Source organism: Pseudorca crassidens, chromosome X, assembly GCF_039906515.1.
Source record: "Pseudorca crassidens isolate mPseCra1 chromosome X, mPseCra1.hap1, whole genome shotgun sequence".
NCBI lineage: Eukaryota > Metazoa > Chordata > Mammalia > Artiodactyla > Delphinidae > Pseudorca > Pseudorca crassidens.
The window spans coordinates 29496317-29567633 of NC_090317.1; the positions used below are offsets into that span (position 1 = coordinate 29496317).

At 46.0% G+C, this 71317-nt stretch overlaps 2 protein-coding genes and 4 non-coding genes across 6 annotated transcripts; 2 read left to right on the forward strand and 4 right to left on the reverse strand.

Annotated features, from left to right (window-relative positions):
• Positions 1 to 8697: 8697 nt before the first annotated feature.
• Positions 8698 to 8770, reverse strand: TRNAC-ACA (transfer RNA cysteine (anticodon ACA)). Its single transcript has one exon. It is a non-coding gene; the product is annotated as a tRNA-Cys (tRNA).
• A 4711-nt stretch (positions 8771 to 13481) lies between these two features.
• Positions 13482 to 47166, reverse strand: LOC137217573 (homeobox protein ESX1-like). The gene is made up of 4 exons (XM_067724595.1): positions 47061 to 47166; positions 46536 to 46905; positions 40463 to 40508; positions 13482 to 14006 (listed from the first exon to the last, which is right to left on the reverse strand). The coding sequence occupies exons 1-4, from the start codon at positions 47164 to 47166 to the stop codon at positions 13482 to 13484; spliced, it is 1047 nt and encodes a 348-aa protein (XP_067580696.1).
• Positions 22800 to 59779, forward strand: LOC137217574 (homeobox protein ESX1-like). Its single transcript, XM_067724596.1, has 4 exons — positions 22800 to 22905; positions 23061 to 23397; positions 24392 to 24437; positions 59336 to 59779. Exons 1-4 carry the CDS (start codon positions 22800 to 22802, stop codon positions 59777 to 59779), a joined length of 933 nt encoding a protein of 310 aa, XP_067580697.1.
• Positions 25892 to 26036, reverse strand: LOC137217691 (small Cajal body-specific RNA 20). Its single transcript, XR_010940193.1, has one exon. It is a non-coding gene; the product is annotated as a small Cajal body-specific RNA 20 (non-coding RNA).
• LOC137217692 (small Cajal body-specific RNA 20) lies at positions 56724 to 56868 on the reverse strand. The gene has a single exon (XR_010940194.1). It is a non-coding gene; the product is annotated as a small Cajal body-specific RNA 20 (non-coding RNA).
• A 10727-nt stretch (positions 59780 to 70506) lies between the features above and the next one.
• On the forward strand, positions 70507 to 70651 carry LOC137217693 (small Cajal body-specific RNA 20). The gene has a single exon (XR_010940195.1). It is a non-coding gene; the product is annotated as a small Cajal body-specific RNA 20 (non-coding RNA).
• Positions 70652 to 71317: the final 666 nt, after the last annotated feature.

Genomic DNA, 71317 nt, shown 5'->3' on the forward strand with positions numbered 1-71317 from the left:
GCGGAGGCTCCATGGCTGGCGCGCCATGGAAGTCCTGTGCCTCCATGAGCTCTGCTAGGTGCGAACAGAGGCTGAGGCTGGTGCTCTTTCTGATGCCTGGTACGGGTTACAACGGTCTTGGCTGGGTTCACCGCTTACTCACTCTGCTTTGGACGATTGCTATTGGCTTTTTTTTTTACCGCCAGTCGCCGGGGGTGGCACTTGCTTAAGTGCGGCAGCGGCTGGGGCGTGGGCCCAAAATGAGGGCACCCTGGATAAGCAGGGTGCTGGTGGGGGCATGGGCATCTGCGGAATCGGGGCTCTGGTTTACAGTTCAGCTCACTACTGCCCACGCGAGCAGAGTGTCTGCCCTGAGGAAGGGGCTGTACTGGGTTATGCAAGCTCTTTTTTGGGGGGGAGGGGAGGGGAGGGGGCATGAGCTCACAGTAACCACAGGAACCCTCGCGGAAATGTTTGGAGACCGTTGCAGAGTCCAGCCTTTCATATTTGGCAGCCTGCCCATGCCACGGGCTAGTAATTAAGCTGAAATGACTAACTAGGTTGCTCCTTGCTCTGAGCTTCTGCAGAGCCCGCTGTGCACCCTGGAGTGCTGGGAGCGTGATCTTGGAGCTGCATTTGCAAAGGATTCTGGGTCAGATAAGTTCTGCAGGAAACTTACTGCACCCCTTGAGAAAGTTCAAGCACTCCAGATTCTTGGTAATGAATCCACATCATAGTGGAAGTGTGGACTACAGCCCAAGGCTTAGTGCATCCAAGTGCACGCTTGCATTGCATGGGCTCGGGACCGCAGAATGGAGTATGCATCCTCTACTGTGCTCCACCCCAGCATCTCTAGTTGCAGGTCTTCTGCACAAGTTCAGGCTGTCCTGTGCTGAGCTCCTGCTGTGAACCCAGGTGAATTTACTCTTCCCCCTTCCACCTCCCCCCTCCCTTTCTCTATAAATAGCATCCTGATCTCTTGCTTGCTTAGGAAAAAGTTAAATTGTATTTGTTTATCTATTTTTGGCTGAGTTGGGTCTTCGTTGCTGGGCGCCGTCTTCCTCTGGTTGCCGCGAGCGGGGGGGGGGGCTACTCTTGTTGTGGTGCGCGGGCTTCTCATTGCGGTGGCTTCTCTTGTTGCAGAGCACGGGGCTCTAGGCACACGGGTTTCAGTAGTTGTGGCACGTGGGCTCCAGAGCGCAGGCTAAGTAGTTATGGCGCACAGGCTTAGTTGCTCCATGTTATGTGGGCTCTTCCCGGACCAGGGATCGAGCCTGTGTCCACTGCATTGGCAGGTGGATTCTTAACCACTGCGCCACCAGGGAAGTCCGTGGGATAGGTATTTAAAAGCAAGCATGGGGACTTCCCTGGCGGTCCAGTGGTTAAGACTCCAGGCTTCCACTGCAGGGGGTGCGGGTTCAATCCCTGGTCCGGGAACTAAGATTTAAAAAAAAAAAAAAAAAAGCAAGCACGAACAGAACATGGTGTATTTCATTTCACCTTCAACTCCAAACACTGAATATTTGTGGTTTTCTCCCTTCAGAAAGGAGCTTACAAGATGCATGTGTGTGACTGAAGCCAGAATATAGGTCAGTGAACCTGAAAAAATTGTGGAGGCAACCATTCTAAAACCTGCTTCAGGACTTACACACCTTTGTCCTAGATATTCTTAAGTTGTGTGTTTTGTTGCCTTTTCCATGTTTGGAGAATAAGTTTGAACTTTGGGTCTTTGTGAGTGGAAACTGGGATATGTAAACCCCAGCTTCTGGGAATTCCCTATTACCACCAGAAACATGATTTCCTAAAGGAAAAAACCAATAGAACTGAACCACTTCTTTTAGTCTCTGTATACAATTAAATATATATATGGATAATTTATAAGTAACATAAAATCTGGCAACCACCTGTTCTCTGTATCTATAACTCTGTTCTGTTTGTTCATTTCTTTTTAGATTCCACATATAAATGAAATCATACAGTATTCGTCTTACTGTCTGACTTATTTCACTTAGCATAACACCTTCTAAGTTCATCCATGTTGTTGCACATGGCAAGATTTCATTCTTTTTTATGGCTGAGTAATGTCCCATTGTGTATATATACCACATCTTCTTTATCTATTCATCTATTGATGGGCATTTAGGTTGCTTCCATATCTTGACTATTGTGAATAATGCTGCAATGAACTTAGGGGTGCATATATCTCTTCAATGAACTTAGGGGTGCATATATCTCTTCTAATTAGTGTTTTTGCTTTCTTTGGATAAATACCCAGGAGTAAAATTGCTGGGTCATATGGTAGTTCTATTTTTAAGTTTTTGAGGAATATCCATACTGTTTTCCATAGCGGCTGCACCCATTTACATTCCCACCAGCAGTGAACGAGGATTCCCTTTTCTCTACATTCACTACATGTTTTTTATTTATTTATTTATTTATTTGCGGTACGCGGGCCTCTCACTGTTGTGGCCTCTCCCGTTGCGGAGCACAGGCTCCCGACGCGCAGGCTCAGCGGCCATGGCTCACGGGCCCAGTCGCTCTGTGGCATGTGGGATCTTCCCGGACCGGGGCATGAACCCGTGTCCCCTGCATCGGCAGGCGGACTCTCAACCACTGCGCCACCAGGGAAGCCCCACTACATGTTTTTTAAAAATTAGAACCAGATCTGAGTAACATAAGCGTAATCCTCTGAAATGTAGCCTGTCCAGCTATGCTTTCTGTCCAATCGATCTGCTAGATTCTAGCAATCTATGAAATGCTACCAGAAATTTGTTTCTTTCACTCAAACCGTAGTACCAGATTGACAGACCATTGATGACATAATTGCCTGAGAGTTGCAGTAGTGAAATGTTGGAAATATTTCTACTAAAAGGCATATATATCTAAGTTGACTCTCGGATATCACCAAATTTTGAGCACTTTCTCTAGCTAGCCCAAAAATTGAGCCTAAGCATCCTTAAATTTGGTGGACAATGAACTTAAGACATAATTTACTTAGGGACTTCCCTGGTGGTGCAGTGGTTAAGACTCCACGCTCCCAATGCAGGGGGCCTGGGTTCTATCCCTGGTCCGGGAACTAGATCCCACGTGCATGCCTCAACTAAGAGTTCGCATGCCACAACTGAGGAGCCCTCGAGCCGCAGCTAAGGAGCCTGCCTGCCGCAACTAAGACCCGATGCAACCAAATAAATAAATAAATATTAAAAAAAACCTTCCTATTAAAAAAACCCCCAGAAAACATAAGTTACTTATATTTTACAATGAAAAAAAAAACTAAAATGGAAATCAAAGACATCTGGGAGATCTATAACAAGTCATTAAATCTTCTTTCATGACATAACATACACAAGTATGTAGCACAATGTCTAGCCACAGAAGAAGCCCTCAGAAATGTTCACTACTGTTACTCCATAATATATCCTTATCATCACGGTGTATTACCTGTGGCATATTTGGCATAATGGAAAGAGGCCTGATTAGGAACCACACATTCTGGTTCTTTAAGAGACACACACTGAAATATTTACAGATGCGATGATGTCTAGATTTGCATCTAAATAATCAAGGGGCAGATGCAAGTGTGTTGGAGAACTGGTTAGGGTGTTGATGAAGGATAATTGTTGATACCGCGTGAGGAGTACATAGAGTTTATCCTAAGATTCTCTCTGCTATTATTTTGAATAATAAAAAAACATGTTTTTAAATGATCAGGGTTACAAACAAATGCTGACAAAGGCAGGCCGATAATTTAATAGCAAGGAGCGTGGGGACTGGCAAATTGGGGAAGAATATGTCTCTTCCAAAGAAGATGGCCAGTACTCAGCGCCAGCTCAGTGTTGCTGGGCAGGAATGTTGGGCCAGGACTGCCAGATTTTCCCAGTTTTTCAAGACTGGCCCCAAATCAAAATGTTTATATGAAACCTTCCATTCTTTAAATGTTGGCAACTAACTGAAATATGTTTTATTGAAAAGCATGCTGCCTATCTAAAACAGGTCTGTGGAATAGACTCAGTCTGCAGCTGCCAATTTGCAGCCTCTGCCTGAGAAGCTAATAACATTGAACAATTTTCATTTTCTGGAGCAGAAGAATGTAACTGAAAGCACACCTAAAGCTAACAATCATAGGATGCCACTGTTCTGCCCTGTTGTTTCTCATTATAAGTCCCGCTCCCATACATGCTTTGGTCTCTCCCCTCCATCCCTGCCTGTGAGTTTCTCTAACTCGATCCTTCACTCTGGTTACCTAGTTCTGATCTCAAATTTCTGACCACTGAGGACTAAGACATCATGAGTGTCCAGGACAGGAAGTCCCATGGTAATGAACCAGGTCCCACTTGTCCTAGTCATCCTTGCTGACAAATTTTGTAGCTGTTATTAGTGATAAGCATGCATCTTGGGAGAGTCTTTTTTTCAAATAAATTTATTTATTCATTTATTTATTTTTGGCCACGTTGGATCTTCGTTGCTGTGCAATGGCTTTCTTCAGTTGCGGCGAGTGGGGGCTTCTCTTCGTTGCGGTGCGCGGGCTTCTCATTGCGGTGGTTTCTCTTGTTGTGGAGCACGGGCTCTAGGCGCATGGGCTTCAGTAGTTGTGGCGCACAGGCTCAGTAGTTGTGGTGCACGGGCGTAGTTGCTCCGCGGCATGTGGGATCTTCTCGGACCAGGGATCGAACCCGTGTCCCCTGCATTGGCAGGCAGATTCTTAACCACTGCACCACCAGGGAGGCCCCTTGGGAGAGTATTAAGAAACATTATGCCTCAGGGACAAGGTAACAGGCTGGGAAGGTCAGAGTACCCTGGAGAAGAAAAAGGGGATTTTATGAATCCCCTTTTTTCCCTCATGTGGTCAAGAACATTTTCCTGAAGTTCAGCAGTTTTTTTCAATCTCCTTTGTTTCTTTTCCTTCTGTTAAATGAAGTAAAATTTAAACATAATACTCTATATTTTAAGTGTATGTGGTATGATTCCAGTCTTATTAGCTTCTCCTGCTGCACACACGCCCCCATTCACCCTCTCTTCTTCATCCTTGTGTGTATAGGGATGTCGGTGGGAAGGTACATCAATATCATCAACCCTGATTATTTCATCTTCATCAGATGTGAGTAGATTTGTTCTTTTTACTTTGGACTTTTATGAAGTCCTTGTATTTTCATAATGCCAACTATCAGTTTATGACTAAAATGAAGTATTACATAAAAGAACAAATGTATAGAAATTTGAAAATTTAAAACTGCATCAACATTTTAATCTTGTTGATTTTGAAGAATAGGAAATAAACTTGCATTGGCAGATAAAATGCAGGACCCTGACTTATATTTGAATTTCAAATAAACAACAATGTTTTAATATAAGTATGTCTCGAATATTGCATGGGACATTCTTATCCAGAAATATATTTGTTGTTTATCAGAATTAAAACGTAACTCAGCCTCCTGTATTCTTTGTGCTAAATATTGCAACTGTAATACAAACATATTGTCATTTCCGTAGGAAATATTTTCATTACTTTGTACTTTTCTCCCCATTCCATTTATATTTTTTAATTCAGGGGAGATTTAAAAAATATGTACTTTGATTTGAGCCATTCCTGTATTATACACACATATATACATAGAGATATATGACACAGTACACACCCATATTATATAATATATATGTAGTGTGTATATGTGTGTATACGTATATACATATACACACATACCCCAGACACAAGATGAATTCACTGTATTGTTGAAATGGCCTCCGTGAAATATGTCCTGTGTCCCATCGCCCTTCCCTTCAGTTATTTCAAATACGGGGCTGAGAAAGGACACGGTCTCCTGTTCAGCTTAGACTCGGAGAGTCTCCTGAGGAACAGGAAGACCGGGAGGAGGTGAGTGATGCGGCCGCACCTTCGCTCTGAGGAGCCCACCTGCCTTCGGAGTTCGCTTCATCTCTCATCCCGCTTCTGAACGGTCCCAGTTAAGCATTTTCTACCTTCCTTGTGCGCATCTTCATCCTTTAATTCAATCCATCCGCAACCACCTCTTATAAATCCTACTCCCTCAACATTCTCATTCTTCCTCAGGTTCTTTCACAAGGTGCCCTGGTCTCCCACTCTCCCTTCCATCTCCCGACTTGGAACAGACGTGGCCAAGCACCTAATACCTGTAACGGAGCAGGAGGCCTTCCCCCATGTCCGCTGCTTTAGCTCCTCTCTGAAGTACATAGATAACAGTATCTGATGCACAGCTCCTGAGTTGTTTTACTGATTTGAAAGCCCCCCCACAGAATGGAAGATGTTAACTACTTGATGACCCTGACCGCATAGCCCCCAGGCCTACTGGAGCCTGAGGATTGATAATGTTAACCCCTGAGACAGCGCCCTGTTACCTCACCGTCAACCAATCAGAGAATTGTGCGCCAGCTGATCACATACCCTGTGACACCCCCCTCCTTCACCTGGCTTTTAAAAAAAGTGCTTTGCTGAAACGCTTCAGGGAGTTTGGGGGGGTTTTTGGGCATGAACCAATCATATCTCCTTGCATGGCCCTGCAATAAACCTTTCTCTGCTCCAAATTCTGACTTTCAGTAGTGTTTGGCCTCACTGTGCATGGGGCACACGAATTTGTATTCGGTAGCGTACCTACTGGAATTTACTTGTCTTTATGTTTTTATTCCCTACTAGTCTGAACTCATGGAAGAAAGAAGCCCTGTTTGATTCATCAGAGAATTCGCAGTGCCTGACACTAAGTTGGCGCTCAACTATTGCTTCTTGAATGGTGAACAGACATTTTTGGTTTAAGATGATAACAGGATATGTAAGTGAAAATTCTTTGTTGGGAGTTGGGAAGGGTGGAGAATGAAAGCTAAAGTAGGAGAGGAGAAAAAAGCCTTCCTAAGCTCTCTCTATAATGGTTAGGTATTGTTCCTATTATTATAATAAATGTTGTTCTTTTAAATGTCCCTACGTGGTGCTGTGTATCATTTTCTTCTTCCCTCTCCTCTATTTCTGTGTCTATTTTATTTTCCTTTATTTTTTCCAGTTTTATTGTATAATTGACAAAAATTATATTCAATGTGTACAACTTGCTATTTTGATATATATTTACATTTTGAAATGATAGCCACAATCAAGCTAATTAACAAATCTAGCACCTCACATAGTTGCCCCTCTCCCCCTTTTTGTGGTAAGAACACTTAAGATCTACCCTCTTAGCACATTTCAAGTATCAGTCCAGAAGTGTTAACTGTAGTCATCGTGCTGTATATTAGATCTCCAGAACTTATTCATCTTGCCTAATTGAATCTTTGTGCCCTTTGACCAACATTGCCCCATTTTCCCCAAACCCCAACCCCTGGCAACCACCATGCTACTCTATTCTTCTATGACTTTGAACTCTTTTAGATTACACATGTAAGTGAGATCACACAGTATTTGTCTTTCTGTGTCTGGCTTATTTCACTTAGCATAATGTCCTCTGGGTTCAATTTCATTTCCTTTGGTTATATAGCCAGAAGGGAGACTGCTGGATCATAGGGTAGTTCTATTTTTAATTTTCTTGAGAAACCTTCATACTGTTTTCCATAATGATTGTATCAATTTACATTCCCACCGACAGTGTACATGGATTCCCTTTTCTCCATATCCTCACCAATACTTGTTACCTCTTGTGTTCTTGATAGTAGCCATTCTAACAGGTGTGAGGTGATATCTCATTGTGGTTTTGATTTGCATTTCCCTGATGATTAGTGATGGTGAGCACCTTTTCATATACCTGTTGGCCATTTGTATGTCTTCTTTTGAGAAATATCTATTCAGATCCTTTGCCCGTTTTAAAATTAATTAATTAACTTTTATTGAAGTATAGTTGATGTACCTTTGCCCATTAAAAAAATTTGTTTTAAATTGCTATTTTATACTGAAGTATAGTTAGTTAACAGTGTTGTGTTAGTTTCAGGTGTACAGCAAAGTGATTCAGTTATACATATACATGTATCTATTCTTTTTCAAATTCTTTTCCCATTTAAGTTATTACAGAATACTGAGCAGAGTTCCCTGCCACTATACAGTAGGACCTTGTTGGGCTATACAGTAGGTCCTTGTTGGTTATCTATTTTATTTTATTAAAAAATTTTTTTTGATGTGGACCATTTTTAAAGTCTTTATTGAATTTGTTAAATATTGCTTCTTTTTGAAAAAAATATTTATTTTTGGCTGCATTGGGTCTTCATTGCTGCATGTGGGGCTTCTCTAGTTGTGGTGAACGGAGGCCACTCTTTGTTGCACTGCACAGGCCTCTCACTGCAGTGGCCTCTCTTTGTTGCAGAGCAAGGGCTCTAGGTGTGCGAGCTTCAGTAGTTGTGGCACATGGGCTCAGTAGTTGTGGCACACAGGCCTAGCTGCTCCACGGCATGTGGGATCCTTCCGGACCAGAGCTTGAACCCATGTCCCCTGCATTGGCAGGCGGACTCTCAACCACTGCGCCACCAGGGAAGTCCCGGCTTCTGTTTTGTGTTTTGGTTTTTGGCCGCAAAGCATGTGGGATCTTAGCTCCCTGACCAGGGATCAAACCTGCACCCCTTGCATCGGAAGGCAAAGTCTTAACCATTGGACCGCCAGGGAAGTCCCGGTTATCTTTTTTTAAAAATATATTTAGTTATTTATTTATTTTGGCTGCGCCGGGTCTTAGTTGCGGCTGGTGGACTTCTTAGTTGCGGCATGCATGTGGGATCTAGTTCCCTGACCAGGGATCGAACCTGGGCCCCCTGCATTGTGAGCGTGGAGTCTTACCCACTGGACCACCAGGGAAGTCCCCTGGTTATCTGTTTTAAATATAGCAATATATACATGTCAATCCCAAACTCCCAATCTATCCCTCCACCCCCACCTTTGCCCATTTTTCAATTGCGTTATTTTGTGCTTTGTTGTCGTGTTTTGTTTTGTGTTTTGCTATTGAGTTGTTCAAGTTCCTTGTGTATTTTGGTTATTAACCTCTTATCAGATATATGGTTTGCAAATATTTTCTCCCATTCCATAGCTTGCCATTTCACTCTGGCAATTGTTTCCTTTGCTGTGCAGAAAGCTTTTTAGTTTGATGCAGTCTTATTTGTCTACTTTTACTTTCGTTGTCTGTGCTTTTGGCATCATGACCAAAAAATCATTGCCATGACCAATGTCAAGAAACTTTTCCCATATGTTTTCTTCTAGTTTTACTGTTTCAGGTTTTATGTTAATTAAAAAAAATTGGCACTTTATCCTTACCCTGACTTCTTTTTCTTTTCTTTTACTTTTTAACCTCTTTTATTGTCTAATATTACATAAGTTACAGGTTTACAACATAGTGATTCACAATTTTTAAAGGTTATAGTACATTTATAGTTATTGTAAAACATTGGTTATATTCCCTGTGTTGTACAATATATCCTTGTAGCTTATTTATTTTATACATAATTGTTTGTACCTCTTAATCCCCTACCCCTATCTTGCCTCTCCCACCCTCTCTCTTCCCGCTGGTAACCACTAGTTTGTTCTCTATATCTGTGAACAAATTTATCGGGGGCTGTTGATCCATACTTGGATGATACTGATGATGAGATGGACCCAGAATTAGAAGAGCCTTATGAAAAGTTTTGTTTGTAATCAGAGAGTAAGCAAAAACAGTAAAATTAAATTTCAGCATATACGTTTTATAAAGCAGTTTAGGTTGTGGTGATTTAGCACAACACAGGAAAGCAAGAAAATGTCACACTTCTACCAAATTAAGGATATGCAGTTATGTTACTAACGTATGCAGCATTAATTTTGTTTAACACTCTCTGCCAAAGTAAACTTTATTCCCTAAAATTTAAAATGTATATGTATATGTATATATATAATAGTTTATTGTGTACAGTTAATTCCATTGTTTTGGCTGCAATAAAATCAATTTTGAAATAAATGAAATGTTAAAAGTAAATTTTTCCAGCTGGTTAGAAGTTTATCCTTTAAATTCTATTCATGGGCTTCCCTGGTGGCGCAGTGGTTGGGGGTCCGCCTGCCGATGCAGGGGACACGGGTTCATGCCCCGGTCCGGGAGGATCCCGCATGCCGCGGAGCGGCTGGGCCCGTGAGCCATGGCCGCTGGGCCTGCACGTCTGGAGCCTGTGCTCCGCAACGGGAGAGGCCACAACGGTGAGAGGCCCGCGTACCGCAAAAAAAAAAAAAAAAAAAATTCTATTCATACTTTTCTTGAGGGAAACAGTCTTAGCCTAGAAATACATATTACTGCAAAATGCAGCATCCTTAAGATATGAATATTATAGCTTTCATTTGGTTTTACATTTAGTGTCTCAGTGACTTGAGTTTCAAATATGAATCACGATCCTGAATATTTTTAGCAGTGAAGTCTTAGAATATATCCTTAATGACTGATTATCCAGATGATATTTGATACCAAGGGCTTTCAAAATGGGGTTAAAAAAAAGACTTAGACTCTGTAATGGCCTATATGGAAAAGAATCTAAAGAAAGAGTGAATATATATATATATGATTCACTTTGCTGTACACCCGAAACTAACACAACATTGTAAATCAACTATACTCCAATAAAAATTTAAAAAAGACAACAACTTAGAACTCCCAACTAAACAACCAAGATTCTTCACTGAGGATTTATTGCAATTTTAGAATTGTTCATTTTTTTCACCTAACCTCATTACCCTAAAGCCTATAACAAGGACTTCCCTGGTGGTGCAGTGGTTGAGAATCCGCCTGCCAATGCGGTGGACACAGTTTCGATCTCTGGTCTGGGAAGATCCCACATGCCACGGAGCAACTAAGCCCATGCACCACAACTACTGAGCCTGCGCTCTAGAGCCCACGAGCCACAACTACTGAGCCCGTGTGCCACAACTTCTGAAGCCTGCATGCCACAACTACTGAAGCCTGCACACCTAGAGCCCGTGCTCCGCAACAATAGAAGCCACCACAATGAGAAGCCAGCGCACCGCAACGAAGGGTAGCCCCCGCTCACGCAACTAGAGAAAGACCGCACCCAGCAACAAAGACCCAATGCAGCCAAAAATAAATAAATACATAAAATAAATTTATTTTATTTTTTTAAACATCTTTTTTGGAGTATAAGTGCTTTACAATGGTGTGTTAGTTTCTGCTTTATAACAAAGTGAATCAGTATACATATACATATATCCCCATATCTCTTCCCTCTTGCATCTCCCTCCCTCCCACCCTCCCTATCCCACCCCTCTAGGTGGTCACAAAGAACCGAGCTGATCTCCCTGTACTATGCAGCTGCTTCTACGAGCTATCTATTTTACGTTTGATAGTGTATATGTGTCCATGTCACTCTCTCACTTCGTCCCAGCTTACCCTTCCCGCTCCCCGTGTCCTCAAATCCATTCTCTAGTAGGTCGGTGTCTTTATTCCCATCTTGCCCCTAGGTTCTTCATGACCTTTTTTTTTTTTTTAGATTCCATATATATGTGTGAGCATATGGTATTTGTTTTTCTCTTTCTGACTTACTTCACTCTGTATGACAGACTCTAGGTCCATCCACCTCACTACAAATAACTCAATTTTGTTTCTTTTTATGGCTAATATTCCATTGTATATATGTGCCACATCTTCTTTATCCATTCATCTGTTGATGGACACTTAGGACACTTAAGTGCTTCCAGGTCCTGGCTATTGTAAATAGAGCTGCAGTGAACATTTTGGTACATGACTCTTTTTGAATTATGGTTTAAATTTATTAAAAAATAAAGCCTATAACAGTATTCTGCTTTATTTATATGACTTTACCACTTTCATTTTATAGCATGAGTTGCATTGACTTTTCTACTAGAAAATTTTACTAGATCTTTGTCACTCAAGTTTTCATCTGCTTTATTATTGATACACCTTGAGAATCACTTTTCTAATACTTTACTATAATGTGGTACCACCTCAACCCTATTTTAGTAATATTTTTACCTAATGTCAAAAATCTTTTTCCAACTAACTAAAAGTAAAACTTATGTACAAAAGGACTGCTTGTAAATATGCATGTAAATAATTCTGTTAATAACATAACAAACTGTTTTACATTTGGAACATCTTTGCTAATGCAGTTAGCTTTCAGTTTGTTCAGTCTGGATTAAAAATAGAATCTGAGGTGGGGCTTCTGTTGCTTTTATTTTATTTATTTATTTCTTTTTTAACATCTTTATTGGAGTATAATTGCTTTACAATGGTGTGTTAGTTTCTGCTTCATAACAAAGTGGATCCGTTTTACATATACATATGTTCCCATACCTGCTGCTTTTATTTATTTTTATTTTTAAAATGAATTTATTTTATTATTGGCTGTGTTGGGTCTTTGTGGCTTGCACGGGCTTTCTGTAGTTGCGGCGCTTCTCATTGCAGTGGCTGCTCTTGTGGTGGAGCACGGGCTCTAGGTGTGCGGCCTTCAGTAGTTGTGGCACACAGGCTCAGTAGTTGTGGCGCACGGGCTTAGTTGCTCCGCGGCATGTGGGATCTTCCCGCAGGCAGACTCTTAACCACTGCATCACCAGGGAAGCCCTACCTGCTTCTTTTAAATAAAGTGATTATCCTGGATCAGTGCTCAGGGACCACCACCTCCTGGCTTCAGGCAACACTCACCCAAGAGGCTCCCTTTCAGTGTTGAATTAGCTGGAACCAGAGTTCTCCCAAGGATGTTGAAGGTGACAAAATACACTTGAAGGCCACATCATCCGTCAGCTCTGAGCTGCGGAAGGAGCTATGATATGCTTTCCGCATCTTGGGGTGGGGGAGAGGGGGTGAGAAGAGCCGCATGCGGGCCTGGACAGTCTCCTCTTGTGTTACCTTCGCAGAGGTAGGCCCCTCCCCCTCCGCTAGCGTGGTTTCTGTCCCCAGGTGCCCTCCACAACAGGGAAGGCGGTGAACAGAACTGGGAGAGAAGCCGACGGTGCCCCGCTCCCTCTCCTCCATAAAGCCCTATGAGTAGTCACTGCAGAAGTGTCCCTTGAGGTCCTCCTTGTACCTGAGCTGGTCACCATGAATGGGCCTCAGGCCTGCTTTGAAACACACTGTTCTCCCATTCGAGACTCACACCACCCGTCTTGCACATCTAGGTGGTCCCGATGGGGCAGCGTGCGGGGAGCATGGGTGCTGAGGGAGAGGGTGGAAGAGAACAGGTGGGTCTGTGTAAACCCCTCACGGGCACCTGGCAAACTTCTGAGATGTGCATGGCCTATGATGGTGACTCAGGGCTGTTACTGCATGAAAGGAGGCCTCCTGGGCATTCGGTCTGAATGGAGTTGGCTTAGCCATTTCCATCAAATTTACTAACCCCATGTGACACAGAGAACAAATTTGCAGAGAACTCACAACTTTATTGAAAATACAAAACATGCCCTAAAACAGTGGGTCAAGGTCTCTACTTCTATTTAATATACTTTGCAGGCATTTGGGGAACTGCTCTTGGTGGTGAGGTATGCAGAATTTGAAACTGGCTCAAAGGCCCTTTGGAAAAAACCGTCACAGACACAATTCAATAGAAAGTCGGGGCAGCTGAAGGATCTCCAATGGAAAGGAACGACGCCATGCCAAATGAGGGCACCTACAGTGAAGCACGTGTGGAAGATGACAGGGCGGAGGCGGCAACAGCATAGGAGGAAAGGGTGGCAAGGGTGGCACAGGTGGCTCAGGTGGCACGGGTGGCACGGGCAGGTTAGGTGGCACGGGCGGCATGGGTGGCACGGGTGGCTCAGGCGGCACGGGCAGGTTGGGTGGCATGGGGGGCATGGGTGGGACGGGCGGCATGGGCGGCATGGGTGGCACGGGCAGGTTGGGTGGCATGGGCGGCACGGGCAGCAGAGGCAGCTCCAGCGGCACTTGCTCCAGAAAAACGTGGACCCAATCCAGCTCCTGAAGCAGAATGCCACTGCAGGGTCGACTCACGCTGACGACAGCAGGGAGGACCGGGGGCACGTGGGGCACGTTTCTGAGCATTACTGCCCTCTGATGTCTCCGACACTTGGCCCTTCCACTCCTAAACCAAACCTTCAAGCAGAGAGAAGAAGGGATTGATTAGTATATTGAGCATTTCATGTCAGACATGAAAAATCGCAGCAGGGAGCTCTCGGTGCCTTGAAGATTTGGAAGTGCATCAGGAGAAGCGATTTCCTTCTTGCTAAAGTATCTTAGGATATGTAGCTGAAGGCGCTCCCTTCAGCCGCCCTCCCCCCCAAGAGCGAGCACCGACTATGTGCCAGGCTCTGGATTGGCATATGGCTTTGTCTCTCCCCTCCCACCTTTTCTATTATTTCCCCCACTCTTACACGCAGGTGGAGCTGACCAACTGCACTCTGTCCCTGCTGTTATTACTGTGCCTGGGAGGTCTGCGTCCTGACAACTGACCGTCAGCTCCAGCTGCCACTAATCCCTACTCATTGGGCAGGTGTCACCTTAGTTATGGGGGAAGTTGAGCATAGGAAAAAGTGGGTGCCTTTTAAAATCATACTGAGGGGAACGGTCCCCATTTTGAAAAACCCATCTTTGGTTACAGTAAGTAATATATATATAGGTAGAGTCTAAACAAAGATATATATAGATATATGTATATATATATACACACACACATATATGTATATATATACACACACATATGTATATCTGTTTGTATATATATGTATACACCTTTGTGTAAACTATACCTATATACATATATTTGATTATGGATCTCTATCCATCTACTCAAGCACATATGAAGTCAATTCCTCAAGCATAGGTTCTTACGGGACTAAAGACACAGACCTACTAGAGAATGGACTTGAGGATATGGGGAGGGGAAAGGGTAAGCTGGGACAAAGTGAGAGAGTGGCATGGACATATACACACTACCAAATGTAAAATAGATAGCTAGTGCGAAGCAGCCGCATAGCACAGGGAGATCAGCTCGGTGCTTTGTGACTGCCTGGAGGGGTGGGGTAGGGAGGGTGGGAGGGAGGGAGATGCGAGAGGGAGGAGATATGGGGATATATGTATATGTATAACTGATTCGCTTCGTCATAAAGCAGAAACTAACACACCATTGTAAAGCAATTATACTCCAATAAAAACGTTAAAAAAAAGTGTACAAGGCAAAAAAAAAAAAGAATAGGTCCTTAAAAGGTGTACAAACATTTTAAGTTCATTGTCTGTATGCCTTCTTCATATTCATTTGCATCAACATTTATGTAATTGCTGCCCAGGGCCTGGGAAACCAGGCTACAAAGGCTTTGCCCCTGCACGCCATCAGCTATTGAGCTAAGTGGTGGGTATAGTTACTGTCTGTGAAGTTTTGGTGTCCTAGAAATTAAACCTTTGAGTGCCAAGATAATCTAGCATGAATTCAAATTACACAAAGAGCAGGACTCTGCACACTATCTACAGTATGTGGAATATAGTACTTGTAAAAGAAATTATAGGATAAGAAACTGAAAAGGTAGTTTTCATTATCACCCTTGCATGTTAGACAAGGTTATAGTTCAGTTTAATTTGTTTTAGTTTTGCTTTCTTCATCATCTCCATGTAAATTACAATGATAATCTGTTACTTTTGTTCTTGAGTGTTTCTTTGGGGAAGGCAAAGAAGAACTCCCACGCACACCTGAGTCATCTTTCAGTCCACTTCTTCAAGTATGCTTCCAGATTTGTATTGAAAGTAACATCTACCTTCTTTGAACTCCCATATTATTGCTTTGTTACTCACCTGTGGCATTTGTCTTGTTCCAGAATATATGTGACTTTAACTCATGTATTTTCTTTCTCTCCATGACTTGCTTATGTCTTTCTTTGGCCCTCATTTATAGTACATGGACAATGAATTAAAAAATTATACACACACACAGACACATACACACACTAATGATAGGGAGGAAAAGGATGATAACTACGAAGAAGGAGAGAGAAACAGGAGAGAAGAGCCTTTGCAATTCAGACTTCCAGGGCAGCTCCACACACAGTGCTTCAGACACAGAGGAGAGCACGTTGCTGATCTGTTTCTCCACCCCCATGCAAGGCCACCAGCTAAGTGCTAGAGCCTTTCTGGGAAGATCTTTGCTACCTCAGAGTCTGTCGCTCAGGACTGCCAGATGGGCTGGGAGGAAAATAAGAGAATGGAGCCAACACTGGACAAGCTCAGCTAGTAAAAGTCCCCAGGCTCACTGGCCTTAGTCAAGGCCATCCACCCTTCTTCTATATTCACTTTCAACCAATCAACAAGTCCTTACTGAATGCCTGCTACGTACACAGCACTGCTCTGGGGTACTGCATGCGGAATGCTAAGAAGTGTGTCAAGTGCCAGATTACACCGTAACTGAGAAGTCACAAAATACACATACGTATACATACATATTACATTCGCCCATGGACACACACACACACATACATACACCATTCATGCTTCCACACATTTAAGACTGACTCGCAATGCAAGCAATGTGTGATAGGGATCCAATGAATTGGTCCCATTTCAAGAGCAGTAAGAGCTCAGAAGATGAGAGTACTGTGGCTTCCTCCAAGAGATGGGGATTGAGCTAGAACTTGAAAAATCTGAGTGTTGACAGGAATCAGCACATTGCATTTCTTTTACCATCGAGTAGACTAAAAGCAAATAGCTTGGGCTTCCCTGGTGGCACGGTGGTTAAGAATCTGCCTGCCAGTGCAGGGGTCACGGGTTCAAGCCCTGGTCCAGGAAGATCCCACATGCCGCGGAGAAAATAAGCCCCTGCGCCACAACGACTGAGCCTGCGCTCTAGAGCCGGCGAGCCACAAGTACTGAGCCCGCGTGCCACAACTACTGATGCCTGAGCGCCTACAGCCCATCCTCCGCAACAAGAGAAGCCACTGCAATGAGAAGCCCGCGCACTGCAACAAAAGGTAGCCCCTGCTCGCCACAACTAGACAAAGCCCGCACGAAGCAACGAAGACCCAATGCAGCCAAAAAAATAAAAAGAAATAACTAAAAAAGCAAATAGCTTTTCCCAGTCCTAGCAAGGCTCAAGAATGTCACGTAAGGTTTCCCTCTGAAGGATGCCCGCAGAGAATGTGGCTGCAGGGAGCAGCCCTTGAGGCTTGAGCCCAGGCTGCCTAAGGTAAAGACATCCTTAGCGAGACGCCTGGTTCATGCTTCACCACATGGAGCCACGAACAGCGGTGGTTCTACAAGCTTGCTGCTCATAATGGCCTAATATCTCTGGCAGAATTTAAAGGAAAATCATGCAATTTTACCCTTAATGCCTGGTTACAGCAAAGGGATGCACTGTCCCAGTGTCTGGACTGGGATTTAGTCTGCAAATGATTTGGAACAAACCCAAAGGGTCCATGCTGTCCTGAGATAGGGCAGTGAATGCAAACACTGAATCACTTTTATTGCCACATACAACCACCAGCAGTAGTATATATCCAGGGCTGTCTTTAATTTCCTGCTCCGCTTTCTAAGGCTGGGATTAGATATGCAAATGCCCACCCCCTCAAGTTTTCCTTTTATTTTATCAGCGTAGACACAGAAAAACTTATATCCTAAAGAAACCAACTGTAAGAAGTCATTTTTGAGGCAATCAGGGAATTCAGAATACAAGCGACTGGGTGATGGCGCCAAGGGATTATTATTACCATTCAGGCGCCTGGATGGCACTCTGGTTATGTAGGAAAAAAGACTGTATTTTTTAGAAAGTGCAGAGACACATAAAGATACAGGGATGAAAACACAAGTTGCCTTGAGTTTCTTTTAAATCAGCACAGCAAGAAGAGGAGAGTGAGTGGGGAGGGGAGGAAGAGAGAAGGACAGAAAGAAGGAAGGGAGGGAAGAAGGGAGGGAGGGAAGCAGGGAGGGAGGGAGCAAGGAAAGAAGATAGATGAAACAGTTTGGTAAGATCGTGATAAATGCTGAAGCTGGGTGATGGTTTTTATGGGAGTCCCTTCCAGTACTCTTCCCATTGTTGTGTATATTTGAATATTTTCATGATAAAACGTGTTTTTCAAAAGAAATGAGTAAAACCCCTATCACAAGTAACAATTACAATGCAACTAGAGATTATCATCCTAAGTGAAGTAAGTCAGAGAGACAAATACCATATGATATCACTCATATGTGGAATCTAAAATATGACACAAATGAACTTATCTATCAAACAGAAACAGAATCAGGGACATACACAATAGACTGGTGGGACTTCCCTGGTGGCACAGTGGTTGAGAATCTGCCTGCCAATGCAGGGGACACGGGTTTGACCCCTGGTCCAGGAAGATCCCACATGCCCTGGAGCAACTAAGCCCGTGCACCACAACTACCGAGCCTGCGCTCTAGAGCCCGCGTGCCACAACTACTGAAGCCCGCATGCCTAGAGCCCATGCTCCGCAACAAGAAAATCCACCGCAGTGAGAAGCCCGTGCACCACAACGAAGAGTAGCCCCCGCTCGCGGCAACTGGAGAAAGCCCGTGCGCAGCAACGAAAACCCAACTCAGCCAAAAATAAATAAAATTAAACATTAAAAAAAAAAAAAGACCGGTGGTTGCCAAGGGGGAAGGTGGGGTGGGACAGGGATGGATTGGGAGTTTGCGATTAGCAGATGCAAGCTAGTATATATAAAATGGATAAACAACAAGGTCCTACTGTATAGCACAGGGAACTATATTCAATATCCTATGATAAACCATAATGGAAAAGAATATGAAAAAGAATGTGTATATATATATATATATATATATATATGTATAACTGAGTCACTCTGCTGTACAGCAGTAATCAACAAAGCATTATAATTCAACTATACTTCAATAAAAATAAACCATTACATAAATCACCCCTTATGTTTATACACAATTAAAGTTAATAGAGTATCTTTCCATACTTCATTCTGACTTCATAAGAATTCCGTGAGATGATTATCTTTATTTTAGCAAATAGTAGTAGTAAGAGTAATAGTTGTTTATAGTTCGGGAAACTAAGGCTCAGGGACAGTAAGGCTTGTCAGTGTCGTGTAGTGAGAATTCAGGGCCAAAGCTCTTGCTATGAGCAGGAAAGTAGAAGTGCCCTAAAACCAGATGCATATGCTGCAACTCCAGAGACTGCTTCCGTTACTCAATTCCTTGGTCTTTCCGATTATTATCATTAGTTATTATTTATTCTTCTTATTATTTTGGGTGGGAGGGGGTGGTTAGGGGCATTGTGTCCCACTTTTTCTGATGAAAAGTGCACACACTATTCTAATGCCACCATACACACGGAACTTTACATTCAAATTCAAGGGGACTCCCAATCCCGCTGACAGCCAGCTGTGGCCTCCAAGTAAGCCCTCCGGATCTGTACCTTGTTCCGCAGGCCCAGTAACTGCAATGAACTGAACCAAGAGCCAGCCTAGAGATTCCCTTCCTATAAACACATCCTAAAACACTGCTTTCATTAAGGCACTCCCCCGGCACAAAACTCTTACAGTTTTCCATGATCCCAAATGCAGACATTCTTACTCCTTCCATAAATTGGACCCCAACCTAACTTTTAAACTTTAGTTCCCACCCAGTACAGAGTTGTCTCCAGGCTCCCCCTCCAGCTCCCTCTCAAGGTCAGCACCTCATATGCATTCATTCTCCTGGCCACCCTGTTTGGGTTGGTGTTCCCTAAGCCAAGCTTTACACTTGATCACTCCTGGGGCTGCTCATACTACCTCCCTGAACTGAAGTTCCATGCACGGCCTGCTTAGCATTTACCAAAATTTGACTCACTCTGTGAGGTGTAAGGGAAACCCCACCACCCTGCAAAAAAAGCCAAATCTGCTTCTACCACGGGCTGCTAAGAACAAAGTCTCTTCAACGGTTTGAATCCTGGCCCTCTTCCACTGACCTATGTAACCTTAGGGAAGTCACTGGACCTCTCCGAGCCTCCATTTCTTCCCTTAGGAACTAAAGAGAGTGATGGCCCCCTCCTCAGGGGACGGCTATAAGATCGATTAGCCAGGCCCTGGTGCACAGTGAGTACCCACATGGTGTCACCAGCCTGAGCAAGCACAGCTCTGTGCCACTCCACAGACTCTCATATCCACTCAGGGGCAGGGGCGACACTCCGTGTCCAGCATCCTCAGTCACAGTGCAGGCCCCTGTGCAGAATGACCGCAGTCAGTCCCGACCCCTTAACTCTAGCATCAGCTAAAGTTATCTGAGCCCTCACCATGGGCCTTATTTGTATTCCTTCATGTAAATTTCACAACACGGTACAGCAGGTACCATCATGATCCCCATCCTACAGATGTGGTACCCGAAGCTCTAAGAGGTCAGCTACCTTGCCCAGGGTCACAGAGTAAGTAAGGTGTGGGGCTTGGAGGTCTGCTTCCATACTGTGGGTCCTCCTACTCCTAGGTGGGCCAGTTTGCCTCCCCAGATTGTGAGAACCTCCAGCACAATGGCCAGGTTGGCTTTCACAGGCCTTCCCACATTGCTCTCCTTTACATGCAGCAGCCAACATAGGTTTATTGCTTGAAGCACATATAGGTACAAGAAGACATGGCAGGGACATTATTTTCACAAGAAAATATCCTCTCTTCATTGCCAACACTCAGATGATAACCATCTTTATCTTCTCTCCTGGGCCCTCATGAAAAATAATTACTAAAAAGATGGAAGGAAATGGGAGGCAACATGGTATGGTCACTTATAAAGATTTTAAAAATTATCTCCATTAATCCTCACAACAACCCCAAGAATTAGGTACTGTTGTTATCTCGATTTTGGAGATAAGGAAACTAAGGCTAAGGGAGAATATGTAACTCAGGTTAGCCAGGTAGCAAGTGGGGAGAAAGCAAGGTTTCTGATGTCAGTAGTTTGGCTCCAGGAAGTGCTATCCTGAGAAGGTAATATCTTGGTCAAAGACAGAGGCCGTCAGATTGTAATCTCTTACCATCTTTTTGAGAGTGAATTGGCCAACCAAACATTTTTTTTTAATTTATATTTTGGCTGCGTTGGGTCTTCGTTGCTGCACGCGGCCTTTCTCTAGTTGTGGTGAGTGGGGTCTACTCTTTGTTGTGGTGCGTGGGCTTCTCATTGTGGTGGCTTCTCTTGTTGCGGAGCACGGGCTCTAGGCACATGGGCTTCAGTAGTTGTGGCACGTTGACTCAGTAGTTGTGGCTCACGGGCTTAGTTGCTCCACAGCATGTGGGATCTTCCCAGACTAGGGATCGAACCCATGTCCCCTGCATTGGCAGGCAGATTCTCAACCACTGTGCCACCAGGGAAGTCTCCAACCAAACATTTTAGCTGTTTTCTTACCCATTCTCTGGGAGCATGAGGCAGGGGGTAGTTATCTATTAGGCATAGTACATGAGGTGACTAGGGTCCATGATACAATTGGGGCCCATGAACGTAGTTTAATTTCTGATATAAAATAGGGTTAATGAGAATGGTGGTCGTGCAGGTAAAATTAAGATACTTCACAAACATTGTCAAGCATAGGGTCCATTTTTAGAAGCTAGTCTTAATATTTAGAATATTAACACATCCTGAAGCATCCACAAAACACTCCTTGTAGGAAGAATCTCAGGGCCCTCAATCTGGTCTGGCTCTCTGTATTTGACAATAAATAAATTTTATTTATTCCACAGCAAGAGCTCAGGAAGATATTTCTAGAAAAGGGAGGTTTAGAGGAAAAGGGGAGGAGGCAGCAGCAGGAAAGGGAGGAATTCGACCAGGTCCACAGCACTCGCCCAGCACAGGGAACAAGTAGGCTTTTGAAGAAGGTCTATAGCCAGACGCATCGCAGAAGTTGCATTATCCATAGTCAAAACCAGGACAAAGAGGAGCCCTTGCACTTTATGCATTCTCAGATGCTCTAAGCACTGTGCAGGTTTCAACTTCTGCAATCTCATGTGGATTCATTACTAAAAATCTACAGGCCATGGACTTTCTTAAGGGGTGTGCTAGGTTGGTTTGTACCCCTGTAGTGTATCTGAGCACCCCGCATACTCATAACAAGCTCCTGTTCCCGGAGACCCGGGGAGTATGGTGGACTCTAACTTTAGCCTCATTGCAAAAATTCAGAGCAAGCAAACTCCTAGCTAATAATACGGTCGACCCTTCAAATACACGGCTTTTGAACTTGCAGGTCCACTTAAACACAGGTTTTTGGTGTTTTTTAAAAAAAATTTCAATAAATATACAGGCGGCCCTCCATAGCCATGGGTTTCGCATCAGCAGATGCGGAGGGCCGACTCTGGGACTTGAGCATCCGCCGATTTTGGTATCCGCGGCGGGTCCTGGAACCAATCCCCCGCAGATACCGAGGGGCGACCGTATTACTTTGATTACTGTTCCCTTCTTGGTACTGGCTGCCGGATATGGAGGGCTCGGTCAAGAGATAGTCCCCAAACGCTTCTCCAAGGTCTATGGAGCTTGGGTGAGGTCTCTCTCTTACCCTCCACAAAACGGGCACAGCCCCTTGGTCTGGGAAGGCGCCCGACCAAGTGCGGAGTACTTAGTCAGCTAGGTTGCAACCTGGGACCTGGAGTTCTGCTCTCACGCATGCTCCCTGCCAGCGCCTGGGCGGCGCGCGACATCCTCCGCACCCTGCCCGCGCCCCCTTAGACGGCCCCTAGATGGCCGACGCCCTGCCGCATGCGCACATCAGCTAACCCAACCCCCAGCAGGCTGTGGTAAACCCACAGCGGGCGTCATACCAGAATCTCTGAAACCGGACCAGCCGCCAGAGGAGCCTTAACGTGCCAGATCGTGGGCCACCGCTCTAGCCTTGAGTCGTGAGCCGGGGGTCTCAGGAGATCCGGAGCAGCCTCTGCTGAAGCTCACAGCCTCCTCGACAGCAGTCGGGACATGGAGCGTCAGCCGCAGAGCAGCCACGATGCCTATGACGTCACGTTTGCAGCCATTGCCCGCTTCTTCAAGCTGGGGGTCGAAGAGGAGCGGGAAGAAGCGAAAGGTCAGTGGCGGGTGGGGCACTCGCTTTAACGGATTCCAGGAAAGGTACTTTCCCAGGGCGAGGCGAACGGCAGGACCCCCCTCGGACGCAGGCCCTCCCCAGAGCCGGGCTCACTCGACGGCCTGATCTTTCTCTTTGGGTTTCCTCCCTTGCAGAGGTGAAGCCCGCGGAGATGTCGCCTCCCGGAGAAGGGGGAGAGGAGCAGAAGGTTCAGTCCGAACCGGAGCAGGGAGCAGCCGCGGATGGGAAAGAGGCGGGAGACGAAGGAGAAGGAAAGGAAGGCTGCGAGGTCAGCGTCGGAGCCGCCAGCCCCGCGGACGGTGGTGAAGGCGGAGAGCAGGGCGTCGAGGAGCAGCCCCCGCGGGCCGCCGTCGAGGGTCCCGAGGCCGCAGACGGGCAGCGGCGGGGCCCCCGCGCCAGGTTCACGCACGTGCAGGTGCAGGACCTGGAGCGCGTTTTCCAGCACACTCAGTACCCCAGCGCACGCATGCGGTAAGCAGGCGTCTCGGGTGGCGCGGGCTGCCGCGCGGGGGGCAGGCGGCGCTCTCGCGAGTCCCTCTCCTCGGCTCCGGATCTGAAAGCCCCAAGGCCTGGCGGTGGCCCGGCCCTTCCGACGCACTCGGGGCCTAGGACGGGGGCGGGGGCTCTGCCTGGTGGGAATCGAGGTCGATATTTCCGTGCGGTGTTTGAATAAGTCACGTTGGGGAGCTTTGTGGGCCGCCGGTTAACATAAATAATGAGTCGCCCAAGACGTGGTGGAGCAAATGCAGAGTTGGAATCTACTTTTATCTGAAATTTTGATCATCAGTTATTCATGGATTATATTTACATTGATATTTGTATTTTAAAGTAGTGGTTTTGAAAATTATTTATCTTGACTAGTGATTTTTCTGCATTCCCTTAAATTTTGGTCTTGTGAGAAAACTGTCTCTAAAGCAAGCCTCAAGCTACAGATTACAGAATAGTGTACTAGGTCGGCACTGGGGAGTTGGTGATAAAATTTTTTTTTAAAATAAGCTCAACCAGCGAATGAACAGCATTTTGTGCCGTCCTTTCATATCTACTAGGACGTACTCCAACCTGTTCATCACTGATAGATTGGTCCAGCAAGCGAGCTATTTTAAGGTCTAATTTAATCATAAAATGGGCAAGAGCAATGACTGAAAGTTAGTAAAGATATTTTGTCAGAGATTTTTATTCATTTTTGAAGTTGGTAACACTAAAAGAAACTGGATTAGAATTTCATGTGTTTTTGGGAACTGTGCCTCCTTTACTAATGAGACTTGGCTTTCCTTAAATGCTTTGTCAACTTATTTTCACTGTATAACCTGAAAATGTGTGAGTTTTCGTACTGCAGAAATTGGTTCTTAAAATAAGTGACTGACGTTTTCCAGAAAAGAAATTTTTTTAAAGAATGAAATAGCATCCTATATTCAGTTTCTTCCGCAACCCCCAATGCTGAACACTTCCAATTTTCTCCCCTCAGACAGGAGCTTACAAGGTGCATGGGTGTGACTGAAGACAAAGTGAAGGTCAGTAAAGCTGAAAAAAGCACCTTGGCAGGGCAGCCATTCTAAAACCTGGTTTGGGACTTGGACACCTTTGTCCTGGACATTCTCATGTCAGTTTGTTTTTGTAGCTGTTTCCACGTTTGGGAAATAAGGGTTGAACTTTGGGGTCTCGGTTGGAGGTAAATGGGAAAAGTAAACCCCAGGTTTTGGAAATTGCCCATAACCAGAAGATTTTAATTTCCTAAAAGAAAAAAAACCTACCATAGTATATTATTCCTTGTATATACAGGTGAATATATAAATATATATATGTATATACCTTTGTATAAACTATACCTATATAAACATATATGTCTCTCAATTCTACACACACACGTTCAATTCCTTCTAACACTGGCGTCCTTTAGGTACCACTTCTGTGTGGAGTCACACTGAGGTTAAGTCTGAAGTGGCAATTATTCAAATTAATGCACCGAGGAGCCCAACTATATTAAATTATTTAAAACCAGGCATAAATGCTTTGCATAAGGAGTGAATATATGAATACTTAGGCATCGGAGTGAGGGGATAATTCACACTCAGAACACAACAGACGAGCAACTGATGTATGTTTCGTTACGCTGACGCTGATGCGGAGGGGAGAGCGTAGAGTCCAAGTCTGCTCCTCCCGCAGCTGTTCTTTTGTTATCTTTTCCACAGAGAGTGGTTTCTTGCTTTCAGAACAAAATAAGATGCTCTCAGAGCTTTGGTTAGCGAAGAAAATACTTTTAGGACTTTAGAATCTTTTAGAACTTTTGTAAAACACCATTTTGTCAGCGGATGAAGGAGGCACTTGGATGTCGAACACTTTCCAGAGGCGAGGGCCCGGGCTGGGTGGCACAGCTCATAGGCTTTGGGTCCCCGAGCTGTCCCACTGGAGGCAGCTCGCTGCCTAGGGCAGGGCTTGAGCTGCTGCCAGTGTGCTGAGGGGCAGGTCTGGCTTCCTTGCCCTGACGCCCGGGGTGCCCTTCTTCTCCAGCACCCACTCAGGGCTCTTCCTCGCCACCCCCGCCTCACAATCCTGCACGGGACCCTGTGCAGGAGACACAGCTGGGGGCTGAGGGCTGGAGCGGCCTGGCTGGCGCCCAGGTCAGTCCAGGCGGGGAAAACGGTGAGCTTCCCCCCAACTGAGGTGGCCTCAGAAGCCCTTGTACAACAGCCTCCGTGCCTGGACCCCGTTCCAGGTGACATCCGCTGGGAACAAGCAGGTGCGTCTAGGAGGGCAGGAGGTGAGAGGCCCCCTCACTGGCGGGTGTCTGTACAGTAGGTGGTCACTTGTTGGGGGTGCATACGTCCTTGCCTGGGGACAGCCTAGGCCAGGATCAGCCCATGACAGCCTGGCAGTGTCCTGGGAAAGAAAGCCAGAGGCCCCGTGCCCAGTGCTGCCACGTAAGGCCCAGCCTGGTGTAGACCAGGTAGGGGCTCGCAGCAACTACAAACGTCTGAGGTAGGAAAACAAGGGTGCCCAGCTCATGGCAGCCCCGACAGGGATCCCCCAGGGCTGATCTGCGCTTCCAGCCCAAGGGCTGAGGAGAAGAGGTCCCCTCCCCCCGACACACACAGCCCCATGGGAGAGAGGCCCTCTCCTGCTGGAGTTTCTAAGTGTTTGGTAAAGTGGTGGAGAGAGTGGCAGCCCTAAATCCTCATTTTCTGGAATTCTTTGCTATGCCAGCCTGAAAGCGTTGCTAACATAGTAGGTTTTGCATTATAGTGGAGGTGGGAGGGCGAGTTGCAACCTTTGACATATGTCTAAAGAACAAAACAAACTAAAACAACAATTTCAAACAAAGTTCCACCGACCTGAGAAAGGTGGAAGTTAGGCAAGAGTTATACAGAGTGGAACGTACGCCGTGAGGATTCCTCACACGTTCAAAGTTTTGAGACTACCGAATGCATTCATGAATAGTCTCTTGAGGAATTTCTGACACCTGAGGCTTTTCTTCCTTTTCGTGGTACTGTTACGAAGAGATGGGGTGTGTGGAATTTGTTGGCAGTGGAGGATGACTCTTAGTTCAGGCAGGATTCTTACCTGTGGTAAGGTGAAATACATATGCTCTTCCAGTGATGACTAGTTTGTGAGTCAAAGGATCAGGAGTGATTATTTGAGACTATAGAAAAGCCTAAGTTAAATCAAAGGAGTATTTGTGGGGGGAAAGAAGAAGAAAAGAAAGAAAGAGAGAAACAGAAGAATCAGGACGGGTTCACTAGCTTTGCTGCAGAGAGCGTGTGTGAGGGCAGTGATGGACACGGGCTGCAGAGCTGGTGGTGGGGTCTGGAAAGCAGTGCTGGCGGCCTAAGGCCACGGGCTGGGCTCACAGTCAGGTCTGGCCAGGGCTTGGGAGGCGCAGGCCTCTGCTTTCTCAAGCAGGCAAAGCAAGCTCAGAGGAAAAGAGAAACTGAAGTTTTGGTGGCTTGCTTCTCCTGGGTTTACGTAGTGGTCTCTTAATGGAGTTCTGAAGGGAAAAGGAGCAACAAGAAACAAATGAAGAAGACGGGAGAATGTTTTCATCTGTTTCCAAACTCTACAGCATGAGCATCCCAAAGAAACATTTAATGGACACCCTCCCTTGGTTTGCAAGGACAGTAGGAGCTGTTTTATGAAACCAGTATTGGAAATATGGAAGTAGTGTCAGCCTGAACCTCACATAGCCAGCTTTGCACATTGCTTATATTTATGCAGATTTGACCATTGGTACGCTCGAATCCCCCAAAATGAGCTCTATTACACTGGCTTTTCTCGACTACATATTCATGCAGCAGAAGGACCCAAATACTAAGATGGGAGAGGGAAGATGGGGCGACAGAGAGAGGAGGCCCTTGGTCTCATGTAAAATTTGCCGAGTGGAAACATCCAAAAATACTAAATATGGCACAATTCCATTAACTGAGATGCTGAGGGAGCAGTGGAGTCCACAGGACAGGTTTTACTTTCAGTTGTTAATAGTTGGCAGGTATTTAGAGGGGAGCCGTTTTGTGACCCCTCACTCACGTGGTTGTTGGCTGTCTTCCTAAAATGCAGGTTGCACCCTCTTGACTTAAGCATAAGGGACAGGATGGGGATCTCCTGGTTGATTAGCAGCTCCTAGAGGGCGCAACCTTGCTGAGCACCAGAGGCTCTGCTCCAAGGCCCTGCAACTGTAGCCAGAGCGGAGTGAGCTGACCTGGTCCTGAGCCCAGGAAGGTTTGGAGGGTGGGGCAGGTTGGAGAGTGCAGAATTGACAGAGGTGACAATGGTATGCCTCTTTCCCCCCAAACTCTTGTCTGGGCAAAGATTTTAAGAGTTTTAGTAAATTTGGGCTGAGTTCGTCTGAGCATTCGTTACCCCTATAGTCTAATATTAAGGCAGTGTCCAGGGCTTCAGTTCTGCCGGTGTCCAGCAAGACAAGCCACAAAGTCCCTGGGCCCCCCATGACCAAACCTCCCTCACAATACCATCTCCTTCTTTATAACCATCCCAAGGCTCCAGAGGATGAATGACCCTTTTTAGTCATCCTTGGGGAAAGCTTTTGTTTAAAAATCCAACCCACTCCTATTGATTATTTACTGTAACCAAAGATGGGTTTTTCAAAATGGGGACCGTTCCCCTCAGTATGATTTTAAAAGGCACCCACTTTTTCCTATGCTCAACTTCCCCCATAACTAAGGTGACACCTGCCCAATGAGTAGGGATTAGTGGCAGCTGGAGCTGACGGTCAGTTGTCAGGACGCAGACCTCCCAGGCACAGTAATAACAGCAGGGACAGAGTGCAGTTGGTCAGCTCCACCTGCGTGTAAGAGTGGGGGAAATAATAGGAAAGGTGGGAGGGGAGAGACAAAGCCATATGCCAATCCAGAGCCTGGCACATAGTCGGTGCTCGCTCTTGGGGGGGAGGGCGGCTGAAGGGAGCGCCTTCAGCTACATATCCTAAGATACTTTAGCAAGAAGGAAATAGCTTCTCCTGATGCACTTCCAAATCTTCAAGGCACCGAGAGCTCCCTGCTGCGATTTTTCATGTCTGACATGAAATGCTCAATATACTAATCAATCTCTTTTTCTCTCTGCTTGAAGGCTTGGTTTAAGAGTAAAAGGGCCAAGTGGAGGAGACATCAGAGGGCACTAATGCTCAGAAACGTGCCCCCCGTGCCCCCTGTTGTCGTCAGCTTCTGTGAGCCCTGCCCTGCCGTCTCGCGTCAGGAGCTGAATTCGTTATGCGATCTTCTGGAGCCACTGCTGATGGACCTGTCCCTGCTGCCCAGACCGCCCGTGCCACCAATGCCGCCCTTGCCGCCCATGCCGCCCGTGCCACCCATGCCGCCCATACAGCTTATGTGGCCTGTGCACCCCATGCCACCAATGCCACCCGTGCCACCCATGCCGCCCATGCAGCTCATGTGGCCCGTGCACCCCATGCCAGCAATGCCGCCCGTGCCGCCCATGCTGCCCGAGCCGCCCCTGTGGTACGTGCAACCCATGCTACACATGATGCCCATGCAGCCCTTTCCTCCTATGCTGTTGCTTTCTCCACCCAGGCTTCTTCCACACTTGCTTCCCTGTAGGTGCCCTCATGCGGCATGGCCTGGTCCCTAACCATCGGTGATCCTACGGGAGCACTAGTTTCCTCTTAAATGGTGTCCATGACAGTTTTTTCCAAAGGGCCTTTGAGCCAGTTTCAAATTCTGCATACCTCACCACCAAGAGCAGTTCCCCAAATGCCTGCAAAGTATATTAAATAGAAGTAGAGACCTTGACCCACTGTTTTAGGGCATGTTTTGTATTTTCAATAAAGTTGTGAGTCCTCTGCATATTTGTTCTCTGTGTCACATGGGGTTAGTAAATTTGATAGAAACGGCTAAGCCAACTCCATTCAGACCGAATGCCCAGGAGGCCTCCTTTCATGCAGTAACAGCCCTGAGTCACCATCATAGGCCATGCACATCTCAGAAGTTTGCCAGGTGCCCGTGAGGGGTTTACACAGACCCACCTGTTCTCTTCCACCCTCTCCCCCAGCACCCATGCTCCCCGCATGCTGCCCCATCGGGACCACCTAGATGTGCAAGACGGGTGGTGTGAGTCTCGAATGGGAGAACAGTGTGTTTCAAAGCAGGCCTGAGGCCCATTCATGGTGACCAGCTCAGGTACAAGGAGGACTCCAAGGGACACTTCTGCAGTGACTACTCATAGGGCTCTATGGAGGAGAGGGAGCGGGGCACCGTCGGCTTCTCTCCCAGTTCTGTTCACCGCCTTCCCTGTTGTGGAGGGCACCTGGGGACAGAAACCACGCTAGCGGAGGGGGAGGGGCCTACCTCTGCGAAGGTAACACAAGAGGAGACTGTCCAGGCCCGCATGCGGCTCTTCTCACCCCCTCTCCCCCACCCCCAGATGCGGAAAGCATATCATAGCTCCTTCCGCAGCTCAGAGCTGACGGATGATGTGGCCTTCAAGTGTATTTTGTCACCTTCAACATCCTTGGGAGAACTCTGGTTCCAGCTAATTCAACACTGAAAGGGAGCCTCTTGGGTGAGTGTTGCCTGAAGCCAGGAGGTGGTGGTCCCTGAGCACTGATCCAGGATAATCACTTTATTTAAAAGAAGCAGGTAGGGCTTCCTTGGTGACGCAGTGGTTAAGAGTCTGCCTGTGGGAAGATCCCACATGCCGCGGAGCAACTAAGCCCGTGCGCCACAACTACTGAGCCTGTGTGCCACAACTACTGAAGGCCGCACACCTAGAGCCCGTGCTCCACCACAAGAGAAGCCACTGCAAAGAGAAGCGCCGCAACTACAGAAAGCCCGTGCAAGCCACAAAGACCCAACACAGCCAATAATAAAATAAATTCATTTTAAAAATAAAAATAAATAAAAGCAGCAGGTATGGGAACATATGTATATGAAAAACGGATTCACTTTGTTATAAAGCAGAAACTAACACACCATTGTAAGGCAATTATACTCCAATAAAGATGTTAAAAAAATAAAAATGAAAAATAAAATAAGAGCAGCAGGTAGACCTTATGTTTGTTCACGGGGCCTTCTTCAAATGGAACTGCCAGGTAGAAAACACACACGGACACACACAGATACTACACAGGTGTGCACCCTATAGCACATGTCTGTGATAGAAGCACAAACATACCCAGAAAATACCCGGAACACAAGCAGAATTGGCTTGTGTTATTAAAATAACCCTTCTGAAATGTATCTAGTGGCCTGTTGTCCTTGCCTTCGGTTATTTCAAGTTCGATGCTGAGAAAGAACGTGTGTCCTTGTAGCTGACTTTGGGACCTGCTGGGTGGGAAGACTTGCCGTGTTGCCTTCAGATGTTGTCTCTTTACCTGATGCTTCAGATGCTTTAGCAGCCTTTTCAAGCTGTCCCTCACTCTGGGCTGCCTTTTCTAAGTCCTTGGGATAGTTAAGCTGGTATTCCAGATAGCTTATGTTCCTGGTCTGTTGATCCAGGAACGTTTTCATGAAGCGTGAGAGTTTGGTTTCTGTATTTTTAGAAGCCGAGGCCTTCAGGTGTTGCAGGAGGTTGTTTAATGCGTTCTCCAACTGCGGAGCAGACTCTACGGCTTGTTTGCCAGTTCCCTTGTGTTGTGTGGCCATTTTAACAATATTATAAGTGTCTGCTTATTTAGGCTATATTTACACCAGTTGGATAGGTACCTTTGAGCTAACGGGTCCCGGTCTGCTGTGAAGAAGTAAACAATATAGAAGCAATATACAGAGTTTATCTTTGGCTCACTTGTATTACACCATAAAGAATCATGTAACATTATGCTCTATCTAGAAATAGATTATAGCTAGTTAGGAGAAATGATAGTATCATTTTAATTCCTAACAGTAACCATCCGTTATAGGTACTTGTTTGATGATTAAATCATGAGTACAAGCAGCCACCTGTCCAAATCTGTTTTGGCTCCTTACAAAGTGATAGCTTAGATTTGTTTGTGGCCCACTATCTACAAAGTGTATTCGAGAAGCTGAATTAGCTTTTTTTTATTACATAATTAATTCATCAGTACATTTTATTTCAAAAGTTTGATAATACACAGAAAAACCCCAAAGTTCCACTTCTCCAAACCCCAACACCCAGAAGAGGCAGAGGCAAGCCTGCAATCCTACCCTTGGTTTTTCTGCTCCCCTACTGATTTAAGCAAGTGAGTGTTTTGTTTTGGTTTGGTTTCGTTTTCTGGCCACACCATGCAGCTTGCGGGATCTTAGTTTCCCGACCAGGGATTGATCCAGGGCCCCTGGCAGTGAAAGCGCCGAGTCCTAACCACTGGACCGCCAGGGAATTCCCAGCAAATGGCTTTAAACACCTGAGACTCAACTTCCTCATCTGTGGAACGAGAAAAATAGTTTCTGTCGCATGTTGGCTATTTTATAAAAAGGACTTGACTTTATTGTTCTCTGACTCACTGAAAGTACTTTATATAATGATCCAGATGATTATCGCTTGACCCTAGTCTCCTGGGTGTAGGGTACAGTTCTTTCATTTAAAGTGGTATGTTATCAGAAAATGAAAAATTATACATCCATATTATTCTTTTAACATTAGTGATTATAAAATCAAGTCCAGTTTATTGATCTAGTAAGAGAAATCTGAGATTTGAAAGCACTTTCTTCTCTTCCTTTTAGAATGATTTGGCTTGGTTTGCTTTTAAACTCAAATATTTTATTAGACTTTTTACATGTATATTTTGTAACTTTGTAAATCCCCAGGGTCCCATTCAGTTCTTTTGTCACCTATAAATCTTAACATATAATGGCACATAGAGAAAAAAAGAATGAGGTACTAACACCTCCTACAGTGTGGGTGAACCTCAAAAGCATTATGCCAAGTGAAAGAAGCTGGCAGCAAAGGTCACATATTGTATGATTCCACGAGTATTAAATATCCAGAGTGGGCAAATCCAGAGACAGAAAGCAGATTAGTGGTTGCCAGGGGCTGGAGGAGGGAGGACTGGGGAATGACTGCTGAATAAATAGGGGTGTCATTTTGGGGTGATGAATACGTTTGTCTGCTTTTATGTGGCTGCACCAGGTCTTAGTTGCGGCATGCGGGATCTTTGCTGCCGCGTGTAGGATCTTTAATTGGGGCATGTGGGATCTAGTTCCCTGACCAGAGATTGAACCCAGGCCCCCTGCATTAGAGTGCAGAGGCTTAACCGCTGGACCACCAGGGAAGTCCCGATGAATATGTTTTGAAACTAGATGGTGGTGATGGTGGCAGAACATTGTGAATGTTCTAAATGCCACTGAACCATACACTTTAAAATGGGTAATTATATATTATTTGAATTTTACCACAATTTTAAAAAATGATATAAGAGGAAAATAATTGTTGTGGATAGACTGTGATAAAGGGTATGAGTGGAATAAGACGTGGGACAAGGCGTCAATTTGACTGTCCTAAGCCTCTTTTAGGTATTGGTGTTCCCCTAACCCAATCCCACTCTCATTAAATCTTAGTTTTGTTTGCTTGTTTGGGCACCTCTTGTTGTCCTCTTGGATGCACCTGGTGATAGCAGAACAAATATTGAGAAGAAAAGCCTTCAGGTATAAAGGGGCTACATCTAAAATTAGGTAATTAGTCCTTTTATATTTTTAATTCTTTCAGAAATTTGTGTCAACTTTTGAATTGTGAGATGCTTGATGATATTTTTATCTATGGAAAAATGAGATCTAATGCCCAGAGTTCAAGGTCAGGTAAGAGCTTAAAACCATATGCTACATTTGGACTTACGTTTTTATACTGAAATTAATGCAGATGATGCAAGTAAGACTTTAAATGGGCACAAAAAATGTGACCTATGTCATGGCAGCATTCCATCTGAGGTCTCACAGTAGTTAAATCCCTTAGGATAGTCATGAGACAATCAAAGCCAGAGGACCAATGAAGCCAGTTGTTACAATTCAAAATAGCCAGTTTGCGAGAAATTAGAAGTTTTTGAACAGAGTTAGAAAATATAAAGAGGAACAAAACAGAGATGAAGACTATAATAACTGAAATGAAAAATACACTAGAAGAAATCAACAGTCTACCCTGTCTTTACATTCCAGATCAGTGAATGCAAAGACAGGGTAGTGGAAATCACTGAAGTTGAACAGAACAAAGAAAAAAGAATAAAAATAAATGAGGACAGTTTAAGAGATGTCCAGCATACTAATATTCACATTATAGGAGTCACAGACGGAAAAGAGAGAGAAAGAAAGGGGCAGAGAACATATCTGAAGACATAATAGCAGAAAACATCCCTAACCTGGGAAAGGAAACACACATCTAGGTCCAGAGAGCACATAGAGTCCCAAACAGGATCAACCCAAACAGGACCACAGCAAGACACATTGTCATAAAAATGGCAAAACTTAAAGATAAAGAGAGAATACTGGGGACTTCCCTGGTGGTCCAGTGGTAAAGAATCTGCCTTTCAACGCAGGGAACTTGGGTTCAAAACAAGTGAATAAACATTACAAAACAGAAATAAAGTCACAGATACAGAGAACAAACATGTGGTTGCCAGACGAGGAAGCGGGTGGAAGAAGGAAAGAAATAGGTGAGGGAAATTAAGAGGTACAAATTTCCACTTGCAAAATAAATGAGTCACAGGTATGAAATGTACAGTGTGGGGAATATAATCAATACCTATGTGATATCTCTGGTGACATATCATAACTAGACTTATCGTGGAAATCATTTTGAAATAGATAGAAATACCCACTCACTATGTAATAGGAACTAACTGAGTGTTGTAGGTCAATTATACTTCAAAAAGAAACACACAAACTCATAGAAAAAGAGATCTGATTTGTGGTGGGGTGGGGAACGGATGAAGGCAGTCAAATGACACAAACTTCCAGTTATAAGCCAAATAAGTACTGGGGATGTAATGCACAACACGATAAATATAATTAACACAACTGTATGTTACATATGAGAGTTAAGAGAGTAAATCATGAGAGTTCTCATCACACACAAAAGTTTTTTTCTATTTATTTATGTATCTATATGAGATGATAGATGTTCACTAAACTTGTGCTAATAATCTCGTGATGTATGTAAGTCAAAACATTATACTGTACACCTTAAACTTTTAGTGTTGTATGTCAATTCTATCTCAATAAAACTGGGGGGAGGAAGGAAATGCTACATTTCTTTACGAGGTAGTCCAAAATAAAGGTGTCATTATCCCACCCAAATAAAATAAATAAATGAAAATAGCCAGTTTCCCTCTAGCACCTGACTATTAAAATGCACAAAGGAAAAGAATAGCAAGACCTCCATCAAGGAACATACCAAGAGGCAGTTTCAAAACTTGCCATTTGCACAGAAGTGTCCTGGAGTCACGAGGGAAGATGGTGCCCAGGACAGCTCTTGAGAGTGACACCTTCAGCAGGAGCTGTAGGATTGGTTTCGGGAGCCTGGGCTGAAGCCTCGACAGCTGATGGCTGAGGCCATTCAGGTCTCGGGACTGAGGTTAGAATGGGAGCGAGAGTGGTGGCTAAGCGTGGAGCCTGCGGCTTTGCTGGGCTTGGGGAACTGCAAAGAAAGGCTGTGTTTTTCTTCATCCGGAGGCAGGATGCTGAAACCATCGTTACTGCGTAAGAAGGAGGCGATTCCGATCTCAGAGAAGATCTCAGGTGTCCAGGTTCCAAGAACCCTCTGCAGTGCTACCGCCCAAACCTGACTAGCCGTGGAAACGGTTTTTGGTCCGTCAGCAAAACTCTTCCTCGGGCTGGGGTCATCCTACCAACAAGAAGGGTTGTGTGTGCCTGTGTAAATAAACTGGCGATGCAGCATGGACACGGCTTCAGTTCTGCATGAGCCCCTCCCCGTCCCGAAGACCAGAGTGGACAAGGACACACGTTTTTTCCCAGCATCGAACCTGAAAAAACCGAAGGCAAGGACAACAGGCCACTAGATACGTTTCAGAAGGGTTATTTTAATAACACAAGCCAATTCTGCTTGTGTTCCGGGTATTTTCTGGGTATGTTTGTGCTTCTATCACAGACATGTGCTATAGGGTGCACACCTGTGTAGTATCTGTGTGTGTGCGTGTGTGTTTTCTACCTGGCAGTTCCATTTGAAGAAGGCCCCATGAACAAAGGTAAGGCCTACCTGCTGCTTTTATTTTATTTTTCATTTTTTTTCTTTTTACATCTTTACTGGAGTATAATTGCTTTACAATGGTGTGTTAGTTCCTGCTTTATAACAAAGTGAATCCGTTTTACATATACATATGTTCCCATACCTGCTGCTTTTATTTATTTTTATTTTTAAAATGAATTTATTTTATTTTTGGCTGTGCACAGGCTTTCTGTAGTTGCGGCGCTTCTCATTGCAGTGGCTGCTCTTGTGGTGGAGCACGGGCTCTAGGTGTGCGGCCTTCAGTAGTTGTGGCACACAGGCTCAGTAGTTGTGGCGCACGGGCTTAGTTGCTCCGCGGCATGTGGGATCTTCCCACAGGCAGTCTCTTAACCACTGCGTCACCAGGGAAGCCCTACCTGCTTCTTTTAAATAAAGTGATTATCCTGGATCAGTGCTCAGGGACCACCACCTCCTGGCTTCAGGCAACACTCACCCAAGAGGCTCCCTTTCAGTGTTGAATTAGCTGGAACCAGGGTTCTCCCAAGGATGTTGAAGGTGACAAAATACACTTGGAGCCCACATCATCCGTCAGCTCTGAGCTGCGGAAGGAGCTATGATATGCTTTCCGCATCTGGGGGTGGGGGAGAGGGGGTGAGAAGAGCCGCATGCGGGCCTGGACAGTCTCCTCTTGTGTTACCTTCGCAGAGGTAGGCCCCTCCCCCTCCGCTAGCGTGGTTTCTGTCCCCAGGTGCCCTCCACAACAGGGAAGGCGGTGAACAGAACTGGGAGAGAAGCCGACGGTGCCCTGCTCCCTCTCCTCCATAAAGCCCTATGAGTAGTCCTGCAGAAGTGTCCCTTGGAGTCCTCCTTGTACCTGAGCTGGTCACCATGAATGGGCCTCAGGCCTGCTTTGAAACACACTGTTCTCCCATTCGAGACTCACACCACCCGTCTTGCACATCTAGGTGGTCCCAATGGGGCAGCGTGCGGGGAGCATGGGTGCTGGGGGAGAGGGTGGAAGAGAACAGGTGGGTCTGTGTAAACCCCTCACGGGCACCTGGCAAACTTCTGAGATGTGCATGGCCTATGATGGTGACTCAGGGCTGTTACTGCATGAAAGGAGGCCTCCTGGGCATTCGGTCTGAATGGAGTTGGCTTAGCCGTTTCTATCAAATTTACTAACCCCATGTGACACAGAGAACAAATATGCAGAGGACTCACAACTTTATTGAAAATACAAAACATGCCCTAAAACAGTGGGTCAAGGCCTCTACTTCTATTTAATATGTTTGGCAGGCATTTGGGGAACTGCTCTTGGTGGTGAGGTATGCAGAATTTGAAACTGGCTCAAAGGCCCTTTGGAAAAAACTGTCCCAGACACAATTCAATAGAATGTCGCGGCAGCTGAAGGATCTCCAAAGGAAAGGAGGGACGCCATGCCACATGAAGGCACCTACAGTGAAACACGAGTGGAAGACGACAGGGCGGAGGAGGCAACAGCAAAGGAGTAAAGGGTAGCATGGGTGGCACGGGTGGCACACGTGGCACGGGTGGCATGGGTGGCACGTGTGGTATGGGTGGCATGGGTGCCCCGGGCAGCAGAGGCTGCTCCAGCGGCACTTGCTCCAGAAGAACGTGGACCCAATCCAGCTCCTGAAGCAGAATGGCACTGCAGGGTTCACACACGCTGACGACAGCAAGGGGGACCACGGACACGTGGGGCACATTTCTGAGCATTAGTGCCCTCTGATGTCTCCGACACTTGGCCCTTCTACTCTTAAACCAAGCCTTCAAGCAGAGAGAAAAAGAGATTGATTAGTATATTGAGCATTTCATGTCAGACATGAAAAATCGCAGCAGGGAGCTCTCGGTGCCTTGAAGATTTGAAAGTGCATCAGGAGAAGCGATTTCCTTCTTGCTAAAGTATCTTAGGATATGTAGCTGAAGGCGCTCCCTTCAGCCGCCCTCCCCCCCAAGAGCGAGCACCGACTATGTGCCAGGCTCTGGATTGGCATATGGCTTTGTCTCTCCCCTCCCACCTTTTCTATTATTTCCCCCACTCTTACACGCAGGTGGAGCTGACCAACTGCACTCTGTCCCTGCTGTTATTACTGTGCCTGGGAGGTCTGCGTCCTGACAACTGACCGTCAGCTCCAGCTGCCACTAATCCCTACTCATTGGGCAGGTGTCACCTTAGTTATGGGGGAAGTTGAGCATAGGAAAAAGTGGGTGCCTTTTAAAATCATACTGAGGGGAACGGTCCCCATTTTGAAAAACCCATCTTTGGTTACAGTAAATAATCAATAGGAGTGGGTTGGATTTTTAAACAAAAGCTTTCCCCAAGGATGACTAAAAAGGGTCATTCATCCTCTGGAGCCTTGGGATGGTTATAAAGAAGGAGATGGTATTGTGAGGGAGGTTTGGTCATGGGGGGCCCAGGGACTTTGTGGCTTGTCTTGCTGGACACCGGCGGAACTGAAGCCCTGGACACTGCCTTAATATTAGACTATAGGGGTAACAAATGCTTAGACGAACTCACCCAAATTTACTAAAACTCTTAAAATCTTTGCCCAGACAAGAGTTTGGGGGGAAAGAGGCATACCATTGTCACCTCTGTCAATTCTGCACTCTCCAACCTGCCCCACCCTCCAAACCTTCCTGGGCTCAGGACCAGGTCAGCTCACTCCACTCTGGCTACAGTTGCAGGGCCTTGGAGCAGAGCCTCTGGTGCCCAGCAAGGTTGCACCCTCTAGGAGCTGCTAATCAACCAGGAGATCCCCATCCTGTCCCTTATGCTTAAGTCAAGAGGGTGCAACCTGCATTTTAGGAAGACAGCCGACAACCACGTGAGTGAGGGGTCACAAAACGGCTCCCCTCTAAATATCTGCCAACTATTAACAACTGAAAGTAAAACCTGTCCTGTGGACTCCACTGCTCCCTCAGCATCTCAGTTAATGGAATTGTGCCATATTTAGTATTTTTGGATGTTTCCACTCGGCAAATTTTACATGAGACCAAGGGCCTCCTCTCTCTGTCACCCCATCTTCCCTCTCCCATCTTAGTATTTGGGTCCTTCTGCTGCATGAATATGTAGTCGAGAAAAGCCAGTGTAATAGAGCTCATTTTGGGGGGTTCGAGCGTACCAATGGTCAAATCTGCATAAATATAAGCAATGTGCAAAGCTGGCTATGTGAGGTTCAGGCTGACACTACTTCCATATTTCCAATACTGGTTTCATAAAACAGCTCCTACTGTCCTTGCAAACCAAGGGAGGGTGTCCATTAAATGTTTCTTTGGGATGCTCATGCTGTAGAGTTTGGAAACAGATGAAAACATTCTCCCGTCTTCTTCATTTGTTTCTTGTTGCTCCTTTTCCCTTCAGAACTCCATTAAGAGACCACTACGTAAACCCAGGAGAAGCAAGCCACCAAAACTTCAGTTTCTCTTTTCCTCTGAGCTTGCTTTGCCTGCTTGAGAAAGCAGAGGCCTGCGCCTCCCAAGCCCTGGCCAGACCTGACTGTGAGCCCAGCCCGTGGCCTTAGGCCGCCAGCACTGCTTTCCAGACCCCACCACCACCTCTGCAGCCCGTGTCCATCACTGCCCTCACACACGCTCTCTGCAGCAAAGCTAGTGAACCCATCCAGATTCTTCTTTCCTTCCTTCCTTCTTTCTTCCTTTCTATCAATCTTGTGTTTTAAAAAAATATTCCTCTTCCACAACAAGCGAAGCCACTGCACTGAGAAGACCGCGCACCACAACGAAGAGTAACCCCGGCTCTCCTCAACTAGAGAAGAGCCCACGCACAGCAACGAAGACCCAACGCAGCCAAATATAAATAAATAAATATATTAAATATATATATATATTATATATATATATATACTCCTTTGATACAACTTACTGTGTTCTATGGACAAATAATCAGCTTCTGTGCCATGAGCTACCAACTAGTAACCACTACCTGAATGAATGAGCAAGTATTTCAAATTAACACAGGTAAGCGACTAGCTGAGAGCCAACCACTGACCATCACAAACAAATTCTTCAAAACCAATCCCTCATAATAGTATGAAAACGGAAGAAAAAAATTCTTAGACATTAGAAATTGCTGAAAATAATATTCACTGATACATTCGGTAATTTCATAATGTTGAATTTACGCAGTATCTCCAAGACACATATCAATAGTATCCAATTATTCTCAAACCCGTCCACCTTTTGAGGTCAGTGGAAATTTATTCAAATTTGTTCTTTTTGTTTGTTTTATTGTTTTATATGTTTAGACAAATTCCTAAAGGTTGCAAACCTTTCCCCCCCCATCATACTGCACAACCTACTATGTTAGCAATGTTTTCAGGCTGCACATCAAAAAATTTCAGAAAATTAAAATTTACGGCTGAAACTCTCTACACTGCTCTACCAAACACATAAAAACAACAGCAAGAGGACCAGGCACTTGGAATTTTAAGCTATTCGCCTCCCCATCAGTCTCACCTAAACTACACATATATTAGTTGCTCACATGTTGTGTTCCGAGGTGAGTTATTCCCTTACCCAATTGCCTGAATACTTGTAAATTCACTCCTTATACAAAGAGCTTAGGCCTGGCTTTAAAACTTTTAAATAATTTAGTATACTTGAACCCTCTTCTAACCCAGCTATTTGGTGCATTAATTTGAATAACTGCCAAGTCAGAATCAGCCCCAACATGATTCCACAGAGACTTGTCCCCTAAGGGATACCAGTTTTGGAAGGAGTTTAACTTTACTGAAGATACATATATTCTGGCCCCAAAGCCCCAGAAGTCCAAACCTTATTTCCAAAACATCGACAAGTGTACAAAAACACACCAACTTGAGAATGTCTAGGACAAGGTATCCAATTCCTAAAGCAGGTTTTAGATTGGCTGCCCTGCCAAGTTGCTTTTTTCAGGTTTACTGACCCACACTCTGGCTTCAGTCACTCCCAGGCGTCTTGCAAGCTCCTTTCTGAGGGGAAAAATGTTGAAAATATTCAGCATTTGACATTATGGATGAAATGAAATATACAATGCACATTTCATGCTATGTTAAAATGTTTATTCAGAGAGTAACCAAGATGGTGACATAGGAAAAACCCTGAGCTTACCTCCTTCCATGGGTACACCAAAATTACAGCTATTTACAGAGCAACTTTTTTTTTTTTTTTTTTTGCAGTACGCGGGCCTCTCACTGTTGTGGCCTCTCCCGTTGCGGAGCACAGGCTCCGGACGCGCAGGCTCAGCGGTCATGGTTCACGGGCCCAGCCGCTCCGCGGCATGTGGGATCTTCCCGGACCGGGGCACGAACCCGTGTCCCCTGCATAGGCAGGCGGACCCTCAACCACTGCGCCACCAGGGAAGCCTACAGAGCAGCTATTGATGAGAATGACCTGAAGACTAGCAGACAAGAGCTTCCACAACTTCCACAACTCTCACCACTATTATTATTCAACATAGTTTTGGAAGTCCTAGCCACGGCAATCGGAGAAGAAAGAGAAATAAAAGGAATACAAATTGGAATAGAAGAAGTAAAGCTGTCACTGTTTGCAGATGGCATGATACTATACATAGAGAATCCTACAGATGCCACCAGAATACTACTGGAGCTAACCAATGAATTTGGTAAAGTTGCAGGATACAAAATTAATGCACAGAAATCTCTTGCATTCCTATACACTAATGATGAAAAATCTGAAAGAGAAATTAAGGAAACACTCCCATTTACCATGGCAACAAAAAGAATAAAATACCTAGGAATAAACCTACCTAGAGAGACAAAAGACCTGTATGCAGAAAACTATAAGACACTGATGAAAGAAATTAAAGATGATACCAACAGATGGAGAGATATACCATGTTCTTGGATTGGAAGAATCAACATTGTGAAAATGGCTCTACTACCCAAAGCAATCTACAGATTCAATGCAATCCCTATCAAATTACCAATGGCGTGTTTTACAAAACTAGAACAAAAAAATCTTAAAATTTGTATGGAGACACAAAAGACCCCGAATATCCAAAGCAGTCTTGAGGGAAAAAAATGGAGCTGGAGGAATCAGACTCGCAGACTTCAGAATATACTGCAAAGCTACAGTAATCAAGACAATAGGGTACTGGCACAAAAACAGAAATACAGATCAATGGAACAGGATAGAAAGCCCAGACATAAACCCACGCACCTATGGTCAACTAATCTATGACAAAGGAGGCAGGGACGTACAATGGAGAAAAAGACAGTCTCTTCAATAAGTGGTGCTTGGAAAACTGGACAGCTCCATGTAAAAGAATGCAATTAGAACACTCCCTAACACCATACACAAATATAAACTCAAAATGGATTAGAAACTTAAATGTAAGACCGAGCACTATAAAACTCTTAGAGGAAAACATAGGAAGAACACTCTTTGAGATAAATTGCAGCAAGATCTTTTTTGTTCCACCTCCTAGAGTAATGAAAATAAAAACAAAAATAAACCAATGGGACCTAATGAAACTTAAAAGCTTTTGCATAACAAAGGAAACCATAAACACGGCCAAAAGACAACCCTCAGAATGGGAGAAAATATTTGCAAATGAAGCAAGTGACAAAGGATTAATCTCCAAAATTTACAAGCAGCTCATGCAGCTCAATAGCAAAAAAACAAACAACCCAATCCAAAAATGGGCAGAAGACCTAAATAGACATTTCTCCAAAGAAGACATACAGATGGCCAAGAAGCACATGACAAGCTGCTCAACAGCACTAATTATTAGAGAAACGCAAATCAAAACTACAATGAGGTATCACCGCACACCAGTTAGAATGGGCATCATCCGAAAATCTACAAACAACAAATGCTGGAGAGGGTGTGGAGAAAAGGGAACCCTGTTGCCCTGTTGGTGGGAATGTAAATTGATACAGCCACTATGGAGAACAGTGTGGAGGTTCCTTTAAAAACTAAAAATAGAACTACCATATGAGCCAGCAATCCCACTCCTGGGCATATACCCAGAGAAAACCATAATTCAAAACGACACATGCACCCCAATGTTCATTACAGCACTATTTACAATAGCCAGGTCATGGAAGCAACCTAAATGCCCATCGTCAGATGAATGGATAAAGAAGATGTGGTACATATGTACAATGGAATATTACTCAGCCATAAAAAGGAACAAAATTGGGTCATTTGTAGAGATGTGGATGGATCTAGAGACTGTCATACAGAGTGAAGTAAGTCAGAAAGAGAAAAACAAATATCCTATATTAATGCATATATGTGGAACCTAGAAGAATGGTACAGATGAACCAGTCTGCAGGGCAGAAATAGAGACGCACATGTACAGAACAAACAAACATATGGAAACCAAGGGGGGACAGTGGGGTGGTGCTGGTGGTGGGATGAACTGGGAGACTGGGATTGACATATATACACTAATATGTATAAAATGGATAACTAATAAGAACGCACTGTATAAAAAAATAAATAAAATTCAAAAAAATAAAAACGGACATCACTAATCATCAGAGTAATGCAAACCACAACTACAATGAGATATCACCTTAGAATAGCTACCGTCCAAAAGACTACAGGGACTTCCCTGGTGGCGCAGTGGTTAAGAATCCACCTGCCAGTGCAGGGGACACGGGTTTGAGCCCTGGTCCAGGAAGATCCTACATGCCACAGAGCAACTAAGCCCGTGCACCACAACTACTGAGCCTGCGCTCTAGAGCCCTCGAGCCACAACTACTGAGCCCGTGTGCCACAACTACTAAAGCCTGCGCACCTGCAGCCTGTGATCCACCACAAGAGAAGCCACCGCAATGAGAAGCCCGTGCACCGCAACAAAGAGCAGCTCTGGCTCACCTGCAACTAGAGTAAGCTCGCGCACAGCATCGAAGACCCAATGCAGCCAAAACTTAGTAAATTAATTAATTCTTAAAAAGACTACAAATAACAAATATTGGTGAGGATGTGGAGAAAGGGGAACCCTTGTACACTGTTGGTGGGAATGTAAATTGGTGCAGCCACTGTGGCAAACAGTATGGAGGTTTCTCAAAAAACTAAAAATAGAACTACCATAGGACCCAGCAATTTCAATCCTGGGTATATATCTGAAAAAAACAAAAACACTAATTCAAAAAGATACATGCACCCCAATGTTCATAGCAGCATCATTTACAATAGCCAAGATATGGGAGCAACCTGAGTGTCCATCAATAGAGGAACGGATAAAGAAGATGTGGTATGTATATACAATGAAGGTTAAAAAGAATAAAACTTTGCCATTTGCAACAACATGGATGGACATGGAGGGTATTATGCTTAGTGAAATGAGTAGGACAGAGAAAGACAAATGATCTCACTGATATGTGGAATCTAAAAATTAAAGCAAACTATTGAATACAACGAAAAAGAAACAGTCTCATAGATATAGAGAACAAACTAGTGGTTACCAGTGGGAAGATACAGGGGAGAAGGACGAGATAGGGGCAGTGGATTAATAGGTACAAACTACTATGTATAAAATAAATAAGCTACAAGGATATACTGTACAGCATGGGGAATATAGCCAATATTTTATAATAACTATAATGGAGTATAACCTTTAAAAATTGTGAATCACTATATTGTACACCTGAAACTTATATAATATTGTACATCAACTGTAACTCAATTAAAAACAAACCCGATAACCCTAAAGTCTCCACCAAAAAACTGCTACAACTAATAAGTGAATTCAGTAAAGTTTCAGGATTCAAATTAATATACAGAAATCTGCTGCTTTTCTCTACACTATAATACACTATACTCTCAGACAGAAAGCAAGAAAACAATCCCATTTAAAATAGCTTCAAGGGCTTCCCTGGTGGCGCAGTAGTTAAGAATCCACCTGCCAATGCAGGGGCCACGGGTTCAAGCCCTGGTCTGGGAAGATCCCACATGCCGCGGAGCAACTAAGCCTGTGGGACACAACTACTGAGCCTGCGCTCTGGAGCCTGCGAGCCACAGCTACTGAGCCCGTGTGCCACAACTACTAAAGCCCGCGTGCCTAGAGCCTGTGCTCTGCAACAAGAGAAGCCACCGCAATGAGAAGGCCCCACTTGCCGCAACTAAAGAAAGCCCACGTGCAGCAACAAAGACCCAACGCAGCCAAAAATAAAAGTAATTAATTAATTAAATAAGTTCAAAATGGATGGAGGGCCTGAATGTAAGGCCAGAAGCTGTCGGGCTCTTAGAGGAAAGCATAGGCAGAACACTCTATGACATAAATCACAGCAAGATCCTTTTTGACCCACCTCCTAGAGAAATGGAAATAGAAACAAGGGTGAATAGAAACAAGTACCTTATACAGTACTGAATGTTAATTATATCATAATAAACTGGAAGAAAAAATATTTATCAGGCAGCTCTAGACATCCAAATCAAGGGGCATCTTGAGTTTGACACTTTTGAGAAAGGGAGAAATTGGGCTGATCCAATTATCACACCACAGCAAAAAGCAACCGAACTTGGAGTAATCGAGTTGAACAGAAAATCCTAAACCGAAGTTGATGCTAGTTGCCATCCCTTCTTGTTGAATCGTCTCCTACCGCCATCCAGGTTTCCACGATACGGTTTGCCTACAAACAGCCTCTCCAAACACTCCTCCTCTGTCTCTTGCAAGCTTCTTTTATTGTCTTTCAATATTCCCTAGCTCACTGAATATACCAGCAGCCATTCATTTGGGCAAATCAGAAATTTATACATTTTTCTTAAACATTTCCTTTTACCCCCGTGTTCAAATTACCATGAATTGCTATCAATTTTACCTGCTAAATATCTCTTTAATCTGTTCACTTCTCTCCATCGCCACTACCCTGGACCAACACACCATCACCTCTGGCCTTGCCTACTGAACAGCCTCCTAGGCTGTTCAGTCCTCCTAGGACTCCTAGGACTGAATCCCAGCTCTGCCACATTCCAGCTGTGCCATCTTGGGCAAGTCTCATCACTTCTCTGAGCTTCAGTTTTTTCACAGTTATAAGTGGGGATAATAACAGTGGCTACCACATTCACAAGGGGTTGTGAAGATTCAATGACAGTATGTAGAAAAACCCTTTAAAACAAGTGCTTAACACACAGTAAGCACAATGTAAATGATAGCTTTTTAAATTTTAGCCGCATTCACAGGTACTCAGCAACCCATTCATTCTCCACACTGAAGCTTGCTTTAGGGAACAATTCTGCCTCAGGCACAAACTTCAGGGGTAACTAAAAATTCAGTAATCGGGCTTCCCTGGTGGCGCAGGGGTTAAGAATCCACCTGCCGATGCAGGGGACACGGGTCCGAGCCCTGGTCCGGGAAGATCCCACATGCCGCGGGGCAACTAAGCCCGTGTGCCACCACTACCGAGACTGCGCTCTAGAGCCCGCGAGCCACAACTACTGAGCCCACGTGCCACAACTACTACGGAAGCCCACCCGCCTAGAGCCCGCGCTCTGCAACAAGAGAAGCCACCACAATGCGCGCACCGCAACTTAGGGTAGCCCCCGCTCGCCGCAACTAGAGAAAGCCCGTGCCCAGAGCCCGAGAGCAGCAACAAAGACCCAATGCAGCCATAAATAAATAAATTGATGGATTTTTTAAAATTCAGTAATCAAGATAAAGGATGTTTTCATGTAGTGTTTAAACTAATGCAAATATAATCCATGAATAACTGATGATCAAAATTTCAGATAAAAGTAGACTCCAACTCTGCATTTGCTCCACCACGTCTCAGGCGACTCATTATTTATGTGAACCGGCGGCCCACAAAGCTCCCCAACGTGACTTACTCAAACACCGCACGGAAATATCGACCTCGATTCCCGCCAGGCAGAGTCCCCGCCCCCGTCCTAGGCCTCGAGTGTGCCGGAAGGGCGGGCCGCCGCCAGGCCCCGGGGCTTTCAGATCCGGAGCCGAGGAGAGGGACTCGCGAGAGCGCCGCCCACCACCCGCGCGGCAGCCCGCGCCACCCGAGACGCCTGCTTACCGCATGAGCATGTTGGGGTACTGAGTGCGCTGGAAAACGTGCTCCAGGTCCTGCACCTGCGCTTGCGTGAACCTGGCGCGGGGTCCACGCCGCCGCCCTTCTGTGGCCTCGGGACCCTCGACGGCGGCCCGCGGGGGCTGCTCCTCGACGCCCTGCTCTCCGCCTTCGCCGCCGCCCGCCTCGGCCTCGGCCTCGCGGCTTTCGCCGTCCGCGGGGCCGGCGGCTCCGACGCTGACCTCGCAGCCTTCCTTTCCTTCTCCTTCATCTCCCGCCTCTTTCCCATCCGCGGCTGCTCCCTGCTCCGGTTCGGACTGAACCTTCTGCTCCTCTCCCCCTTCTCTGGGAGGCGACATCTCCGCAGGCTTCACCTCTGCAAGGGAGGAAACCCAAAGAGAAAGATCAGGCCGTCGAGTGAGCCCGGCTCTGGGGAGGGCCTGCGTCCGAGGGGGGTCCTGCCGTTCGCCCCGCCCTGGGAAAGTACCTTTCCTGGAATCCGTTAAAGCGAGTGCCCCACCCGCCACTGACCTTTCGCTTCTTCCCTTTGCTCTTTGACCCCCAGCTTGAAGAAGGGGGCAACGGCTGCATCCGTGACGTCATAGGCATCGTGGCTGCTCTGCGGCTGACGCTCCATGTCCCGACTGCTGTCGAGGAGGCTGTGAGCTTCAGCAGAGGCTGCTCCGGATCTCCTGAGACCCCCGGCTCACGACTCAAGGCTAGAGCGGTGGCCCACGATCTGGCACGTTAAGGCTCCTCTGGCGGCTGGTCCGGTTTCAGAGATTCTGGTATGACGCCCGCTGTGGGTTTACCACAGCCTGCTGGGGGTTGGGTTAGCTGATGTGCGCATGCGGCAGGGCGTCGGCCGTCTAGGGGCCGTCTAAGGGGGCGCGGGCAGGGCGCGGAGGATGTTGCGCGCCGCCCAGGCGCCGGTAGGGAGCATGCGTGAGAGCAGAATTCCGGGTGGCAGGTTGCAACCTAGCTGACTAAGTACTCCGCACTTGGTCGGGCGCCTTCCCAGGCCAAGGGGCTGTGCCCGTTTTGTGGAGGGTAAGAGAGAGACCTCACCCAAGCTCCATAGACCTTGGAGAAGCGTTTGGGGACTATCTCTTGACCGAGCCCTCCATATCCGGCAGCCAGTACCAAGAAGGGAACAGTAATCAAAGTAATACGGTCGCCCCTCGGTATCTGCGGGGGATTGGTTCCAGGACCCGCCGCGGATACCAAAATCGGCGGATGCTCAAGTCCCAGAGTCGGCCCTCCGCATTTGGTGATGCGAAACCCATGGCTATGGAGGGCCGCCTGTATATTTATTGAAATTTTTTTAAAAAACACCAAAACCTGTGTTTAAGTGGACTTGCAAGTTCAAAAGCTGTGTATTTGAAGGGTCAACCATATTATTACCTAGGAGTTGGTTGCTCTGAATTTTTGCAATGAGGTTGAAGTCAGAGTCCGCCATACTCCCTGGGTCTCCAGGAGCAGGAGTTCAGGGCTGCGTTTTCTGAGCATGCCTGGTGCTCAGATGCACTATGCAAACAAAACAAAAGAATGCGAAAGCCAGCGCCCCCCCCCCCATTAGCCTATAGATTTTTAGTAATGAATCAACATCAGATTGCAGGTGTAGAAACCTGCACAGCGTTTCAAGCACTCAAGAATGCTTGCCGGGTACAGATTTCCTGCCTTTTTTCTTTTTCTTTTTTTTGGTCCTTGTTGCAGCTCTGGACTATGCTACATCTTTGTGCACAGCTCCTAAGCTCCTATTGCTTCTGGCTGTAGATCCTCTACAAAAGCATACATGTCCCTTGTGGTGGGCCCCTGTGGACATGGGTAAATTTACCCACTTTCTTGCCGCTGCCTATCCCCCCATCTCATCTCCTCACGTTTTCTCGAAATATTCTCCTGAGCCCTTGCTGAGGAGTAAATAAATTTTATTTATTGTCAAATGAAAGAGGGCCAGGCCAGATTTACAGCTCTATGGTTTTTCCTTGGAGAAGTGTTTTATAGATGCCCCAAGACTTAATATCCTAAATATTGAAAATAGCTTATAATAATGGGCCCTATACTTGACAATGTACTTGATTTAGCCTGTGTTTCCTTGGACAACCATTTTCATCAACCCCATTGGGGATCAGAAGCCAAATCATTTTTGTGGGCTCCTAAATATATCATGGGACCTAGTCCCCTCACCTACAGTGCCTAAGGGATAAGTGCCCCTGCCTCATGTCTGTGGAGGGTGGTCCAGAAACTAAAAAAGGTTTGTTGACCAATTCTCTTTCAAAAACTGGTAAGACATGGCAATATGAGTACCTCCTCCTGATTTTAACCAAGACATTTCCTCCTCAGGTTGGCCCTTGGTGAGTTCGGCAGGCCTGTCCCTCTCTTGGCTGGATACCCTGTACACAATTTTGGTTCCATATCAGTTATCACATGCGAGACCTATGAGGGTTTTTATCATGATTTGCATTAGACAAGCTAGGAGGTCTGTGACAGCTCAGGAGGTGTGTCCTTCCACATCTCAGATTTCCACAGTGAATTTGTGTTTTCTCAAGTTTAGTCACCCATGTGACCCTTGACAAATGTTGCCCTACCTTGGCATCAGTCATGGTCGTATTTATTTAAAAGTTTTACTTAACTTCACACTTTGAAAACCTTAAATACTGAACGGAGCTTCATCCTAAGCAGTAACAGCCATGAATCGTAGTCGATGTAGCAGATTTATGGGAGCAGGGACCCTGGAGCCAGATTGCTGGCATCTAAATCCTGGCTTTGCTCAACGCTTGCTAGCTGGCTAAACTGTTAGGTTGCTTATTCTCACTTAGTCGCGGTTTCCACATCTGTAAAATGAGGCTAGCAATAGTAACTACCTCACCAGGTTATCGTGAGGATTAACTGAGATGGTGAAAACATAGTGTTACCAACGGCCATACCATGCTGTCTCACATTTCCAATTTTCATCAATTTTGTGGTTTATTTATTCACAAAGTCCATGAGAGAAGAAAGATGATGGCTATTCTCTGGCAGTTGGCAATGAGGACAGAAAGTTTTCTTGTGAATATGTCGCTACCATGTTTTTGTGTCCCTATACAGGCTTCAGTCAGTAATCCTCTGTTGGCTGCTCTGTTTACAAGGCCCTGCCTCAGGCAGTGTGGAGAGTGTCATGATTCCAGACACAGCTATTGTGCCATGGGTTCTCACAGTCTGGGGAGAGAGATCAGCCCATGTGAGAGAAAGAAGCTGAAAATTCTGGAGACAGAGTGCCCAGCCCCACCGCCACTAACTTGCTGTGTGGCCAGAGCTAAATTAGCTGACCTCTCTGTGCCTCAGGTGCCACATCTGTAGGATGGGGATCATGATGGTACCTGCTGTACCGTGTTGTGAAATTTACATGAAGGAATACAAATAAGGCCCATGGTGAGGGCTCAGATAACTTTAGCTGATGCTAGAGTTAAGGGGTCGGGACTGACTGCGGTCATTCTGCACAGGGGCCTGCACTGTGACTGAGGATGCTGGACACGGAGTGTCGCCCCTGCCCCTGAGTGGATATGAGAGTCTGTGGAGTGGCACAGAGCTGTGCTTGCTCAGGCTGGTGACACCATGTGGGTACTCACTGTGCACCAGGGCCTGGCTAATCGATCTTATAGCCATCCCCTGAGGAGGGGGCCATCACTCTCTTTAGTTCCTAAGGGAAGAAGTGGAGGCTCGGAGAGGTCCAGTGACTTCCCTAAGGTTACATAGGTCAGTGGAAGAGGGCCAGGATTCAAACCGTTGAAGAGACTTTGTTCTTAGCAGCCCGTGATAGAAGCAGATTTGGCTTTTTTTGCAGGGTGGTGGGGTTTCCCTTACACCTCACAGAGTGAGTCAAATTTTGGTAAATGCTAAGCAGGCTGTGCATGGAACTTCAGTTCAGGGAGGTAGTATGAGCAGCCCCAGGAGTGATCAAGTGTAAAGCTTGGCTTAGGGAACACCAACCCAAACAGGATGGCCAGGAGAATGAATGCATATGAGGTGCTGACCTTGAGAGGGAGCTGGAGGGGGAGCCTGGAGACAACTCTGTACTGGGTGGGAACTAAAGTTTAAAAGTTAGGTTGGGGTCCAATTTGTGGAAGGAGTTAGAATGTCTGCATTTGGGATCATGGAAAACTGTAAGAGTTTTGTGCCGGGGGAGTGCCTTAATGAAAGCAGTGTTTTAGGATGTGTTTATAGGAAGGGAATCTCTAGGCTGGCTCTTGGTTCAGTTCATTGCAGTTACTGGGCCTGCGGAACAAGGTACAGATCCGGAGGGCTTACTTGGAGGCCACAGCTGGCTGTCAGCGGGATTGGGAGTCCCCTTGAATTTGAATGTAAAGTTCCGTGTGTATGGTGGCATTAGAATAGTGTGTGCACTTTTCATCAGAAAAAGTGGGACACAATGCCCCTAACCACCCCCTCCCACCCAAAATAATAAGAAGAATAAATAATAACTAATGATAATAATCGGAAAGACCAAGGAATTGAGTAACGGAAGCAGTCTCTGGAGTTGCAGCATATGCATCTGGTTTTAGGGCACTTCTACTTTCCTGCTCATAGCAAGAGCTTTGGCCCTGAATTCTCACTACACGACACTGACAAGCCTTACTGTCCCTGAGCCTTAGTTTCCCGAACTATAAACAACTATTACTCTTACTACTACTATTTGCTAAAATAAAGATAATCATCTCACGGAATTCTTATGAAGTCAGAATGAAGTATGGAAAGATACTCTATTAACTTTAATTGTGTATAAACATAAGGGGTGATTTATGTAATGGTTTATTTTTATTGAAGTATAGTTGAATTATAATGCTTTGTTGATTACTGCTGTACAGCAGAGTGACTCAGTTATACATATATATATATATATATATATACACATTCTTTTTCATATTCTTTTCCATTATGGTTTATCATAGGATATTGAATATAGTTCCCTGTGCTATACAGTAGGACCTTGTTGTTTATCCATTTTATATATACTAGCTTGCATCTGCTAATCCCAAACTCCCAATCCATCCCTGTCCCACCCCACCTTCCCCCTTGGCAACCACCGGTCTTTTTTTTTTTTTTTAATGTTTAATTTTATTTATTTTTGGCTGAGTGGGGTTTTCGTTGCTGCGCACGGGCTTTCTCCAGTTGCCGCGAGCGGGGGCTACTCTTCGTTGTGGTGCACGGGCTTCTCACTGCGGTGGATTTTCTTGTTGCGGAGCATGGGCTCTAGGCATGCGGGCTTCAGTAGTTGTGGCACGCGGGCTCTAGAGCACAGGCTCGGTAGTTGTGGTGCACGGGCTTAGTTGCTCCAGGGCAACTCCAGGGCCAACTTGCTCCTGGACCAGGGGTCAAACCCGTGTCCCCTGCATTGGCAGGCAGATTCTCAACCACTGTGCCACCAGGGAAGTCCCACCAGTCTATTGTGTATGTCCCTGATTCTGTTTCTGTTTGATAGATAAGTTCATTTGTGTCATATTTTAGATTCCACATATGAGTGATATCATATGGTATTTGTCTCTCTGACTTACTTCACTTAGGATGATAATCTCTAGTTGCATTGTAATTGTTACTTGTGATAGGGGTTTTACTCATTTCTTTTGAAAAACACGTTTTATCATGAAAATATTCAAATATACACAACAATGGGAAGAGTACTGGAAGGGACTCCCATAAAAACCATCACCCAGCTTCAGCATTTATCACGATCTTACCAAACTGTTTCATCTATCTTCTTTCCTTGCTCCCTCCCTCCCTGCTTCCCTCCCTCCCTTCTTCCCTCCCTTCCTTCTTTCTGTCCTTCTCTCTTCCTCCCCTCCCCACTCACTCTCCTCTTCTTGCTGTGCTGATTTAAAAGAAACTCAAGGCAACTTGTGTTTTCATCCCTGTATCTTTATGTGTCTCTGCACTTTCTAAAAAATACAGTCTTTTTTCCTACATAACCAGAGTGCCACCCAGGCGCCTGAATGGTAATAATAATCCCTTGGCGCCATCACCCAGTCGCTTGTATTCTGAATTCCCTGATTGCCTCAAAAATGACTTCTTACAGTTGGTTTCTTTAGGATATAAGTTTTTCTGTGTCTACGCTGATAAAATAAAAGGAAAACTTGAGGGGGTGGGCATTTGCATATCTAATCCCAGCCTTAGAAAGCGGAGCAGGAAATTAAAGACAGCCCTGGATATATACTACTGCTGGTGGTTGTATGTGGCAATAAAAGTGATTCAGTGTTTGCATTCACTGCCCTATCTCAGGACAGCATGGACCCTTTGGGTTTGTTCCAAATCATTTGCAGACTAAATCCCAGTCCAGACACTGGGACAGTGCATCCCTTTGCTGTAACCAGGCATTAAGGGTAAAATTGCATGATTTTCCTTTAAATTCTGCCAGAGATATTAGGCCATTATGAGCAGCAAGCTTGTAGAACCACCGCTGTTCGTGGCTCCATGTGGTGAAGCATGAACCAGGCGTCTCGCTAAGGATGTCTTTACCTTAGGCAGCCTGGGCTCAAGCCTCAAGGGCTGCTCCCTGCAGCCACATTCTCTGCGGGCATCCTTCAGAGGGAAACCTTACGTGACATTCTTGAGCCTTGCTAGGACTGGGAAAAGCTATTTGCTTTTTTATTTCTTTCTTTCTTTATTTATTTTTTTGGCTGCATTGGGTCTTCGTTGCTTCGTGCGGGCTTTGTCTAGTTGTGGCGAGCAGGGGCTACCTTTCGTTGCAGTGCGCGGGCTTCTCATTGCGGTGGCTTCTCTTGTTGCGGAGGATGGGCTGTAGGCGCACAGGCATCAGTAGTTGTGGCACGCGGGCTCAGTACTTGTGGCTCGCCTGCTCTAGAGCGCAGGCTCAGTCGTTGTGGCGCAGGGGCTTATTTTCTCCGCGGCATGTGGGATCTTCCTGGACCAGGGCTTGAACCCGTGACCCCTGCACTGGCAGGCAGATTCTTAACCACCGTGCCACCAGGGAAGCCCAAGCTATTTGCTTTTAGTCTACTCGATGGTAAAAGAAATGCAATGTGCTAATTCCTGTCAACACTCAGATTTTTCAAGTTCTAGCTCAATCCCCATCTCTTGGAGGAAGCCACAGTACTGTCATCTTCTGAGCTCTTACTGCTCTTGAAATGGGACCAATTCATTGGATCCCTATCACACATTGCTTGCATTGCGAGTCAGTCTTAAATGTATGGAAGCATGAATGGTGTATGTATGTGTGTGTGTGTGTCCATGGGCGAATGTAATATGTATGTATACGTATGTGTATTTTGTGACTTCTCAGTTACGGTGTAATCTGGCACTTGACACACTTCTTAGCATTCCGCATGCAGTACCCCAGAGCAGTGCTGTGTACGTAGCAGGCATTCAGTAAGGACTTGTTGATTGGTTGAAAGTGAATATAGAAGAAGGGTGGATGGCCTTGACTAAGGCCAGTGAGCCTGGGGACTTTTACTAGCTGAGCTTGTCCAGTGTTGGCTCCATTCTCTTATTTTCCTCCCAGCCCATCTGGCAGTCCTGAGCGACAGACTCTGAGGTAGCAAAGATCTTCTCAGAAAGGCTCTAGCACTTAGCTGGTGGCCTTCCATGGGGGTGGAGAAACAGATCAGCAACGTGCTCTCCTCTGTGTCTGAAGCACTGTGTGTGGAGCTGCCCTGGAAGTCTGAATTGCAAAGGCTCTTCTCTCCTGTTTCTCTCTCCTTCTTCATAGTTATCATCCTTTTCCTCCCTATCATTAGTGTGTGTATGTGTCTGTGTGTGTGTATAATTTTTTAATTCATTGTCCATGTACTATAAATGAGGGCCAAAGAAAGACATAAGCAAGTCATGGAGAGAAAGAAAATACATGAGTTAAAGTCACATATATTCTGGAACAAGACAAATGCCACAGGTGAGTAACAAAGCAATAATATGGGAGTTCAAAGAAGGTAGATGTTACTTTCAATACAAATCTGGAAGCATACTTGAAGAAGTGGACTGAAAGATGACTCAGGTGTGCGTGGGAGTTCTTCTTTGCCTTCCCCAAAGAAACACTCAAGAACAAAAGTAACAGATTATCATTGTAATTTACATGGAGATGATGAAGAAAGCAAAACTAAAACAAATTAAACTGAACTATAACCTTGTCTAACATGCAAGGGTGATAATGAAAACTACCTTTTCAGTTTCTTATCCTATAATTTCTTTTACAAGTACTATATTCCACATACTGTAGATAGTGTGCAGAGTCCTGCTCTTTGTGTAATTTGAATTCATGCTAGATTATCTTGGCACTCAAATGTTTAATTTCTAGGACACCAAAACTTCACAGACAGTAACTATACCCACCACTTAGCTCAATAGCTGATGGCGTGCAGGGGCAAAGCCTTTGTAGCCTGGTTTCCCAGGCCCTGGGCAGCAATTACATAAATGTTGATGCAAATGAATATGAAGAAGGCATACAGACAATGAACTTAAAATGTTTGTACACCTTTTAAGGACCTATTCTTTTTTTTTTTTTTTGCCTTGTACACTTTTTTTTAACGTTTTTATTGGAGTATAATTGCTTTACAATGGTGTGTTAGTTTCTGCTTTATGACGAAGCGAATCAGTTATACATATACATATATCCCCATATCTCCTCCCTCTCGCATCTCCCTCCCTCCCACCCTCCCTACCCCACCCCTCCAGGCGGTCACAAAGCACCGAGCTGATCTCCCTGTGCTATGCGGCTGCTTCGCACTAGCTATCTATTTTACATTTGGTAGTGTGTATATGTCCATGCCACTCTCTCACTTTGTCCCAGCTTACCCTTCCCCCTCCCCGTATCCTCAAGTCCATTCTCTAGTAGGTGTGCATCTTTAGTCCCGTAAGAACCTATTCTTGAGGAATTGACTTCATATGTGCTTGAGTAGATGGATAGAGATCCATAATCAAATATATGTATATAGGTATAGTTTACACAAAGGTGTATACATATATATACAAACAGATATATATATGTGTGCGTATATATATACATATATGTGTGTGTGTATATATATATACATATATCTATATATATCTTTGTTTAGACTCTACCTATTTAAACTTATATATTATATGTCTCTGAATTCTACACACACACGTTCAATTCCTTCTAACACTGGCATCCTTTAGGTACCACTTCTGTGTGGAGTCACACTGAGGTTAAGTCTGAAGTGGCAATTATTCAAATTAATGCACCGAGGAGCCCAACTATATTAAATTATTTAAAACCAGGCATAAATGCTTTGCATAAGGAGTGAATATATGAATACTTAGGCATCGGAGTGAGGGGATAATTCACACTCAGAACACAACAGACGAGCAACTGATGTGTGTTTCGTTACGCTGACGCTGATGCGGACGGGAGAGCGTAGAGTCCAAGTCTGCTCCTCCCGCAGCTGTTCTTTTGTTATCTTTTCCACAGAGAGTGGTTTCTTGCTTTCAGAACAAAATAAGATGCTCTCAGAGCTTTGGTTAGCGAAGAAAATACTTTTAGGACTTTAGAATCTTTTAGAACTTTTGTAAAACACCATTTTGTCAGCAGATGAAGGAGGCACTTGAATGTCAAACACTTTCCAGAGGCGAGGGCCCGGGCTGGGTGGCACAGCTCATAGGCTTTGGGTCCCCGAGCTGTCCCACTGGAGGCAGCTCGCTGCCTAGGGCAGGGCTTGAGCTGCTGCCAGTGTGCTGAGGGGCAGGTCTGGCTTCCTTGCCCTGACGCCCGGGGTGCCCTTCTTCTCCAGCACTCACTCAGGGCTCTTCCTCGCCACCCCCGCCTCACAATCCTGCACGGGACCCTGTGCAGGAGACACAGCTGGGGGCTGAGGGCTGGAGCGGCCTGGCTGGCGCCCAGGTCAGTCCAGGCGGGGAAAACGGTGAGCTTCCCCCCAACTGAGGTGGCCTCAGAAGCCCTTGTACAACAGCCTCCGTGCCTGGACCCCGTTCCAGGTGACATCCGCTGGGAACAAGCAGGTGCGTCTAGGAGGGCAGGAGGTGAGAGGCCCCCTCACTGGCGGGTGTCTGTACAGTAGGTGATCACTTGTTGCGGGTGCATACGTCCTTGCCTGGGGACAGCCTAGGCCAGGATCAGCCCATGAGAGCCTGGCAGTGTCCTGGGAAAGAAAGCCAGAGGCCCCGTGCCCAGTGCTGCCACGTAAGGCCCAGCCTGGTGTAGACCAAGTAGGGGCTCCCAGCAACTACAAACGTCTGAGGTAGGAAAACAAGGGTGCCCAGCTCATGGCAGCCCCGACAGGGATCCCCCAGGGCTGATCTGCGCTTCCAGCCCAAGGGCTGAGGAGAAGAGGTCCCCTCCCCCCGACACACACAGCCCCATGGGAGAGAGGCCCTCTCCTGCTGGAGTTTCTAAGTGTTTGGTAAAGTAGTGGAGAGAGTGGCAGCCCTAAATCCTCATTTTCTGGAATTCTTTGCTATGCCAGCCTGAAAGCGTTGCTAACATAGTAGGTTTTGCATTATAGTGGAGGTGGGAGGGCGAGTTGCAACCTTTGACATATGTCTAAAGAACAAAACAAACTAAAACAACAATTTCAAACAAAGTTCCACCGACCTGAGAAAGGTGGAAGTTAGGCAAGAGTTATACAGAGTGGAACGTACGCCGTGAGGATTCCTCACACGTTCAAAGTTTTGAGACTACCGAATGCATTCATGAATAGTCTCTTGAGGAATTTCTGACACCTGAGGCTTTTCTTCCTTTTCGTGGTACTGTTACGAAGAGATGGGGTGTGTGGAATTTGTTGGCAGTGGAGGATGACTCTTAGTTCAGGCAGGATTCTTACCTGTGGTAAGGTGAAATACATATGCTCTTCCAGTGATGACTAGTTTGTGAGTCAAAGGATCAGGAGTGATTATTTGAGACTATAGAAAAGCCTAAGTTAAATCCAAGGAGTATTTGTGGGGGGAAAGAAGAAGAAAAGAAAGAAAGAGAGAAACAGAAGAATCAGGACGGGTTCACTAGCTTTGCTGCAGAGAGCGTGTGTGAGGGCAGTGATGGACACGGGCTGCAGAGCTGGTGGTGGGGTCTGGAAAGCAGTGCTGGCGGCCTAAGGCCACGGGCTGGGCTCACAGTCAGGTCTGGCCAGGGCTTGGGAGGCGCAGGCCTCTGCTTTCTCAAGCAGGCAAAGCAAGCTCAGAGGAAAAGAGAAACTGAAGTTTTGGTGGCTTGCTTCTCCTGGGTTTACGTAGTGGTCTCTTAATGGAGTTCTGAAGGGAAAAGGAGCAACAAGAAACAAATGAAGAAGACGGGAGAATGTTTTCATCTGTTTCCAAACTCTACAGCATGAGCGTCCCAAAGAAACATTTAATGGACACCCTCCCTTGGTTTGCAAGGACAGTAGGAGCTGTTTTATGAAACCAGTATTGGAAATATGGAAGTAGTGTCAGCCTGAACCTCACATAGCCAGCTTTGCACATTGCCTATATTTATGCAGATTTGACCATTGGTACGCTCGAACCCCCCAAAATGAGCTCTATTACACTGGCTTTTCTCGACTACATATTCATGCAGCAGAAGGACCCAAATACTAAGATGGGAGACGGAAGATGGGGCGACAGAGAGAGGAGGCCCTTGGTCTCATGTAAAATTTGCCGAGTGGAAACATCCAAAAATACTAAATATGGCACAATTCCATTAACTGAGATGCTGAGGGAGCAGTGGAGTCCACAGGACAGGTTTTACTTTCAGTTGTTAATAGTTGGCAGATATTTAGGGGGGAGCCGTTTTGTGACCCCTCACTCACGTGGTTGTTGGCTGTCTTCCTAAAATGCAGGTTGCACCCTCTTGACTTAAGCATAAGGGACAGGATGGGGATCTCCTGGTTGATTAGCAGCTCCTAGAGGGTGCAACCTTGCTGGGCACCAGAGGCTCTGCTCCAAGGCCCTGCAACTGTAGCCAGAGCAGAGTGAGCTGACCTGGTCCTGAGCCCAGGAAGGTTTGGAGGGTGGGGCAGGTTGGAGAGTGCAGAATTGACAGAGGTAACAATGGTATGCCTCTTTCCCCCCAAACTCTTGTCTGGGCAAAGATTTTAAGAGTTTTAGTAAATTTGGGCTGAGTTCGTCTAAGCATTCATTACCCCTATAGTCTAATATTAAGGCAGTGTCCAGGGCTTCAGTTCCGCCAGTGTCCAGCAAGACAAGCCACAAAGTCCCTGGGCCCCCCATGACCAAACCTCCCTCACAATACCATCTCCTTCTTTATAACCATCCCAAGGTTCCAGAGGATGAATGACCCTTTTTAGTCATCCTTGGGGAAAGCTTTTGTTTAAAAATCCAACCCACTCCTATTGATTATTTACTGTAACCAAAGATGGGTTTTTCAAAATGGGGACCGTTCCCCTCAGTATGATTTTAAAAGGCACCCACTTTTTCCTATGCTCAACTTCCCCCATAACTAAGGTGACACCTGCCCAATGAGTAGGGATTAGTGGCAGCTGGAGCTGACGGTCAGTTGTCAGGACGCAGACCTCCCAGGCACAGTAATAACAGCAGGGACAGAGTGCAGTTGGTCAGCTCCACCTGCGTGTAAGAGTGGGGGAAATAATAGAAAAGGTGGGAGGGGAGAGACAAAGCCATATGCCAATCCAGAGCCTGGCACATAGTCGGTGCTCGCTCTTGGGGGGGAGGGCGGCTGAAGGGAGCGCCTTCAGCTACATATCCTAAGATACTTTAGCAAGAAGGAAATCGCTTCTCCTGATGCACTTCCAAATCTTCAAGGCACCGAGAGCTCCCTGCTGCGATTTTTCATGTCTGACATGAAATGCTCAATATACTAATCAATCTCTTTTTCTCTCTGCTTGAAGGCTTGGTTTAGGAGTGGAAGGGCCAAGTGTCGGAGACATCAGAGGGCAGTAATGCTCAGAAACGTGCCCCACGTGCCCCCGGTCCTCCCTGCTGTCGTCAGCGTGTGTCGACCCTGCAGTGCCATTCTGCTTCAGGAGCTGGATTGGGTCCACGTTTTTCTGGAGCAAGTGCCGCTGGAGCTGCCTCTGCTGCCCGGGGCGCCCATGCCACCCATACCGTGTGGGCCACCCATGCCGCCTGTGCCACCTAACCTGCCCGTGCCACCTGTGCCACCTGAGCCACCTGTGCCACCCTTGCCACCCTTTCCTCCTATGCTGTTGCCGCCTCCGCCCTGTCATCTTCCACACGTGCTTCACTGTAGGTGCCCTCATGTGGCATGGCGTCGTTCCTTTCCATTGGAGATCCTTCAGCTGCCCCGACTTTCTATTGAATTGTGTCTGTGACGGTTTTTTCCAAAGTGCCTTTGAGCCAGTTTCAAATTCTGCATACCTCACCACCAAGAGCAGTTCCCCAAATGCCTGCAAAGTATATTAAATAGAAGTAGAGGCCTTGACCCACTGTTTTAGGGCATGTTTTGTATTTTCAATAAAGTTGTGAGTCCTCTGCAAATTTGTTCTCTGTGTCACATGGGGTTAGTAAATTTGATGGAAACGGCTAAGCCAACTCCATTCAGACCGAATGCCCAGGAGGCCTCCTTTCATGCAGTAACAGCCCTGAGTCACCATCATAGGCCATGCACATCTCAGAAGTTTGCCAGGTGCCCGTGAGGGGTTTACACAGACCCACCTGTTCTCTTCCACCCTCTCCCCCAGCACCCATGCTCCCTGCACGCTGCCCCATTGGGACCACCTAGATGTGCAAGACGGGTGGTGTGAGTCTCGAATGGGAGAACAGTGTGTTTCAAAGCAGGCCTGAGGCCCATTCATGGTGACCAGCTCAGGTACAAGGAGGACCTCAAGGGACACTTCTGCAGTGACTACTCATAGGGCTTTATGGAGGAGAGGGAGCAGGGCACCGTCGGCTTCTCTCCCAGTTCTGTTCACCGCCTTCCCTGTTGTGGAGGGCACCTGGGGACAGAAACCACGCTAGCGGAGGGGGAGGGGCCTACCTCTGCGAAGGTAACACAAGAGGAGACTGTCCAGGCCCACATGCGGCTCTTCTCACCCCCTCTCCCCCACCCCCAGATGCGGAAAGCATATCATAGCTCCTTCCGCAGCTCAGAGCTGACGGATGATGTGGGCTCCAAGTGTATTTTGTCACCTTCAACATCCTTGGGAGAACCCTGGTTCCAGCTAATTCAACACTGAAAGGGAGCCTCTTGGGTGAGTGTTGCCTGAAGCCAGGAGGTGGTGGTCCCTGAGCACTGATCCAGGATAATCACTTTATTTAAAAGAAGCAGGTAGGGCTTCCCTGGTGACGCAGTGGTTAAGAGTCTGCCTGCGGGAAGATCCCACATGCCGCGGAGCAACTAAGCCCGTGTGCCACAACTACTGAGCCTGTGTGCCACAACTACTGAAGGCCGCACACCTAGAGCCCGTGCTCCACCACAAGAGCAGCCACTGCAATGAGAAGCGCCGCAACTACAGAAAGCCTGTGCACAGCCAAAAATAAAATAAATTCATTTTAAAAATAAAAATAAATAAAAGCAGCAGGTATGGGAACATATGTATATGTAAAACGGATTCACTTTGTTATAAAGCAGAAACTAACACACCATTGTAAAGCAATTATACTCCAGTAAAGATGTAAAAAGAATAAAAATGAAAAATAAAATAAAAGCAGCAGGTACGCCTTACCTTTGTTCATGGGGCCTTCTTCAAATGGAACTGCCAGGTAGAAAACACACACGCACACACACAGATACTACACAGGTGTGCACCCTATAGCACATGTCTGTGATAGAAGCACAAACATACCCAGAAAATACCCGGAACACAAGCAGAATTGGCTTGTGTTATTAAAATAACCCTTCTGAAATGTATCTAGTGGCCTGTTGTCCTTGCCTTCGGTTATTTCAGGTTCGATGCTGGGAAAAAACGTGTGTCCTTGTCCACCCTGGTCTTGGGGACGGGGAGGGGCTTTGCGGAACTGAAGCCGTGTCCATGCTGCATCGCCAGTTTATTTACACAGGCACACACAACCCTTCTTTTTGGTAGGATGACCCCAGCCTGAGGAAGAGTTTTGCTGACGGACCAAAAACCGTTTCCACGGCTAGTCAGGTTTGGGCGGTAGCACTGCAGAGGGTTCTTGGAACCTGGACACCTGAGATCTTCTCTGAGATCGGAATCGCCTCCTTCTTACGCAGTAGCGATGGTTTCAGCATCCTGCCTCCGGATGAAGAAAAACACAGCCTTTCTTTGCAGTTCCCCAAGCCCAGCAAAGCCGCAGGCTCCACGCTTAGCCACCACTCTCGCTCCCATTCTAACCTCAGTCCCAAGACCTGAATGGCCTCAGCCATCAGCTGTCGAGGCTTCAGCCCAGGCTCCCGAAACCAATCCTACAGCTCCTGCTCAAGATGTCACTCTCAAGAGCTGTCCTGGGCACCATCTTCCCTCGTGACTCCAGGACACTGCTGTGCAAATGGCAAGTTTTGAAACTGCCTCTTGGTACGTTCCTTGATGGAGGTCTTGCTATTCTTTTCCTTTGTGCATTTTAATAGTCAGGTGCTAGAGGGAAACTGGCTATTTTCATTTATTTATTTTATTTGGGTGGGATAATGACACCTTTATTTTGGACTACCTCGTAAAGAAATGTAACATTTCCTTCCTCCCCCCAGTTTTATTGAGATAGAATTGACATACAACACCGTAAAAGTTTAAGGTGTACAGTATAATGTTTTGACTTACATACATCACGAGATTATTAGCAGAAGTTTAGTGAACATCCATCATCTCATATAGATACATAAATAAATAGAAAAAAACTTTTGTGTGTGATGAGAACTCTCATGATTTACTCTCTTAACTCTCATATGTAACATACAGTTGTGTTAATTATATTTATCGTGTTGTGCATTACATCCCCAGTACTTATTTGGCTTATAGCTGGAAGTTTGTGTCATTTGACTGCCTTCATCCGTTCCCCACCCCACCACAAATCAGATCGCTTTTTCTATGAGTCTGTGTGTTTCTTTTTGAAGTATAATTGACCTACAACACTCAGTTAGTTCCTATTACATAGTGAGTGGGTATTTCTATCTATTTCAAAATGATTTCCACGATAAGTCTAGTTATGATATGTCACCAGAGATATCACATAGGTATTGATTATATTCCCCACACTGTACATTTCATACCTGTGACTCATTTATTTTGCAAGTGGAAATTTGTACCTCTTAATTTCCCTCACCTATTTCTTTCCTTCTTCCACCCGCTTCCTCGTCTGGCAACCACATGTTTGTTCTCTGTATCTGTGACTTTGTTTCTGTTTCATAATGTTTATTCACCTGTTTTCTTTTTCAGATTCCACACATAAGTGAAATCATACAGTGTTTGTTGTCCTCTGTCTGACTTATTTCACGTACCATAGTACCCTCTAGGTCCATCCACGTTGTCACAAGTGGTGATATTTCATTCTTAATGGCAGAGTAATATTCCATTGTATATATATAATATACAAGTTCTTCATTCATCTATTTTTTTTTCTTTTTTTTTCTTTTTGCGTTATGCGGGCCTCTCACTGCTGTGGCCTCTCTCGCCGCAGAGCACAGGCTCTGGACGCACAGGCCCAGCAGCCATGGCTCACAGGCCAAGCCGTTCGGCAGCATGTGGGATTCTCCCAGACCGGGGCACGAACCCGTGTCCCCTGCATCGGCAGGCGGACTCTCAACCACTGCGCCACCAGGGAAGCCCCTTCATTCATCTATTGATGGGCACTTAGGTTGCTTCCATATATTGGCTAATGTAAATAATCATGTAATGAACATACAGGTGTATATATATTTTCTAATTAGTGTTTTTGTTTTCTTTAGATAAATACCAAGGAGTGGATCATATGGTAGTTCTATTTTTAATTTTTTGAGAAATCTCCATACTGTTTTGCATAGTGGCTGTATCAATTTACATTCCCACCAACAGTGCACGAGGGTTCCTTTTTCTCCACATCCTCACCAACACTTGTTATCTGTTGTCTTTTTGATAAAAGCCATTCTGACAGGAGTGAGGTGATATCTCATTGTGGTTTTGATTTGCATATCGTTGATGATTAGTGATGCTGAGCATCTTTTAATGTTCCTTTTGGCCATTTGTATGTCTTCTTTGGAAAAATGTCTATTCAGACCCCCTGTGCATTTTTAAATCAGGTTTCTTGTTTTTTTGATGTTGAGTTGTGGCAGTTCTTTGTATATTTTGAATATTAACCCTTTATCAGGTATTTGTTTGCAAATATCTTCTCCCATTCAGTAGGTGGCCTTTTCGTTTCGTTGACAGTTTCCTTCACTGTGCAAAGCTTTTTAGTTTGATGTAGCCCCATTTGTTTAGTTTTGCTTTTGTTTCCCTTGCCTGAGGAGAAATGTCCAAAGAATATTACTAAGGCCAATGTGAAAGAGACTACTGCATATATTTTCTTCTAGAAGTTTTATGGTTTCAGGTCTTACATTTAAGTCTTTAATCCATTTTGAATTGATTTTTGTGCATGGTGTGAGAGTAGTACAATTTGATGCTTTTGTGTGTAGCTGTCCACTTTTCCCAACACCATTTATTGAAGAGACTGTTTTTTGCCCATTGTATGTTCTTGAGTTCTTTGTCATAGATTAATTGCTCATTTAAGTGTGGGTTCATTTCTGAGCCCTATGTTCTGTTCCATTGATCTACGTGTCTGTTTTTATGCCAGTGCTGTACTGTTTTGATGACTGTAGCTTTGTAGTATAGTTTGAAATCAGGGAGCATGATACCTCCAGCTTTGTTCTTTCTCAAGGGCATTTTGGCTATTTGGGGCCTTTTGTGTTTCCATGCAAATTTTAGAATTATTTGTTCTGGTTTTGTGATAATCCCATTGGTATTTTGATAGGGATTGCATTGAATCTGTAGACTGCCTTTCTTTTATAATGCAAAACAGATTTATCGGCATGCACGACTATGAGGATTAGGATCCAAGATGAAAAGGAAAGAATACTTCTGTCCAACAGAGAAGAAGATCAAGATTCTTAAGTAGCTGACTTTGGGACCTGCTGGGTGGGAAGACTTGCTGTGTTGCCTTCAGATGTTGTCTCTTTACCTGATGCTTCAGATGCTTTAGCAGCCTTTTCGAGCTGTCCCTCACTCTGGGCTGCCTTTTCTAAGTCCTTGGGATAGTTAAGCTGGTATTCCAGATAGCTTATGTTCCTGGTCTGTTGATCCAGGAACGTTTTCATGAAGCGTGAGAGTTTGGTTTCTGTATTTTTAGAAGCCGAGGCCTTCAGGTGTTGCAGGAGGTTGTTTAATGCGTTCTCCAACTGCGGAGCAGACTCTACGGCTTGTTTGCCAGTTCCCTTGTGTTGTGTGGCCATTTTAACAATATTATAAGTGTCTGCTTATTTAGGCTATATTTACACCAGTTGGATAGGTACCTTTGAGCTAACGGGTCCCGGTCTGCTGTGAAGAAGTAAACAATATAGAAGCAATATACAGAGTTTATCTTTGGCTCACTTGTATTACACCATAAAGAATCATGTAACATTATGCTCTATCTAGAAATAGATTATAGCTAGTTAGGAGAAATGATAGTATCATTTTAATTCCTAACAGTAACCATGCGTTATAGGTACTTGTGTGATGATTAAATCATGAGTACAAGCAGCCACCTGTCCAAATCTGTTTTGGCTCCTTACAAAGTGATAGCTTAGATTTGTTTTGTGGCCCACTATCTACAAAGTGTATTCGAGAAGCTGAATTAGCTTTTTTTATTACATAATTAATTCATCAGTACATCTTATTTTTTTCTATTTATTTATGTATTTATATGAGATGATGGATGTTCACTAAACTTGTGCAAATAATCTCGTGATGTATGTAAGTCAAAATTTTACAGTGTTGTATGTCAATTCTATCTCAATAAAACTGGGGGGAGGAAGGAAATGCTACATTTCTTTACGAGGTAGTCCAAAATAAAGGTGTCATTATCCCACCCAAATAAAATAAATAAATGAAAATAGCCAGTTTCCCTCTAGCACCTGACTATTAAAATGCACAAAGAAAAAGAATAGCAAGACCTCCATCAAGGAACATACCAAGAGGCAGTTTCAAAACTTGCCATTTGCACAGAAGTGTCCTGGAGTCACGAGGGAAGATGGTGCCCAGGACAGCTCTTGAGAGTGACACCTTGAGCAGGAGCTGTAGGATTGGTTTCGGGAGCCTGGGCTGAAGCCTCGACAGCTGATGCTGAGGCCATTCAGGTCTCGGGACTGAGGTTAGAATGGGAGCGAGAGTGGTGGCTAAGCGTGGAGCCTGCGGCTTTGCTGGGCTTGGGGAACTGCAAAGAAAGGCTGTGTTTTTCTCCATCCGGAGGCACGATGCTGAAACCATCGCTACTGCGTAAGAAGGAGGCGATTCCGATCTCAGAGAAGATCTCAGGTGTCCAGGTTCCAAGAACCCTCTGCAGTGCTACCGCCCAAACCTGACTAGCCGTGGAAACGGTTTTTGGTCCGTCAGCAAAACTCTTCCTCAGGCTGGGGTCATCCTACCAACAAGAAGGGTTGTGTGTGCCTGTGTAAATAAACTGGCGATGCAGCATGGACACGGCTTCAGTTCCGCATGAGCCCCTCCCCGTCCCCAAGACCAGGGTGGACAAGGACACACGTTCTTTCCCAGCATCGAACCTGAAATAACCGAAGACAAGGACAACAGGCCACTAGATACATTTCGGAAGGGTTATTTTAACAACACAAGCCAATTCTGCTTGTGTTCCGGGTATTTTCTGGGTATGGTTGTGCTTCTATCACAGACATGTGCTATAGGGTGCACACCTGTGTAGTATCTGTGTGTGTGCGTGTGTGTTTTCTACCTGGCAGTTCCATTTGAAGAAGGTCCCATGAACAAAGGTAATGTGTACCTGTTGCTTTCATTTTATTTATTTATTTCATTTTTTACTTTTAAAATGAATTTATTTTATTATTGGCTGTGTTGGGTCTTTGTGGCTTGCACGGGCTTTCTGTAGTTGCGGCGCTTCTCATTGCAGTGGCTGCTCTTGTGGTGGAGCACGGGCTCTAGGTGTGCGGCCTTCAGTAGTTGTGGCACACAGGCTCAGTAGTTGTGGTGCACGGGCTTAGTTGCTCCGCGGCATGTGGGATCTTCCCGCAGGCAGACTCTTAACGACTGTGTCACCAGGGAAGCCCTACCTGCTTCTTTTAAATAAAGTGATTATCCTGGATCAGTGCTCAGGGACCACCACCTCCTGGCTTCAGGCAGCACTCACCCAAGGGGCTCCCTTTCAGTGTTGAATTAGCTGGAACCAGAGTTCTCCCAAGGATGTTGAAGGTGACAAAATACACTTGAAGGCCACATCATCCGTCAGCTCTGAGCTGTGGAAGGAGCTATGATATGCTTTCCGCATCTGGGGGTGGGGGAGAGGGGGTGAGAAGAGCCGCATGTGGGCCTGGACAGTCTCCTCTTGTGTTACCTTCGCAGAGGTAGGCCCCTCCCCCTCCGCTAGCGTGGTTTCTGTCCCCAGGTGCCCTCCACAACAGGGAAGGCGGTGAACAGAACTGGGAGAGAAGCCGACGGTGCCCTGCTCCCTCTCCTCCATAAAGCCCTATGAGTAGTCACTGCAGAAGTGTCCCTTGAGGTCCTCCTTGTACCTGAGCTGGTCACCATGAATGGGCCTCAGGCCTGCTTTGAAACACACTGTTCTCCCATTCGAGACTCACACCACCCGTCTTGCACATCTAGGTGGTCCCAATGGGGCAGCGTGCAGGGAGCATGGGTGCTGGGGGAGAGGGTGGAAGAGAACAGGTGGGTCTGTGTAAACCCCTCACGGGCACCTGGCAAACTTCTGAGATGTGCATGGCCTATGATGGTGACTCAGGGCTGTTACTGCATGAAAGGAGGCCTCCTGGGCATTCGGTCTGAATGGAGTTGGCTTAGCCGTTTCCATCAAATTTACTAACCCCATGTGACACAGAGAACAAATTTGCAGAGGACTCACAACTTTATTGAAAATACAAAACATGCCCTAAAACAGTGGGTCAAGGCCTCTACTTCTATTTAATATACTTTGCAGGCATTTGGGGAACTGCTCTTGGTGGTGAGGTATGCAGAATTTGAAACTGGCTCAAAGGCACTTTGGAAAAAACCGTCACAGACACAATTCAATAGAAAGTTCGGGCAGCTGAAGGATCTCCAATGGAAAGGAACGACGCCATGCCACATGAGGGCACCTACAGTGAAGCACGTGTGGAAGATGACAGGGCGGAGGCGGCAACAGCATAGGAGGAAAGGGTGGCAAGGGTGGCACAGGTGGCACAGGTGGCACGGGCAGGTTAGGTGGCACAGGCGGCATGGGTGGCCCACACGGTATGGGTGGCATGGGCGCCCCGGGCAGCAGAGGCAGCTCCAGCGGCACTTGCTCCAGAAAAACGTGGACCCAATCCAGCTCCTGAAGCAGAATGGCACTGCAGGGTCGACACACGCTGACGACAGCAGGGAGGACCGGGGGCACGTGGGGCACGTTTCTGAGCATTACTGCCCTCTGATGTCTCCGACACTTGGCCCTTCCACTCCTAAACCAAGCCTTCAAGCAGAGAGAAAAAGAGATTGATTAGTATATTGAGCATTTCATGTCAGACATGAAAAATCGCAGCAGGGAGCTCTCGGTGCCTTGAAGATTTGAAAGTGCATCAGGAGAAGCGATTTCCTTCTTGCTAAAGTATCTTAGGATATGTAGCTGAAGGCGCTCCCTTCAGCCGCCCTCCCCCCCAAGAGCGAGCACCGACTATGTGCCAGGCTCTGGATTGGCATATGGCTTTGTCTCTCCCCTCCCACCTTTTCTATTATTTCCCCCACTCTTACACGCAGGTGGAGCTGACCAACTGCACTCTGTCCCTGCTGTTATTACTGTGCCTGGGAGGTCTGCGTCCTGACAACTGACCGTCAGCTCCAGCTGCCACTAATCCCTACTCATTGGGCAGGTGTCACCTTAGTTATGGGGGAAGTTGAGCATAGGAAAAAGTGGGTGCCTTTTAAAATCATACTGAGGGGAACGGTCCCCATTTTGAAAAACCCATCTTTGGTTACAGTAAATAATCAATAGGAGTGGGTTGGATTTTTAAACAAAAGCTTTCCCCAAGGATGACTAAAAAGGGTCATTCATCCTCTGGAACCTTGGGATGGTTATAAAGAAGGAGATGGTATTGTGAGGGAGGTTTGGTCATGGGGGGCCCAGGGACTTTGTGGCTTGTCTTGCTGGACACTGGCGGAACTGAAGCCCTGGACACTGCCTTAATATTAGACTATAGGGGTAATGAATGCTTAGACGAACTCAGCCCAAATTTACTAAAACTCTTAAAATCTTTGCCCAGACAAGAGTTTGGGGGGAAAGAGGCATACCATTGTCACCTCTGTCAATTCTGCACTCTCCAACCTGCCCCACCCTCCAAACCTTCCCGGGCTCAGGACCAGGTCAGCTCACTCTGCTCTGGCTACAGTTGCAGGGCCTTGGAGCAGAGCCTCTGGTGCCCAGCAAGGTTGCACCCTCTAGGAGCTGCTAATCAACCAGGAGATCCCCATCCTGTCCCTTATGCTTAAGTCAAGAGGGTGCAACCTGCATTTTAGGAAGACAGCCAACAACCACGTGAGTGAGGGGTCACAAAACGGCTCCCCCCTAAATATCTGCCAACTATTAACAACTGAAAGTAAAACCTGTCCTGTGGACTCCACTGCTCCCTCAGCATCTCAGTTAATGGAATTGTGCCATATTTAGTATTTTTGGATGTTTCCACTCGGCAAATTTTACATGAGACCAAGGGCCTCCTCTCTCTGTCGCCCCATCTTCCCTCTCCCATCTTAGTATTTGGGTCCTTCTGCTGCATGAATATGTAGTCGAGAAAAGCCAGTGTAATAGAGCTCATTTTGGGGGGTTCGAGCGTACCAATGGTCAAATCTGCATAAATATAGGCAATGTGCAAAGCTGGCTATGTGAGGTTCAGGCTGACACTACTTCCATATTTCCAATACTGGTTTCATAAAACAGCTCCTACTGTCCTTGCAAACCAAGGGAGGGTGTCCATTAAATGTTTCTTTGGGACGCTCATGCTGTAGAGTTTGGAAACAGATGAAAACATTCTCCCGTCTTCTTCATTTGTTTCTTGTTGCTCCTTTTCCCTTCAGAACTCCATTAAGAGACCACTACGTAAACCCAGGAGAAGCAAGCCACCAAAACTTCAGTTTCTCTTTTCCTCTGAGCTTGCTTTGCCTGCTTGAGAAAGCAGAGGCCTGCGCCTCCCAAGCCCTGGCCAGACCTGACTGTGAGCCCAGCCCGTGGCCTTAGGCCGCCAGCACTGCTTTCCAGACCCCACCACCAGCTCTGCAGCCCGTGTCCATCACTGCCCTCACACACGCTCTCTGCAGCAAAGCTAGTGAACCCGTCCTGATTCTTCTGTTTCTCTCTTTCTTTCTTTTCTTCTTCTTTCCCCCCACAAATACTCCTTGGATTTAACTTAGGCTTTTCTATAGTCTCAAATAATCACTCCTGATCCTTTGACTCACAAACTAGTCATCACTGGAAGAGCATATGTATTTCACCTTACCACAGGTAAGAATCCTGCCTGAACTAAGAGTCATCCTCCACTGCCAACAAATTCCACACACCCCATCTCTTCGTAACAGTACCACGAAAAGGAAGAAAAGCCTCAGGTGTCAGAAATTCCTCAAGAGACTATTCATGAATGCATTCGGTAGTCTCAAAACTTTGAACGTGTGAGGAATCCTCACGGCGTACGTTCCACTCTGTATAACTCTTGCCTAACTTCCACCTTTCTCAGGTCGGTGGAACTTTGTTTGAAATTGTTGTTTTAGTTTGTTTTGTTCTTTAGACATATGTCAAAGGTTGCAACTCGCCCTCCCACCTCCACTATAATGCAAAACCTACTATGTTAGCAACGCTTTCAGGCTGGCATAGCAAAGAATTCCAGAAAATGAGGATTTAGGGCTGCCACTCTCTCCACTACTTTACCAAACACTTAGAAACTCCAGCAGGAGAGGGCCTCTCTCCCATGGGGCTGTGTGTGTCGGGGGGAGGGGACCTCTTCTCCTCAGCCCTTGGGCTGGAAGCGCAGATCAGCCCTGGGGGATCCCTGTCGGGGCTGCCATGAGCTGGGCACCCTTGTTTTCCTACCTCAGACGTTTGTAGTTGCTGGGAGCCCCTACTTGGTCTACACCAGGCTGGGCCTTACGTGGCAGCACTGGGCACGGGGCCTCTGGCTTTCTTTCCCAGGACACTGCCAGGCTCTCATGGGCTGATCCTGGCCTAGGCTGTCCCCAGGCAAGGACGTATGCACCCGCAACAAGTGATCACCTACTGTACAGACACCCGCCAGTGAGGGGGCCTCTCACCTCCTGCCCTCCTAGACGCACCTGCTTGTTCCCAGCGGATGTCACCTGGAACGGGGTCCAGGCACGGAGGCTGTTGTACAAGGGCTTCTGAGGCCACCTCAGTTGGGGGGAAGCTCACCGTTTTCCCCGCCTGGACTGACCTGGGCGCCAGCCAGGCCGCTCCAGCCCTCAGCCCCCAGCTGTGTCTCCTGCACAGGGTCCCGTGCAGGATTGTGAGGCGGGGGTGGCGAGGAAGAGCCCTGAGTGAGTGCTGGAGAAGAAGGGCACCCCGGGCGTCAGGGCAAGGAAGCCAGACCTGCCCCTCAGCACACTGGCAGCAGCTCAAGCCCTGCCCTAGGCAGCGAGCTGCCTCCAGTGGGACAGCTCGGGGACCCAAAGCCTATGAGCTGTGCCACCCAGCCCGGGCCCTCGCCTCTGGAAAGTGTTCGACATTCAAGTGCCTCCTTCATCTGCTGACAA

Excerpts from the sequence above, each read along its gene's own strand:
- LOC137217574 (XM_067724596.1), top strand. The coding sequence starts at position 22,800 with ATGGAGCGTCAGCCGCAGAGCAGCCACGATGCCTATGACGTCACGTTT. Across the intron at positions 22,906-23,060 it reads GGAGCGGGAAGAAGCGAAAG|AGGTGAAGCCCGCGGAGATG; the intron begins GTCAGTGGCGGG and ends CCTCCCTTGCAG. Across the intron at positions 24,438-59,335 it reads TGACTGAAGACAAAGTGAAG|GCTTGGTTTAGGAGTGGAAG; the intron begins GTCAGTAAAGCT and ends CTCTGCTTGAAG.
- LOC137217573 (XM_067724595.1), bottom strand. The coding sequence starts at position 47,166 with ATGGAGCGTCAGCCGCAGAGCAGCCACGATGCCTATGACGTCACGGAT. Across the intron at positions 46,906-47,060 it reads GCAAAGGGAAGAAGCGAAAG|AGGTGAAGCCTGCGGAGATG; the intron begins GTCAGTGGCGGG and ends CCTCCCTTGCAG. Across the intron at positions 40,509-46,535 it reads TACCCCAACATGCTCATGCG|AAAGGAGCTTGCAAGACGCC; the intron begins GTAAGCAGGCGT and ends TTTTCCCCTCAG.